At 43.3% G+C, this 72,089-nt stretch overlaps 1 protein-coding gene across 1 annotated transcript; it reads right to left on the bottom strand.

Annotated features, from left to right (window-relative positions):
• Window positions 1-12,615: 12,615 nt before the first annotated feature.
• Window positions 12,616-64,173, bottom strand: LOC146856813 (uncharacterized protein CXorf65 homolog). The gene is made up of 7 exons (XM_085646765.1): window positions 63,871-64,173; window positions 61,425-61,462; window positions 60,553-60,639; window positions 24,351-24,464; window positions 22,668-22,742; window positions 14,252-14,356; window positions 12,616-14,155 (listed from the first exon to the last, which is right to left on the bottom strand). Exons 2-7 carry the CDS (start codon window positions 61,447-61,449, stop codon window positions 14,079-14,081), a joined length of 483 nt encoding a protein of 160 aa, XP_085502891.1. The 5' UTR covers window positions 61,450-61,462; window positions 63,871-64,173; the 3' UTR covers window positions 12,616-14,078.
• Between the last annotated feature and the right edge of the window lie 7,916 nt (window positions 64,174-72,089).

Below are 72,089 nucleotides of genomic sequence, written 5' to 3'. Positions count from 1 at the left end.
ATAGCCCCCTTGACAAGCCTTCACTCCACTTTTATTACATTATACTTAAAAGGGTTACGTTTTACATGTCCTGGTAGTGAAAGACTCCTAAATTCGTTTTTCACTACCATGAGGCCTACCTCTCACATAGCATAACATTGGGATGCCTTATTACATTTAATAAGTGTTAACATTTTTATTATGAGCAGGTAGGAAATGTATGCTTTGTGCCTAAACAATTGTAATTAAAATCCTCACTAATGGTAAAGTCAGAATTTAAGTTACAATTTTGAAAATGCCACTTTTAGAAAGTTGGCATTTTGTTTCCCTAACTATTTTGTGCCTGTACCCTGTACCTGGGTCACATCACTGGGTGTATTTGGCAGTTGAACTTTGTATATTCCTCCGAGATAGCCCCACAATTGAGGGATTAGAAGTGCCTGGGTGGGTCATCACTGGCAAGATGGGGGAGGACTTGCAAATCAATAGGCTGTGCCCTGCCTTCCCACAAAGCACTTCACGCTACCTAATTGTGCCTGCAGGCAGGATGGAGTCAGGAGAGGGGAGGCAGGAAATTCTAAGCACTTCAAAGGAAAATCTCTAGAAAGTTCAACTTCAATGAAGGCCCCAGGTTTAAAAATTGATCCCTCACAAGCACTTCTCAGTTCACTTTCTGGAATTGCAGAAGGACTCTCAGGGGCCTGTCTGCTGCTATGGCATGTTGTGTACTTCAGAAGGCTGCTTTGCTGCACCTGGAAGGCCTGCTCCGCTGCCCAAAGCCTGCTGTGAACTCTCAGAGGCCTGCCCTGCTGCTTGAGCTCTGTTCCAGTTCTTGAACCCAGGACTATCAAAGTGACTCAAGGGCTTGTTGGCTGGCCTCCTTCTCAGACCCTCAGAGACAAAAAGGCTCCAACCATTTTGAACTCACGCTTTTGACCCAGCCTGAGTGAGTTCCAACCCTCCTGATGGTGCCTCACCAGCCCTGGACCCTCGGAAGTGGTGCTAAAGGAACCCAAAAAGTCAAAATCCAAAACTTTAAAAAATGTTTGGCTCAAAACTGCTCTGAGAACCGAGAGGAGACTTGGAGCTACCTGCTTGCCAATGTGCATTGCTAGTCCGCCTGACTTTGAAGCAGCAAACACTACATTCTTCTCTTCAGCAGCAAATCCTGTTCAGTGGTCCATTTTAAAAGGGATATCCATTTTCGAGGTGCACTCATCGGCTACAGATTGCAGCTTCTTCCCACTGGAGATTTTCAACTTCCAAAGAAGAGACAAAAGTACATATTTATAATAAAAGTGGCAGAGCGTGAGTTAGCTCCAAAACAGCGAAAGCCGCACTCCGTTACTTTAGAGATGCTGAGATGTACCGTATTTACAAAAATACGGTGCACTCCTGCATTTCTCCCTGCGCTACTACTCAATTCAGCTGCCTAGTGCCAATGAATGCAACCTTGCACCATAGTGCAAGGGTGCCTGCATTGAGGGAATGATTGTTTATGTGCTGGAAGATGCCCCTTCCTGCATATAAACAATCCAGAATGGTGATTTGAAACTCCTATCCGTGCTGCATTCTGCAGCACACATAGAAGTTGCAAATCATCATTTTTTTAAATTATTTATTACGTGCAGGATGAGACACCTTCCTGCACATAAACAATCATTCATGAAGTTTTGCTGTTTCTATGTGTGCTGCACAATGCAGAACACATAGAAACAGCAAAAACGAGGAGAAATTAAACATTTCTCCTTGTTTTCCACGTGAAGACCAGGTTTTTCCTGGTCTTAATTTTGGCATTGCCCCATATTTACATCACCCTTGTAAATATGGAGCAGCATCAAAATTCAATGGGTGCTATGGCGGAAAGCCTTCCCCAACACCCATTGCCCACCCCTTTAATGCTACGTATAGCATAATAGGGGGCCCTACAAACAAGGCGGCATTAAGCCACATCAAGTGGCTTAATGCTGCCTTGTAAATAATGTGAAGTCCCTATCACCACAGGACCATCTTTAAACGTGATGTTCCTGTTGTAAATATGCCCATAAGTCTGAATGTAGAAATCTACACCGTAACTTCAGCCAGCGGCTGTCTGACTTTGACACCTCCTCCTCGAACACTACCTGCAGCCTTGTCCCACGGAACCTTCTTAGACATTTTTACATAAAACGTCTTCTAAGGGGGGTGTGGTCTTGCAGTCCATGCAGTGAGACGTGCGCCCCGGGAGCTCAGTGCGGCCGCTGCCATCTACAGCTAATATCACGGTACTGTGGCATCGGCGGGCTCTCCCTGATGGCGTGGAAGACACCAGAGGGATCTGGGAGCAATCTGCTCATGCTCCTCGAGCAGGCAAACCCAGGGGGCTGTTGCCTCGGCTGAGGGACCTGAGGGTCGCATCCACGACAGCCATCTCTAATTCCCTGAATCCCTGAGAGCTGTGGAGCGGATGGGAGTACCCCTCTGACGGGTGTTCGGTAACCTTGAACGAGCTGGACGCCGACTTGGGTGGCATCCAAGGTGTCCTCGAAGGTGGAGGAGAGGAGACCTGGGATCAGCGCATGGCGGTGTTAAGGTACGCGCTCTGCGGGGGGCGACCTGAAGCCGCCATCTTTGGGCCTTGCTGGACTGGAAACAGTGCACACCGCAACTTACCCGAGGCCCTTAGCACGACACTGAGGGATCGGAGGGCGTCCCTCGGCAATACTGAAGGTACCGGAGGAGTTTGAGAGCAGTCTGGATGCACCCGTTGGACCAGCGGGCTCCAGGACTATCGCTGTCACCATGAGGCCTAAGGCCCGAACGCACGCCCGCTACTCCTGATTGAATGATACTCCAGGAGTTGTGGAACCCTGAGGAAGCCAAGCATTGGCTTATGCGACCCCGAAGGTAGAGGAATGGGTGTCAGGGGTCGCCCCCTAGAAGCGTGACAGTATAGCACCTCCCTGGGGAAGGCCTGTAATCACCATCTTGGCGCCCTACTAGGCTGGAGAAACTATGCGACGTACCATAACTAAGATGGCACACCCACCAAGCACTGCAGAGTGGACCCCTGGGAGGTGTGGTGGGGAGCCGGATTGCGCCCGGGCTCACCTCTCTGGGCAGAAGTTGTTCCAGGGAACTGTATCACATTTCGGAGGGGACTGCCGTACTCTGGTGTGGCGGCACAGTTGGAGAAGTCGTCTCGCGGCACAGAGATCATTGTGGCATTTACCCAGATAGGGCCTACAGAACTTGGAGTGTGCAGGTACCTGGTATCGACGCAACCAGCATAAGGGGACTGATTGGCGGAAACGTGAAACAGAGGAGAGAGAATTCAGAAGACTTTTACACTGCCAGGCCACATTCCACCCGAGGGCCCAAGAGATATAGAGGCTTGTTTAGGTGGTCCCAGGTCTCGAAGCACACCGCTGAGTGAGTCGCTTGGCTGCCTGCACACTAGGGAGTTCCTTGTTTGCACACAGGCCCGCCAACACAGCACTAACATGGCTTTCTGTAAAGAAACTACCTACCTCATACTGCACTCTAGGCTACAAATCATCGCTCCACTATAAAAAGCACACACGGAGGTCAGTGAAGGAACGGAAAACCACAATAACAGATGAGGCCTTGGGAGGAGATGAACCCCTTTTGCGCAGCTGCTGCAGAGATCAAATCTCTCTCTACACGGACCATGGAAAAAGGGACTTGCAGAGTCACCGCGATAGAGGAATAACACCATCAACCTAAAACATTTCCCAGGGACGCTTTATACTCAGGTATCGGCCACTTGTCCTGGCAGAGCTGCCGGTCCAACTGCAAGTGACCTTGCCTTGTTCCGTGGGAGACTCTGAGCATTTTGTTCTTTCTCCCTGACCAAGCTACATATTGAGAGCACTACGGACTAAGGGACATGCAACGCTCTAAGGCAGGGAAAGATGCCACAGCAAATCTAAAAGACAATCCTGTCATCTCCCTGTGGAACAAACCTGGTCCTTCGACTGCCGTGCCAATGGCGTCCTCATCCGAAGGATCGACTGATCCTCTCACCCAAACTTCTATGCCTAACTTCCTGCACAAGATCAAGTCGGAAATTGGTTCTCTCAGACAGAATTTAAATCATGTATTAAGGAACTCAAAAAAGATGTAACAGAAAATGGAGAAATAGTGGACGACCTTGAAAAAACAATTGACACTTGCACGGAGGATAAGGAACAACTTTGGCAACGACTAGCTCTCCGTGAGGAACAACACATCGAACTTCAAATAAAGCAGGAGGATTTGGAGAATATAAGTAGACTTAACAACCTCCACCTTAGAGGCATACATAAAGGGTCAGAGGGCACAGACTTTATGACATTTGTAGCGCACTCCTTCACAAGCGCCATCAGAATGATAGAACCGTCATGCTGGGATACATGCCGGTATTTTACTCCTGGTGAAGCCCTCTGAGATGGCACTCTTATGAGACTTGCTTCTCCAGACTCTATTTCTAAGAGAGTGGCATCTCTGGAATGGACTGTGCCATAGCGCCTTGTCCGTTCTTGGACTGGAATAGGTCCTGTTGGCCCTCAATTATTTTTGAAGTCCTTATTTTCTTTGTTCTTTCCTTTTCTCATTACTTATCCCCTGCTGGGGGAGGGAGGAGCGTCGCACTGCGACTACTCTGGTTCCCCAGACTTGGCTACAAGGGTGCAAGACAGTTCCAAGCTGTTACCTGTTGCGAGCTGGGACACCATCCTTTACCATCATCGCCAACGGGTGGCTGCCCGGGGCTGGGCAAGGTGCTAGGGGTCCACCCACCGCAAACCAATGCCTCAAAACAGATAGATATACTAGACATTTCCGATGACCAATGTTCCCTGCTTGAAGATCCTCTCCCTTAATGTGAAGGGCCTCAATGCCCCCTATGAACACCATCAGATACGGTGCTACCTGTTGCAACAGGACCTGGACATTATCTTTTTACAGGAGACATACCTCATGAAGGAAGATACCTACTACATGTCCCAATCTAAGTATCCACTCCAATGCTCGACATCTGCGCACACAAAAATGGCTGGGGTGGCAATATTCTGTAGAGCTGGAATCACTCAAGGTGCTGCATGAGTGGTGAAGAGCAGAGAGGGTAGATACATTAAACTTGTAATACATGTTGAGGCCATACATTTACTCTTTTTAACATGTATTCACCTAATCAAGCGCAAGACCTCTTCATCAGAGACCTTTTAAAAGAGCAGATATCACAAAATGATCACCAGCTTAACTTACGGGATGACCTCAATTTGGCATGGGACGCAGCGCTGGATTGCAGCACTAATGCCTTTCAGGGGACTGGGCCATTGTCTGCCTTTTAAAAAAGAGCGTCCAGTGACTTGGGGCTAATAGATGCCTGGCGCTCTCCTTCACCTGATACACAAGACTACTCATACTATTCGCATGTACACCACTCTTACTCTCGCATCCACTATCTGTTTAGCTCTCATTCCTTAGTGCGAGATGTACTGTTGGCATCCATGTCTGATATTTCAATTTCAGATCACGCACATCTAGAGCTGTTGTTGCAAAACCACTTGCCCTCTTCATGACACACACCCCGCTGGCACCTTCCCCCAACATATCTTACGTGATCTGGTAGATGTAAATGAAATCAGTGAAGCAATTATGACATCTTTTGCATCTAATGACCTCCTAGAAACTCCATTCCCAGTCGTATGGAACACTTTCAAAGCTACCACCAGGGGTCATATAACATCCATAGCGATAGCGCTCAATCGAAAAGGTCGTCTGGTTGAGGACGAATTGACTAATGACATTAAGATACTGGAGAAGCAAGACCAAGGGATGCCCTCAGTTATTAATAAACAATGCTTGGCCATGCTCCGGGGCTAGCTAAGGGCACACAGAACGAATAAGACAGAGCGAGCACTAATGGCACTGAAGCAGAAGTACTATGACGGGGGGAAAAAGTGGGTACAATACTAGCGCACCGACTACAAAAAAGAGCAGTAAAGGCACACACTGCAAAAATAAAAATGGCAGATGACAAGTGGGCCACAACTGAAAAATCTAAACTAGTAGCCTTTAATGATTATTGCACTACTTTCTATGCACAGGAGATCTCTCACCTGCATCAGATTCAGGCAGTTCTGGCCAACTGCAAGTGGACTCCAATAGATGGGCAACATGCACAGCTCCTCGAGGAGCCACTCACACTAGACAAACTTACACGTGCATTGAAAGACCTGCCTCTCGGCAAAAACCCGGGCCCGGATGGCTTACTGGTCTATTTTTATCGCACCTTCCTCCCACAAATACAAGATGACTTGATTCGCCTTTTCAACTCGTTCATAGATACTACTGGTCCACTAGCCTCCATGGCTATGGCCGAAATAGCTCTCCTTCCCAAGCCGGGTAAAGATCCCACATTGTGCTCTTAAAACCGTCCTATCGCACATCACTCTACAGATCTAAAGAAATACACTAAAATCCTAGCCAAACGTCTGGAGCCACATATGCCGGGGCTCATGGAGCCAGACCAAGTTGGCTTTATCCGGCACCGCCAGGGAGCCAACAATGTGCGATGGATAGCACACCTAATAGAAAAGGTACACCACTGGGACATTCCTGCCTGTCTGTTGTCACTTGATGCGGAAAAGGCATTTGATTGAGTAGACTGGGAATTCCTAATGGCCGTATTGCAGAAAATAGGGTTGGGTCTTACGATGATCTCTAGGATAACGGCATCATACACCTCTCCTCAAACTCAGGTTAGGGTTAACGGTCAACTCACAAGCCCCATACCCATACATAGAGGCAATAGGCAGGGCTGCCCACTGTCCCCCTTTCTTTTTGCACTCGTAGTGAAGCCCCTCGCCATAACAATGAGTAAGTCAAAGGACATCAGGGGCATCACTCTTGGAGGAATGGAACACAAAATAGCTATATTTGTGGATGATCTTCTTCTCACTCTATCGAAGCCACACACCTCCCTGCCTGCCCTCCACACTCTATTACAAGCATTCGAAGTGGCATCGGGCCTTAAAATTAATCATACTAAATCGTGAGCCCTAAACCTCATAATTCCCACTACGGAGATTCCAGCACTTCAATCCCTGGCTTCATATCAATAGACTAAACACTCAATCAGATACCTCGAGCTCAACCTAACCCCTACTGTATGCACGTGGACACTGGCAAATTGGCAGGACTAAGAAAAAGCAATCATGAAAGATCTGAGAACTTGGAAGTCCTTGCCAATATCATGGTTGAGACGTCTTAACGCAGTTAAGATGTCGGTGTTACCAAAAATATTATATTTATTCCAAACACTACCCACATCAATACTGCAAGGCCACATTATGCATCTACAACGTAAACTCCCCACCTTTATATGGGGAGGGAGAAGACCACACTTCTCCAATAAGTTACTTATGCTACCACAGGATAGGGGAGGGTTGGCATGTCGTAATCTATTGGAGTATTACTGGACATCACAGTTACAGTATATCTCAGAATGGGTGTTGCGAGATAGTGAGAAAACTTGGTTCCACATGGACAGAGCTGTGGCGTGCAGACCGTTGTGAGACCTTGCGGGCTTCCAAGAGCAGCCCTACCGCGTAGCCCATATATAGCCATACCCACAAAAAAGGTATTGTAAATTTGGGATGAAATTGCCTATCCAAAGGCTTCACCTCCTTCCCATCTCCTAACACTCCTATTGCACGTAACCCAAACTTCCCACCAGCAATGCAGCCCCACTTCTTCTTAGCATGGGCCGAGGGTGGATAACGGGCATTTCAGGATCTCTTTGAAGGAGTCTCCTTCAAGACTTTTGAGCAGTGTAAACTGGAATTCAACTCCCTCAAGACGCTAGATTGCAATATCTTCAACTCAGACACTGGCTACAGACACCAACCACTATTAAGGGGGCAACTCGACCCCTCACGCCATTTGAATCACTAGTCCGCTCATATGATGGATTTAGAGGATTGATATCCCGCACATACCAAGTACTCCAACATTCCTCACAAATCACACCCCATACTTATCAGCCGCATTGGCAATCCACTAGTATAGGTGAGATCAACTCTAAGCAATGGGAACAACTTTGGCTGGAAATACCGAAGTTCTTTGAAAGCATGCCCCAAAGGGAGACTGCCTACAAAGTCGTGACACAGTGGTACTACACCCCCCAAAGTTTGCACAAAATGTTTCCTAACACCTTGCCCATTTGCTGGTGATGCAACAGTGCAGTTGGGGATTTCCTTCACATTTGGTAGCATTGTTCATCGGTGACCACCTACTGGAGGGGGATTCTTAGTCACATTAAAAAGGTGATTGGCCACCCTATACCTGAGACCCCAACATTAACTATTCTGGGTCTTAAACTTACGACTCTCCTCATTATGACACAAGCGGATTGGCACATAAAATAACATATGCTTGGTGCAGCCAAACGAATAATAGCAGTGCACTGGGAGAGGGCAGACACTCCCCCGGTCGCCCTATGGTTCACCCGTTCGTGGCATACCATAGCAATGGAACATCTCACAGCACTGATTACCCTCTGCGAGAATACGTTTACAAGCACATGGCAGCCGCTGGTGGATTATTTCTCTACATTAGAATACGCCTGCTTCTAGCCACCAAAACTCCAGGCATTACGCCTCTTTGAGGATAACCTCCTCCCCTCTAGTGCAGAAGAACTTTAAGGCTCAAAACAGAGGTCACACATACCCAACTTGATATATAGTGCCTAACATCCCCACGGAAGCGATCTTCCATCTCTTCCCCCTTCCTCCCTCCTGCCCTAGGGGTTTCCTTTCCTTTTAGAATAATTTATTGTTTCAATATTCAATCGACCAGCCTAGCCACATGGGTAAAAGTTTTAGACCACATACAGTGTATTTATTATTTCTCAACAGTGTGGACTGTGGTATTGTAAAGAAGACCTAACATAGTGTGAATGTATATTTTGGATCTCAATGCTGTAACTGATCCGACTTTTGATTTGTCTTTTTTCTCTTTCTTTTCCTTGATGTTTCTCATTGTTTTTATAAAATAATTTCTATAAAAAGATTTGAAAGAAAAAATGTCATCCAAGTCCAAAGGTAAGCACCAACATGGCTGAATCAACTTAACCCCACTCCATAGCAGTGGACCATATTTTTCATCTTTGGCCCAATCTCGCATTACTGGATGTCAGCTGTCGGCGCTTTGATCTTTTAGGAGGTCATTTTTATCATAAACTTTGACAATTCATAGCTCTGGTTCTTCTGATTGGATTTTTGTCATTTTTATGTCACAATATGTTAAAATGTACTCTTTTTTCCTAAATTAGTGACAGGTTTTCCTCGTGCTGTAATTCCACTTTATCCTTGTTTATGTGCTACATAAATAATTAACACATTGCTGCTTAGTTAAGCCTGACTGCTTTTGTGCCAAGCTACCAGAGGGTTAAGCACTAGGTTAATTTTGTGACTTTTGCAGTTCACCCTGACAGGGACCGTGGCTGTTGCTTGAGCAGGGTTAAACCCACTCAACCAATAACCCAATTTCTAGCAAAGTGTATTGTATTTTTTACCAGACTTAAACAGCAGGAGGCCGCCTGCAATTATAATATTGTCCTTTGTTCTCTTTTCTTTGGAGTTTTGGTTTCAGAAGGAGAAAGTAAAAGAAGAGCTAGGTTTTAACTAGCTCCTTGTAAAGTCTTTACAGGGTTTGCACATGTAGAGCCTTCTTGAAAAATGCAAAGGTTTTAATAGATCCTCTCTTATTTTAGGGCAGAAAGATGGTTAAAATGTTTATAGTTTATAACATAGAGAAGAGAGGTTAGGAGTGAAATCAGAGGATAGTCTGACTAGGAAGTAGGTGTAATGGAGAATGGCGAAGGACTAGGCCAGAGGATAGAATACATTTAGGGGTGTTCCTAAATAGTGGTGGACCCTGTTCTTGCTGGATGAAACCTGCTAACCCTGTGTCTTTGACAAATAAATGTTTGCTTCATCACAAAGACTATAGGGTCTAGAAGTCAGTTAGAAACTTTGCCATGCTGCCCTGAAGCCTATAGATGTTGGTCACGTCGAAGGAAGAGGAGTTGTAAGATTGATATTTAACAATAATAAAATTAAAGGAGTGGTAGATGGGGGAGTAAATAGGTGGGCAAAGAAGCTGTGGCAATAAATGGTTACTAGACCTCGGACAGAGAACAGTATAGTAAAATCAAGGTAAAACCAACTGCAGTTAGTATATGTAGGTTTTAATACATCGTTAAGCGCTGTTTCTGATATGGAAACATTTTTTAGTTCTTGTCTAGGGTGAGGTCAGTGTTGAGACCAATGTTTTTCATTGATTATTCTGAGGTGGAAATCTGGATGAGTCTGGGTTTGTGGATTGGGTTGATATGAATCATCAGTAGAGAGAAAGTGGTTCTTGTTCACAGATGTTGAGAGAGCAAATGGGTTTTAAAGCAAGAGAAGAGACAGTGCCTTTGGTGTTCTCTGGTCTGTTATCGCTCAATATTGAAAGATTCAGTTCTTCTCATGAGAGTTATGCATGTTGGAGTCCATTTACATGTTGTTTCTGGCTATCGTAAAACACAGCTATTACTTTAAATTGTGGAATCCATTGCTAAGGTTGATGGAATCTAATGGCCTGATTTATGGTTTGACAGACTTTTCCATCTGTGAGGGTGACAGAGGATATTAACTCCACAATCCTGACATACAAATGTCCATCAAATTTAAAGATGACCGCCAACCCAGCGGTCATCCCTGTACATTGAAAAGAGCCACTGTCATGGTGGTTCCTTTCATTGTACAAAAAGATTGATTGATAGCTGTCATTAAATCTGATGGATAATCGCCAAACTTTTTCAGATGTTTTTGTTTTCAGAAATCAACTAGCAAGGAAGGAGTTGGATTCTAAAAAACAAAAACCAAATGATCCCTGGACCCTGGGAGTTTTATACCTGGGTGTGGGGGGTGTCAAAAACATTTCTGTCCCTCACCACACTGCCACCGCACTGCCACCGTCATTGCCACCGTCACTCCCAAAACAAAAAACATTACAATATCCACCCTAAATAGGTTGAGCAGTGGAAAGTCCTTCCTACAATTGAATCTACTCCTCTGGGCCATATCTAAATGAGGTGGGTGGACATTGGGTTAGAGGGCAAGGTACTCTCTTTCTTGAAATGGAGTACACTGTCTGCAAAATTCTAAATCAGATCCTTAGTTACAAAGGTTTCCCACCCTGAAATTAGTGATATTTTCTTTTTCAAAGCAAAAATTGCAAAGTTTAGGAAAAAATATGGGGGGAAACCCCTGCGAAAATATGGTAGGATATAACGAGAAAAGTATATAGCTTTTTATGATAAAAAACTTTTTTTTTAATTCTTTTGCAGGAATTTGTTTCCACAGATTTAGGGTCTGATTTAGCATTTGAATAGTGGTACTCTGTCTGTTGGGGTGGTGGAGAAGATTACTTCTACGATCCTGAAAGACTACTTTTCATCAAGTTTAGAAATTACTGTTGCCTAGTGGTTATCTCTATAAATTGAAAGGAACCACTGCCATGTCCCACTCCAAAAGTGGGTGTTTTGTTCAGAAAAATAAAAACTAATGATCATTCCACTATGGGAGTTTTCTTGCAGGGAGTGGGGTAATTATTTAGTTTTCTGACCCCTTCTTTTCCTGGCAGTGACTGACAAAAAAAAGGCATTACACCATCCACCCTAAATAGGGCGTAGGGTGTAATGACGTTCCTCTGACAGCCTATACTCTGTTGGGACGCAGGATGAAGTATTCCATCAAAAGAGCAAACAAGGGGTTCATCAATAAAAAAACGTATGGTCCACCCATCTCTAAATGAGGTAGGCAGACAAAAGATTTGGCAGACAGGATACTCTGCTGTGTTTGTGCAGGAGTATATTGTCTGCAAATTCTAAATTGGGAGCTACGTTTTTCAACATTTACAAACAGTGTAATCAAAAATTAAAAATGTGAACGTTCTATTCTGAAGGTAAATGTCAGAGAGCAGAATATAGTTAGTTACAATGCACTGAAAGCAGTCATTGTTAGTGGTCACCTGACTGATGTTTTATTTTAACAAAGAGAGGCAGAAAAAATGGGAGCAATAAAAATACATAAAAACTAAGGGCCCGATTCACAGAACTAACTTAAGACAAAATCCTAAACTTACTACCATTTTGGTATTCACAGAAGGCACTTACTCATTTTGATATTCACATAAGGCATTCACAGAAGGCACTTACTCATTTTGGTATTCACAGAAGGCACTTACCCATCAATGAGTAAGTGCCTTCTGTGAATACCAAAATTAGTAAGTTACTCAAAATGAGTACGTTACTCAAAATGAGTAAGTTACTCATTTTGGTATTCACAGAAGGCACTTACTCATCAATGAGTATGTGCCTTCTGTGAATACCAAAATGAGTAAGTGCCTTCTGTGAATACCAAAATGGTTGCAAGTTTAGGATTTTGTCTTAAATTAGTTCTGTGAATTGGGCCCAAAACCTGGGATGTCTGGCTATTCAAAACCTATAGATCACATGTCAAGGGGAGCTTGCAGAGTCTTGCTGGCATCTGCCCATATCGCTTGAAAAAAGAGGACAAGTCAACTAGTCTACATTTTATTGCTGAATTTTGAGTTGTTTTGATTGCAATAATCCCTTTATGTAAAGTTACAACTTACATTGCTCAAGATCCCTTATTGACATTTTTTGTTATTTATATATAGTGAGGCAACAGGACATTGATCAAACTTTTTTATGAATTTTTGTGCAAACATTCCTTCCTTTTTTGACATCACAAGAACACATTAATCCTACTTTTTGTGTGTATCTCCTAATTAATGATACTAGCAGAGGGCTGAAAGTTTTTCAGCACAGGCCAACAAACTGCATTGGATACCAGCTCTAAATCACTCACCCTGAACATATTTTTGTCACGCATTGCAATTCCCATAATTTCTTCAAATCAGTCCATACTGTAAAGCGTATTGTCCAACCTCCCAATTAGCATATTCAGTTTTTTCAGGGTCATTTAAATACCCAGCCACGGCTATGAGGTTGCAGTTTTCTAGAGCTACTGCTCTGAGTTCCATTAATACTAAAGAGAGGACAGAACTGGGAGGAGCGGTTGGTGGGGGGGGGTCATAAGGCCCTGCTTCGTTTCACTGGTCTGACATTAAAGGAACCGAAGGGTGCACTAGGACTTATCTTGTTATCCACGTGTTTCTCACACAAGAGAAAAAGATGCCCGTGAATCTGACAATTGTCTGTAGTGGGAGAATACAATGAAATGACAAATCAAAGAATTGCCCAATGCATAGGTATTTTGTTTTCTGAGAAGAAAAAAATAGTCAATAGGCATATAGGTAAACAGTAAGAGAATGTCTGAAATTATATAAAAAGGGAACACTAGTTGATCAGAACTGAAGACATTTCCCAGGGATTATCTTGCTTTTGCTGCTAATAATAATACGACCTATTTGTAAAGCGCAAACATAACACCACCTTAAAGGTTTCAAGGTTCTGGGGGCTGTCGGGGAGATTAAGTAAGCTATTGTCCAGGGTCATGCGATGCTGAGCTGAGCTGCCACTGGCATAGGAGATCAAACCGTGAGCCCCGCGCTCTGGATGCAGCCGCTCTGGCTGCTGTACCACACCTCTCCTCTATAACAGACCAGCAGCATATCAGAATTTAGGAATTGGCTGCATATCAATGCTGTGCAAATAAAATTCCATGAGAAAACAGGGAATTGCCCACAAATCTGCTACTTCCAATATTTGAGAAGAGAGGCCTATAAGGACTCAGGGAAACTGATTTAAAATAATATCAAAGCTAGGTCTGTCAGAAGTCTGGGACTATGGAATGTTGCATGATGGTAGAAAACAGGTCTATCACAATTTATGGGATTAGCTCATTTCCTGAAATGAGTGAAGACAACCATGGGGAATCTGCGACAGGTCTGCTGAGTTTACATAGTCTTTGGAAATAATCCAATAAGGACATGTGTAAAAAGTTAAACTATTTTCTGAATAATTTCCAAGAGAAATGGGTGCAGGTTTTATCTTCATTGAGTGGTGCTCGAGACAGTCAGGATTTCCCTGCCCGTTTTTTGGGGGTTGATGCTGTAGATTTATTCTTGCCTGGCTGTTGAGGACTCGGTTTCCCTAAAGAAAAAGAGGAGATCAATTGTAGTTTTGGATTGAAAGAGATGGTTTAAGAGGAGCGGCAATGGAATACACATCTTGTGCTGTTTGACTCACCATCGAGTAGCGACGTGGATTGAATCACCACACTTTTTCTGTTGTGTCTTTTGGATTTTGTTCGACTGCTCGAGGATTTGGATTCTCCCCAGTTCCCGAGTTTAGCTGCAAAATATTGTTTAAGGTATAGAATTTAAGAAGAGCGAAACTTATCCAAAACTAATCTTTTACAATGAGAAAAAAAGAAAGCACATTGTATTACTTACCGGTCGCAAAATTCTGGTCTCCATTTTTGCGACCAGTAAATATTTTTACAGACAGACCTATGTACCCCTAGTTTGGTTTAGAAAAAACAGAATCAGAGTGAGTCGCAATTTGATCTACATAATTAACATTCACTAAGGGCCAAATGTATGACCAGTGTAAATTGCAACTCACAATTGCGCTCGATTGCGAGTCGCAAATTTGCGAATCGCAAATTACAATGTACAACTGTGTCAGAGACACTGATTGTGATTCCCAATGGGGTCGCAAAATGCGAGTCTCATGAATATTAATGAGGCACTCGCAATTTGCGACCCCATTGGGAATGGCTGAACCTCCGAGGGATGGTGGCCTGCTGTGCTTAGTAGACCTCCATGCCTGGGACTGCTTTTCAATAAAGCAGTTTTTTAAAAATGCAGCCCAGTTTTCCTTAAAAGAAAACGGGATGCATTTAAAAAAAAAAAAAAAGTTTTTGCTTTATTTTTCAAGGGCAGGCAGTGGTCCCTGGGACCACTGCCTGCCCCTAAAAATATTTCCCCTGCATTTGCAAAGGCCATTTGCAACTCCTTTATCACCCTCTTGAAGAGGGTGGTAAATTGTGAGTGTTTTATGAATGCAATTGCGGTCGCAAAACATTCGTATATGGCTTGTGAGTCACAATTAGGACCGAAACGCCCCTTCCTAATAGCGAGTCACAAAATAGTGTTAGTAGATGGCCCAGGGGAACACTGCATGCGCAAACAGGTCACAAACCCGTTTGTCCCTGCAATTTTCCTTCATACATCTGGCCCTAAGTTGTTTGCAAATTGAGACTCAATCCGATTGGCTACAGCGATTGAGACCTTTAGGGGTCAGCAGGGCACCATGTCTGTGACTGGTTTTTAGAAAAGTACACTTTTTTTGAAGCCAGCACATTTTCCTTAAGGAAAAGAGACTGCATTCAAAAAGAAAATGTTACTTTTGTAAACACATTTGTTGAGACCTGGCAGTGGTCCCTCTGACTGCTGTCTACTGCCCAAAACATGTTTTTGACATTCACAAAACGGAAGGGGTCCCAAGGTTTATGACTGCTATTTTGCACCTAAACCATTGATACATATGGACTGGAATCACTATTTGGGAAGGATGCCTACAACATGTCCCTTTGAAAAAGCAACACCTTTTCCAATCCTAAACCCATTTTAGGAGCTAGCAAAAAGTTACTGAGTCCTAAAATCGGTTTAGTACATTGCAAAACATATTTTTGGGGTTGCAAACTGTGGATGGGAGCAACAGCCACAGTGAAAATGATTTACACATCTCGCCCATAATTCCCAAGTTAGGCATTAACAAACCGTTTGCTTAAGGATGAAAAGATAATTAATACCATCACGTTCTCAGAGGAAACCAGAACTAAATGATTATTAGCAAGGTGATGAATGTCTCAGCAAAACTCTCCCTGAGCTTTGTATGTAAACCACGAATTTCCAAAAGTTGTACAGCAAAAAATAGTGAGGCCATGACAAAACACAAACCAGGATGAACAGCACCTGAACTACCAATCCAACTTGGATTTGATCAACAGTGGAACTATTTTAAACCTGGGCGAGAGTGTAAAGATATTTACACTCTTAGCAAATTAATCTCTTACAAGAAGGTATATACACATAATTGCATTGAAGATCGTTTTCCCACAGATCACAGTTCATAAATATAACTTGTTGCTGACCACCTGTGACCTTTAGATATTGTCTTCCCCCTGCTGTGACATATTTTATGAAGGAATGCAAGCCTGTGATTGAGATGAAGGCACGTGTGATATGTATGCATTTAGACCATTCTCAGGGAGCAAAAAAGGTTTACGTATATTGAAGCTGCTGCATAATTTTTAACACTATGAAACCTAAGGCAAGCACTACCCTTCATGATTTCATCAATCAAAAGTGCAATGTCATATCGATAGGATTTGATTATGAATTCTGTTGAGCTGCCGCAAATATTTGCAAAGGCTACTGAAATTAATGGTTACATACTGCAATGTGCATTTAGAAAACGGATGATTAGGGAGGAGAATTACAGGCAATTATCCCATCCACAAGGTTATATGCTTCTGGATGGTAGTAATCAGCTGTGATTTCTCTATGAGGGCAGGGGAGCACTGACACCCGCCTGCTGTGAGCCGCCCATGAAAAAATAAAAAGGCAATGAAATAAATGATTTAATTTCCCATGTTATTTTTCCAATGTGTGCACCGCACACAGTGCCCCGAGCCAGGAAAGGGGTGTGTCCTAAGCTGCCGATTGGCAGCATAGAGAATTGGAGCGTTGGCCAGATGCTCCAAACTGCGCATGTCAGTTTAGCCAGCTGTCTTTGGATGACATGCACACTTTTCAGCTCTCCACTCTGTCTTAGACATCTGGGTAGAGAGCAAGCATAGGCCTCCAGGGCTTAAAGGAGCATCTCACCAACACACTCCATCCAATACTGGTGCTTCTCTCATGCTGATTAACAGCATGAGAGAAGCGCAAGGATTGGTTAGGAGCGCTCCACAACAGACTGCGGGTTCACAGAAGAGGACCACACAATGTGTGGTAGTCTGTACGTACAGTTTATTAACTTTTATTTATTTAATATGTTAGTGTTATTTTGAGTGGAGGGAGGGGTTGTTTTATAAAGGGCTTTTGGAGGGAGAGAGGGATTTATCTTGGTCTTTTGGGAGGAGGTTTTAATTAGGAGCTTCTGGAGGGAGGGGTTACTTTATTTTGTTTTTCTGGGAAGTGGTAGGGCAATTTGCTTGCCCCAATACTTTCAAAGGTTGCCAGCTGCCACTGGTGGCAATGTTCCACTTTATGGCCTCCCAGATGCCACACTGGCACCCAGTAAGGTCATCCTACATGCTGCAGCATTTCTCACCCAGGGCCTGAAGCAATATGATCACATCACCCCCCCATCTTGATGGGAATCTATTGGATCCCCTTGCGGGCCTGCACCACCTTCAAAACCAGTTGCATGATTTACAAATCTATTGCAACCAGCCCTCCCCAAGCCTCCTTATCTTGCAGACGAGTTCACCATCTCTGGTGGATCTTAACACACCCACAGCGTGGACAAAATAAACTGCAGACTAACAAGTGTATCGCCCTAATGCTGTTCCAATATTAAGACTCACCTTTTTAAAGCCCACTACATCACAATACTGTTCACAACTCAGTTTACTCTCCTCTTACTCACTGAATTTATGCTTGTCTGTGACCACGTACAGTTCTGCACTGCCTTCTGGCTAGGTTCACGCTATAGAAAAACGATATACATATGTACATACATACAATTGTAAAAAAGATAGCTTAATTCGAGAAATGTTCTTAGCCCAAATAAACTCCCGAAACACCTTATCGACTTCATTAAAGTACGAGATTGGAATCTTAAAAGGAAGATTTAAAAATACAAATAACAACAAAGGAAGAATCGACATTTTTATCAGAGAGACTCAACCTATTATTGACAAGGGCAATAATGCCCATCTTTCTAACAGACTTTTTATTTTGTCAAGTGTTCTACCATAATTCAGGTGAAAAAGTTGGAGGAAGTCCACTGTCACATACAGGCCCAGATATCTAATGGGTTTAAGAGGTAAAAATTCCAGCCCTTCCAGCAACTCTATTCCTGGTGCATTAAATAGAAGAAGCTCAGTTTTAGATTGATTGACCCTGTAACCCCCCAATTCTGTAAACGCCTGGATTTCTCCCAATGCTCTCTTAATGTTTGATTTCTCTGGATTCAGTTACAGGATCAGATCATCAGCAAACAGCTTTATTTTTGCCATTTCTAATAGGGAGGCTTGGATTAGTATGTTAGAACGGATTTTTATCGCTAATGGCTCAATACAGAGTGAGAACAGAAGGGGGGAGAGGGGTAATCCCTGCCGAGTACCCCGCCTTATTACTACATCTCCCGCCACCTCAGAGTTTATAATAATTTTTGCGATGGCTCCCCTATAGATTCTCTCCAGCATCTCGATCAGATGGCGTGGAAAGCCAAATTCTCCCAAAATAAAGAAGTGGACCTGCCAATCCAGCAGGTCGAATTTTTTTTCTGCATCCTTCATTAAAATGGCCCCAGCCTCCTTTGTGGCAGAAAAATAGTCGATGGCTTGAATCAGATAAAAATTATTCACAGCCATAGATCATCCAGGTTTGAACTGCATGGACCAAGTATAAGCACAGTCCGCAATTCTATTTGCTCAGATTTTCATTGGAAGCGTATAGTTTAAATTTAGTAGACTTATTGGGCGATAAGAACTTGGATCTTTAGGGTCCTTATCCTTCTTTAGAATTGAGATCATCACTGATTCCTTAAATCTGTCTGAAACTACCATTCCAGCCAAAACTTGGTTGAAAAGTGATACCAAGAAAGGGGTGAGTTCATTTAAAAACAGTTTATATACTTCAATCGGGATCCCATCATTTTACAATTGTATGTAGAACAGGGAGGGCTTGCAGTACCTCATTTAGCTATTTATTACCAAGCTGCATTACTTAGCTTAACAACTCATCTTCTGTCCCCTCTTTCGAAGTTTGATCATTTCTTGTTTAATCGTATGCTAAGGGAGAGTGCTATTAAGTTACCAGCTTTCTTGCGCACTGCAAAGTTTCCAGAAAGAACAAGATATAAGGTTAATATAATATTAAGTAGTATTCAGCGATTCAATTTTTTTCATAATATTCCATCATGCCATGCATATTCCTCTCTTCATGACTGTGAGGTATGGGGCCTCAAACTCCCACAAAAGGGGGTATAGCCTTATATTTTGTTGGGTTTTTGTAAATTGGGCGACTTTTATAATGGTAATAATCAAATGACGTGGGAGGCTTTTGTAACACAATTTGAAATACAGAGCCGTGACCTCTGGCTAAGTTTTAGGCAGATTTCTCCGGACTAACTTCAGAGGAATCAGTGAGAGTCCAAAAGTAATGTTAAAAGCTGCCTTTGAGTCAAATTTATCGGGCATTGGCAACTGGTATAAGGTATTACGTCAGGAGAAGAACAAGAACCTCATTGAATTAATGTTCCCAAAAATTGCTCAGGAAACTAACTGTAGGTTTAGTAGACAGGAATGGCTACGAGTCTGTGAGCTTGGCCACAGGGCATTGAGAGCGGCCAATTTTCAAGAATGTCTTTCCTTTCTAGATGGGTGGCCTATTACACTCCCTTCAGGCTCCATAAATTGTTCCCCATGCTACCGAATGATTGTTTCAGATGCAATCTGCCAGAGGCAGAGGACTGGACACATACATTTTTCACTTGTCCGAGATTACAACACATTTGGGAGGAGGTTTTTAGGTTTATTAGTAACTGTGTTTTATTAGATATCCTTCCATGTGCATCGTTGGCGCTATTTGGCTTCTCTATTGTAATTGATCAATTGATACGAGCAATTTTTCGTTTCCCTATCCATAGCAGTAGCCAGATGTTATGTTATTTAGGAACTTATGTAAGCGCACATTCACCAACAGGTCTCTTGGCGCTAGTAGGTATAAGCAGAAAAAAGCAGATCTTTAATTCTACAGAATTGGAGATCTCAGAAAATACCTACAATGGCCCAGTGGCTACACAAGTTGGAGAGGACTTACAAATTTGAGGAGGCCTATGCGAAGAGGATAGGGGTGGTACAGAGATTTGGGATGACATGGAAGGGCTATGTTGCAATCACACACATGAATGATGCTATGTAACTTATCTATGGGGTATTTCCAGGTGAAGACTGTAATCATACAGGTTATCAAGCTAGGGGTCATATGCTATCACAGATTTGATGTTTAGAATGTTGGTATTGTACATCATGTAAAATGGGGCATGAATTTACGTCTTTTTTTAGTGTACATTTTAAGTGTGAGACTCAATATGCAATAGGTTTTTATATTCTTTGCCTCTTAGTATATTTTGTTTATCATATTTATCATGTATTATTGGATTATGAAATTTGTTAAACTTAGTGTCTATTTATTATATGTGATTGGAGAGTCTGCAAATTTGTCTGTAATATGATTGTTTTCTACACTCAATAAAAAAAATATGAACATACATACATGCATACGTAGTTAACATGTTTTTGAAGCAAGGCTCTAAGTTGGATATAAAGAGGTGGCATAATCATGCAACTTTTGGCATATATCTCAAATAGCTAAAGGGTTCCAACCCCTTTAAAACCTGTTGCAACAAATTAAAAAATATGTTAATGACTTGAAAACTTTCAACATGCCCTCCCAAATTTTTTATGTTGGAAGAGCAACAAGACATACAAATAGCTTTGAGTCATGTGTACACTTGTGTACTTTCTTTATTTGTAAGCATGTTTTTTTTTATCTAACAACGTAAAAGTGCACTAAACAGTGTAGACACTTTTAACAAGAACCATGTAACAAAAGGGGCATTCTCAGCAGGAACTACCTTGTATCTTTTAACAGAAACCACAACTGCTCATTGTATATTCAGAGGACACATTCGACCATGCAAGAACAGTTTAAAAGTCCTACATTTTTGTAGGCTTCTCAGAGCCACCCAAAGACTGTTGCAACAGCATTTTTTGGGATAGAGTTTAGAGCAATGATTTGGGGTAGACGTTTGCTTGTCACTTCACTAGACCACTATTTGATTGATATTTAGTTGCTGGCAAAAGAAAAGGTTCTGTTTGAATGATTTATTATAAAGTGGGCCACTGGAAACATGTGGCAGGGGAGGTCCAATTTATGCAGCAGGCAGGGTGGACTAAATTATAGGGCAAGAAAATGCAAATTATGTGACCTAATGTGGTGAAACCTGTCATACTAGTACTTCAAAATACTGCCATTGTTTTCAATGTTAACACTGTTTGGGCAAAGGTTTAACCTCATTAGTACCATCTAAATAAATTAATAGTAAACTGGAAGATAACCAGTCAAATTATGCGTAGGACCTTCCACTGCAAGGTAATAGGAGTCACTGTGATTTTAGTAACTTTTGAGACATTTGGGCTAGAAACAATTTCTTCGTTAAAATCTGCAGATTATGCAGTAGATGGCAGATTATGTGGCAAGTGAAGAAAAGCTATAATTATGTAGAAAACGCCATGGTTATTTAATAGCATAACTTCGGTGTTCCTGATTATGAGTTTGTGTACAATGGGAAGGAGCTTTTGCCTTTGTGTATGTAGTGTGGTGTGAGATACAGTGTTGCATAATGTGAGTGGATATCAATGTTGGAGGCCTTGGACAAAAAGAGGAAGATGAGGACAATGATCTGCGAATCAAAAGGCATAGGCAATGATCTTGCAAAATGTAAAAAAATGTTGAGGTGCAAGGTTGACTGAAACTAAATAATTGTTTATGAAGAGTTCTCACTAGTGTATGGGCATCATGAACTGGAACAGATTGCAGGCATTTGGGTGTTGTGTAAACTAAGGCTTTGGCTTAGTTCTACATGGGTTGACTTTCCCAACCCTGAACTTGGTTTAGAGTACCAATGCTTGCGAGTGAAAGTCCAGGTCACTGTAGCCCCACGCAACCCAGTTCAACATACTTGATGATGTGGTATTCGTGCTTTATGGGTTAATAATAGTCTCATAAAAAGGGGTGAGGGATGCAGTAGTGATTCAAACCAAATATTGTTCTTTGGAATATCACACAGAAGGACTGCACAAAGAAAAAAAGCTTTTTTCTCCAGAAGTGGAGAGTGAAGTAATCCTGGAGGACTGGGCTGTGATTTCATCTTCCTTTGCTCCCAAATGTAGTCCAGATAAATTATACCTTCTGAGAAAAATAGCATTATATTTCCATAGATCTCAATGATATGAAAGTTTTCTCATTTATTGTATAGACCATAACATTAGATTGCACCATCTTTTCTACATATGGTGTACTTGGAATAATTTCAGTCCACTTTTGCCTATACTCATTTTTATCCCTTCGATAGGATTGGTCAGTCACACAATTCACGTACATTTTTTGCAGTTTTTCTCCAATGTGAGGTCATTTGCAAGAATGGTTTATGATCTATATGAACAAGTCTCGACAATCTCAGATAATTGGATCCACCCTTAACAAAACACCATTTGCACTCCTGATTCAAAATAATTATTCAGTCTTCCTCCACATCCAAAACCTACCTGACAATAGAAACAACTCCTAGCTTCTAATGATAGTGGTAAAGAATGGAATGTTATGAATCAAGCCTGTATATGATTAACTCACAGACCTACCAAGGAATTTGGAGTTGACAATGTCTTCGTCATTTAGTAGAGGTGTAAAGACAGCGTCTGTTGTTCCTGCTGGCCCTAGAAGCAATGAGAAATAAACCAGAAAACAAATCAGGGGTAGAAAAAAAATATGCAAAATCAGCATATGAAGGCACTTGGCATTCTATTGATGGATACCATATTACCAATCCCTGGATCGAATGAGCCTAATGAAGAAATCTCCTCACTGAGGGTGCCACTCTCAGTGTGTATTCTATAGCAAATGCAATAAACGTGAGAGGTGAGAAAAAGGTCAATAACAGAATGGGTGCCTACTAAACTACTTGCAACAGGATGGAAAACCATTAATACCTAATCTGCATATAGAGAGGAGACCACTTGCAACTGAAAATGACACCATCTAAGCCACCTCTGGAAGAAAGACAATCATCACCAACAGGAGAAGGCAATACCATCGGAATCACTCTGCAAGATAAAGTCACTGCAACAAATAGTAAGAGGTAAGGAAGTCACAAAACCACTGTAAATGACACAAAAACGCCATGAACGGATGAAAATATGGTCCTCAAAGCCCATGCACAAAATTTGACCATAGCTTCATACCTTAAAGCATTCAGGGAAAGGAATGAGCAATCCTCACGGGAAAGCAACTCACACTACCAATTTCAGGAGGGACCATTACATGAAACATTATGAAAAAGATCCCCCACAGTGCGAAGAAGACAGTCCACTCACAAAACTTTTAATAGAAGTAAATCACAATTCCTAACTACTGAAAGTACCTTACAACTCAAGTTAGGTCAGAGTGCTCAAAATCAATTATCATGAAGTGACCTTCACCGCACAGATCACAGGAGAACTCACAGTGCTCATTATGCAGGTGTCATAGTACCTTTTATAAAATAGACTCTCACATTATTGTTTCTGAGGGTCTCCCTCACAGCACGTATCATGAAAGAGACCCATTCAGCATAAATCACGAGAAAGACCTCTCAGTGCACATCAGAGGAGAGACTTTCTATTATTGATCATAGAATAGATCCTCATAGCATCCCTCGGCGCACACTGTTACAGAAAAGTCACAGAGAGGACTTTGTAGGACCCATCCTAATCAAGACCCTCATAACTGTCAATGTAGTAAAGGCTTTATTCATCATGGCTACGACACTCACAGCACCATTCACGGAAAAGACCACTGTAGTCCAAATCATAGAAAAGACCCTTGCAGCTCTGATCTTATTAGTGGACTTCAAAGGACAGATCATTGAGAATGTTCTTTCCACAACCATCATGGAAGATACCTCCACAGCAGCTATCAAATGAGAAGCCCTACTTGGAAACCTTCCTTGCAGATACGAATATCAGATGACTTCATGTCACCAAATAAGCAATGCATCAGTCATGAACTTCTACATAGCAAACTAAAATATTCAGTAAGCATCGGTTTGATTTCTATCAATGAAACTAATTAGACTAAATTCTCATACAAAGGTCTGCAAAGCACCTATTCACGACTCATCTTTTGTACCCCCGCTGATCACAGTCAATAGGTAACATTACCCACAGAACCCATAAGATCATGTGTAGAATTTCAGAAATTCATCAAAAGAAAGCTACTGACTGAACCAATATTTCCTTATTCACATTTACATCCTTACACTGATGATCATAAGATGGTGTACATACGAGAAACAGCGAGGAGGATGCAGGTCTCTCGTTCACTCAAAATCTCTGAAGCGTAGCAGTGCCGGTACTCCAATAAATTCTTTACTTGGCCATTCTCATCTGCCAGCTCAATTTCTACGAAACAAAGAGAGCACCAGTGAATCCTGTGCCATCAAAGATTAACAATTTCTCCAGTACAGAGGGGTGGAAGTGAAGATGATCTCCTTGGTGGACAATACTACAGACAGAAAGGGGGACTGCCATTGGCACCTGTTTCACCCACAGCTATGCCACTTTGTTGGTTGGTTGGAGGGAGAAGAAGGTGGCCTGGGCAGAACACCCAAGTGAGTGTCTGGATCATCTAATTTTATGGGTGCACAATATAGATGACTTATTTGACATCTTGAAGGTGACCGGGACAAAGCTGAGCAATACACCTCCCTTTTGAACCACAATGTTTCTGAATTGGGATTCACTGCTCATATGAGCAAACATGAAGTTCCTTTCCTTGATTTAACTTTAAGCATCAGTGGAAGTCCGATCAAAAGCACATTACACAGAAAACTCACTGCGTGAAATAGCATCTTACATGGCACAAGTACACACCCTAAAAAATTAAAGAGGAGCATCCCCTATGGGAAATTGCTCCGGGCCAGACACAATTGTAGCGATGATAAAGATTTTAAAAGGGTCCAGGAGGAAATGATTCAGAGATTTAAAATCAGAGGGCATCCAATCTCAGTATTGCAGTCAGCAACATAAAGAGTTAAACAGTCACATCAGGTTTTCTTCAAACATAAGGGCAAAACTATGGAAGACAAAGGTCAGATGTGTAACTGATTTTTTTAGGGGATACAGCAGCAATTTGTAATATAGTGCGAAAAATTGACACATATTTAGATGTGATTCGTCATATGCTAAATATACTCTTACAAATCACTTATAGGAGAGGTCCAGCCATACGGGACTCTCTAGTACATTTTTCATCTAGGGCTGGTGCTCAGCCAGGTTTCTATCCTTGCATGACCTGCAGGGCATGCAGATATAGTAAGAAAATTACTACACATATTTATTTTTCTATTAATCCTACATATTGGATGTCAGGTTAAAGTAAACCGGCCAAAATAACTAAATTAATTAATTGTAATTCGAATACATGGTGTATTGCCTAGTATGTCCAAGCAATAAGCAATACATTGGCAGTACCGTGCCTTCTACCAAAAACCATATTTTAGAGCACATGTGGGCCATCACTAAATTGTAAATTGATACTTGTATAGCGCACTACTCACCCGCAAGGGTCTCAAGGCGCGTGTACGAATACTGCTGTGGAACCCATCCTGGCTTTCCCTGTGAGGCATCCACTCCTGGGCACCCCCAAGGTGGAGGCCAGGCATCCTTAGCGTTATGGGGGCCGTTGTGGGGATTAAGCAAGCTATTGCCCAGAGTTGCAGAGTGGGACTCCATGATTGGAATAGGCACCGAGGCGAGAATTATCAGGTCCGTGGAATTTTTGAGCCCACGACCCGCCAAGGCGGGGAATTGAACCCTGGTCCCGGGCTAGACCTCTGCATCAGGGTCTGCCGCTCTAATCATTGAGCCACACTTCTCCACTAAGGGAGGTTAGTCATACCCTTAGCAAGACACTTGCCAGTAAATGTAAACTCATAAGTTTTTATTGTCTGGTCAGAGTAATGCCCAATGAAAGAGGAGGCAAGAGGGCTTTGCTGTTACGCAGATTGTAGTCTAGATGAATCACCAATTTACAGACTCAACAGTGATGAGGAGTTAGCTGCACATGTGGACAATTTAACAGCAACATCGAATAGGGATTATTTAACATTGGACAATTTTAAGCAGTTTATTGTGTATATAATGATAAAGTTGCAACTACTAGATGTGTGTGGGTTCCAGGTCCATGAACCCTACACAATGTAAGGAATTTAGACATTGGAGGGATTAAATGAGGAAAATGTGGGCATGCACAGTGTAGAAAGAGTTTGAGTGGATGGACTGAACCATTGATTGTTGCATGACTCTGTACATGAGTATTCGTCCTCCAAAAGAGGCACACAATGTTAACTGAAATAGTATGTGGTACTCTAGAATACTAAGACGACTCTAAGATTTTAACTCCTCCATGCACTGCATTGGTTTGCCCTTTCAGGGCATATTAAGTGAGTTGAAAGTGCCCAATTGTAATTCTTCTTGCTGTGTGAAGGACAAATACGAAAGCAGTGGCATAGAGTGGAGCGAGATATAGTGTAGTGAGTTACAGTGTAGTGGCATACAGTTGAATTTCATAGAATGCAGTGGTGTAGAATGGAATAGTGTATAGTGGAGTGGTGTAGAGTGAAGTGGTGTAGACTGGAGTGCCATACAGTGGAAAAGCGTACAGTAGAGTAGCATACACTGAAATTGCGTACAGTGGTGTAGAGTGGAGTGGCGTACACTGTAGTGGCAGACACCTGAGTATCATAGATTTGATTGGGGTAGAGTTGAATGGCATACAGTGAAGTGGAGTACAGTGGAGTGGAATAGAGTACAGTGGAGCGGCACACAGAATAGCAGGGTGTAACAGAGGAATAGTGCATACTGGAGTGACGTATAGTAGAGTGAGGTACAGTGGAGTATGTGAGAGGAATAGTGTACAGTAGAGTGGAGTAGAGTAGAGTGGCATACAGTGGAGTGGTGGAGTGGAGTGCCATAGAATGGAGTGTGGTAGAGGGTGATAGCATACTGTGGAGTAGTGTAGAGTGCAGTAGGGTAGATTTGTGGAGTGAGGTACATTATAGGAGCATACAGTAGAACAGCATAGAGCGCCAGAGAGGAATGGCGTAGAGTGTAATAGCGTACAGTGGAATGGCATATAGTGGTTTAGCGTATAGTGGAGTTGTATACAGTTTAGTGGAGTGGCGTACAATGAAATAGAGATGGGTAGAGTGGTGATTCATACAGTGGAGTGGCATAGAGTTGTGTGACTTAGAGTAGAGTGACATGGAGTTGAGGGGCATAGACTGTAGTGTGGTGCACAGTGGACTGGCTTACAAAAGAATTGCATAGAGTGGTATGGAATGGAGTGACAAAGTGGAGTGGCAGAGTGGAATAGCATAGAGTGGAGTGTTGTATAGTGGAGCTGTGTACAGTGGACTAGTGTAGAGTGTATTGGCATAGAGTGTAGTGGCAGACAGTGGAGTGTTGCACAGTTAAGTGGCTTAGAGTGCACTGTGGTACAATGGATTGTAGTACAGTGAAATAGCACATAGTGGAGTGGCATAGAGTGTAGTGGTGTAGAGTGCACTGGCATAGAATGGAGGGAGGTACTGTGTAGTGGCTTACAGTGGAATAGCGTAGACTGCAGTGGCATACAGTTGAGTAGCATACACTGGAGTGTTGTACAACAGAATAGCGAACACGTTGAGTACAGTAGAATAACATTGAGTTTACTGGCATCAGTGTAGTGACAGAGTGGAGTGGTATATAGTGGAGTAGCATAGAGTAGAGAGGAGTGTCATACAGTGGAATAGCATAGAGTCTAGTGATGCAGAAAGGAGTTACATACAGTGCAGGAACATAGAACAGAGTAGTATACAGTGTAGTAGCGTACAGTGGATTGTCATAAAGTGGTGTAGCTGTGTGGAGTGGTGTGGTGTGGTGTACACTGGAATAGCATATAGTGCAGCAGTGAACACTAAAGTGATGTACAATGGAATAGCATAGAGTACAATAGTGTAGACTGTAGTGTCATACAGTGTAATTGTGTATAGTAGAGGTGCATACAGTAGAGTGGCGTAGACTGGGTTGTCATAGAATGGAGTGGCGAAGAGTCTAATAGCATACAGTGTAGTAATGTATAGTGAAGTGGTGTAGAGTGGAGTAGAGTGGAGTGGAATAGAGTAGATTAGAGTAGAGTTGAGTGGCATATGGGAGCGATGTACAGTGGATTAGCATAGAGTGAAATAGCGTATGGTGTAGTGGCAAAGAGTGGAGTCCGTAGAGTGGAGTATGGTAACTGAAACAGATGTAGTGTGAAACTGTGTAAACGGATGCAGATGTAATTTGTCAGGAGTATACATTATGAGGTTTAAATGGAAATTTGTGGTAGTATGTGTGAATAGTGTAAGTAGTGCTGAAGCTCTAAGTTTCAAAAAACTTCCTTATACATTGTGCTCTGGTATACCGCAGTATGTTCGTGGTATACCGATGTACATGCGGTAAGTATGTGATTGACTAAAGGCTGTGTATACCAAAGGCAAAAGGCAGCCAAGTTGTTTTTAGCACAGTTTGCTTGTGCTCTACGCTGTGCTGTGTTCTGGGTTGCGGTATAGGTAAGTAGTAGGTTTTATTTTTGTTAACTACCTATGACCACTATATTAAAGTGGTCATTGGTAGAAAATTATTTATACATTTCCATACATTTTTACTGCAGTTTATCAAGAAGTGCACATTTAAAAAATGCATTTAAGTAGCCCAGTAATTTTCTGATGTTACAGCAGTACGCTGTATACTTTGGTGCCGATTCCGATCCTGTAAAACCCGGGTACAAATGGTCGTACGGAGCGTTTTCTCTGTACGACTCGTACCCGGGAATTCCACGGTACAAACCAGCAAGTACGATTCGTACAGAAATACCATTTCTGTACGAATCGTAAAAAACACCATACGGCTAAAAAATACATACAATTCTGATCCTGGACAGCGCGTACGCGATGTCCGCACGGAGTCAGGCAGCGTTTTACGGACCAGCAAGTACGATTCGTACCCACAGCACTCCGCACGGCTATATTTTTACGGGAGCCAAAAAGTGCAGGAAAAGCTAAGTACGCCGCGATGCACAAGGAAAAGGGGGCCCGCTACGTGACGTACACACCATCACCCACATCGTACGTGTCATCATGTACGGTGCGTACCCCAACATTGCATATGTACGCACCGTACCCCCACCCCAGCCCCGTATGTACGCGCCATACCCCCAGCCCCATATGTACACGCCATACCCCCACACCCGTATGTACACGCTGTACCCCAACCCCGTATGTACGTGCCATACCCCCAGCCCCGTATGTATGCGCCGTACCCCCAGCCCCGTATGTACGCGCCGTACCCCCACCCCAGCCCCGTATGTACGCACCATACCCCCAGCCTCGTATGTACGCACCATACCCCCACCCCCGTATGTACGCGCCGTACCCCCAGCGGGGGTACGGTGCGTACATACGGGGGTGGGGGTATGGCGTGTACATACGGGGCTGGGGTGGGGGTACGGTGCGTACATACGGGGCTGGGGGTATGGCGCGTACATACTGGGGTGGGGGTATGGCGCATACATACAGGGGTGGGGGTACAGCATGTATATACGGGGCTGGGGGTACGGTGCGTATAATACGGGGGTGGGGGTACAGCACGTACATATGGGGGTGGGGGTACGGCGTGTACATACGGGGCTGGGGTGGGGGTACTGCGTGTACATACGGGGCTGGGGGTACGGCGCGTACATACGGGGGTGGGGGTACAGCGCGTACACACGGGCTGGGGGTACGGCGCGTACATACGGGGCTGGGGTGGGGGTACGGCGCATACATACGGGGCTGGAGGTACGGCACATACCCCGGGCACAAGTGTACCCGGGGTAGGGGTCGTACAAAGTTTGCTCCGTACGGGACGTTTTCCATACACTTGTGTATTCGGAACGCCGGTACGGATCGGACTTGTGCGCTTGGACTTCAGTTTTACGACTCGTACGTAAAACTGTCCGGGGACGTCTCGTAGACTTTTCCCGAGGCGATTCGTATGTATTTTTCCCGTACGAATCGTACTTCACCGTTTGTACGGTACTTGTACGATTCGTACGTAAAAAAATACGGATACGAGTCGTACGGGGAAAAAAATACAGGATCGGAATCGGCACCTTTGTGTGTATATTTAAATATGTTAAAAATAGACTGTAGTACACTATATTTGTAAAATATAGTGTCTATTTAATTTAACATATTTATTTTCTTAATAATTATTTTAAGTACCGCAGTACTCCCAAGGCAGTACTGTGGTACCCCATACTTTGTTATTATTATTTTTCCCTAACTATTAATACTTTAATAAAATGGTAATTGGAAGGGGAAAAATATAAAATCCAATACATACCTAGATTTAAAGGTGTAATGTAGAACAAAGCCAAAGTGTACCTAAAAACAACATGGCTGTCTTTAACGTATGTAAAAACAGTAATTAGACAATCACATAATGACTTGTCATTGCTATGTACCGCAGTACTTCCATGAAATGCTGCTACATTTCACAAAGTACAGCGTCTACAGATGTCACTAAGTTAAAATGCTTTATAACTTATAAAGATTTCACCCAACTTACCTGCAGTACCCAAAAGGATCCTATGCATACCACAATGTGTAAACCTGCCAAATGTAATTCAAATCCGTCAGCTGATTACATATTGGTACTATTATTTATTTGAAAGTTTAGAATTTTTGGACATTTTATATGTTGGTGTATTATTTATAATTTTGCTGACTATATTATATGTTAAAGATAGGATTAGAAAGAAAAGTTTGAAATATGCTTGTGCATAAGTTAAATATATGTTTTAGTTAGAGACATTTTATTAAAATACTTCAAAACAATTATTTACTAATAGTAATTTATACTTTTAAATTAAATTACCACAAAAATGTTCATTCTTTTAGAGGGAGGATCCAACACCGGTTCCTTTCTTCTTTTGAGTTTGTCCGCTTCTAAGGACACCTTTTTGTACTGTCTGCACCTATTTATTTGATCTTTTTGGGTGTTTTAACCAACTGGTTTTCATAAAGGAAATGGCATCTCTACATCTGCAAGAAGGAGAAGAAGAGCTGGAAGAGGTTGAAGAACCAGTGAAGAAAAGGAAAGAAATAATTGTTTGGACCTTTTTCAATATCCCTGGAGGTGAGAAAAAGGTGAATGTGACGAAGGTTACCTGCTCCCTATGTGCCAAGGTCTTGTCAAGTGGCTCAGAGAAGAAATATTCCTGTGGGACATCGTACATGAAAAAACACCTGGAGACGATGCACCCAACTCGCCTTGCAAGGGAAGGTATGGCTAGAGAGTAGAGGGACCAAACTGCACAAAGCGAATTAGATCAGCCTTCTAAATCTGGTGCAGCTGTACTCACAGCACCACAGCCACTGATATTCCCTGAGTTGGCAGATGCTGGAGTGCATGGTAGAAAGTGCCAAACCATTTTACGTGTTGACGAGCAATCAATCTCTGCTAATATTACGCTTCTTAAAGGACACAAATGTAAGAAAACATTGTTGGATTTCCAGCCTCGTGTTGCACAGTGTTTTGGAAGCACTATGTTTCAAAGAATGAAATTAATGTTGTATTCCTCAAAATGTCAAAAACACCTCAAAAAACATATCATAGTTGCAAAATACGAAAAAAGCTCCAAATAGTTTTAAAAAAAGGTTCTCACTGAACCACCTACTCTGGTTATAAATAGAAAAATTATATGTTGTGAAACTGATTGGATGGATAAATGTGTGTGAGGGAAAGTGATTTGTATAATGGTGTATGTATATGAGATGAGCGCATGATTAATGTTTGAAAGATTAGTTGAGGGGATGAATAGTGCGTTACTCATTGTTTGAGTACATTAGTACTGTCTGTGCGATTGAATGAGTGTATAAGTGGTGTGTGAGTGATTGTAAGAGTGCATGAGTACTGGCTGGGAGGTTGTTTGTATTCATGAGTAGTGCCTGAGTAATTGAATTAATGCATGAGTACTGCCTGGATGATTGGATGAGTGCATAGATAGAACATGGATGACTAAAAGGGTACATGAGCTGTGTCTGAGAGATTGGTTGTATGCATGAGTAGTGCCTGGGTAATTTGATGAGTGTGTGAGTACTCTCTAGGTGACTGAATGACTGCATGGAAAGTGCCTAGGAGATTGGATAAGTGCAAGAGGGCTAGCTGGATGAGTGAAAGAGTAGTGCCTGTATGATTGCATGACTGCATGAGTAATTTCTAGGTGAATAGATGAATTCATAGGTTGTGGCTAGATGATTGGATGAGTGTACTGAGGGTACCTGGCAGAGTGACTGGATGAATACATGGGTACTGACTGGGTAATTGCATGGCTGCTTGGGTAGTGTCTTTTTTTTGGATTAGTGAATGTCTAGTGCCATGTTGATTGTATGTCTGCAATGGTAGTTTTTTGGTGTTAGGATACGTGAATGTGTGGTACATTTGTGATTGAATTAGTGTAGGAGTAGTGTTTGGGTGATTGCAAGAGTACATAGATACTGTTTGGATGAATGTATGGCTGTATAGATAGTGTCTGAGTGATTGTAAGAGAGCTTAGGTCATGCCTGTTTGGTTATATGAGTGCATGGGTACAGTCAGGGTGATTGCATCAGTGGACAGATAGTGTAAGAGTGCATTAGTCATGCATTGGTGATTGGATGAGTACATGAGTAGTGTATGGGTTGTTGAATGACCGCACAAGTAGTGGCAGGGTGATTGCTAGAGTATGTGAGTAGCGCTTGGCTAATTCCATAACTGAATGACTAGTACCTGGATGATTGGATGAGTGGAAACATAGCAGCTGCAGCACATGTCTTAGATTACATGTAGAAGTTCAGTCATACCTAACTCATGGTAGTAGTCCGACTTTGAAACTTGTCATATTACGTTTCCGTTTCAAGCACAAACATCGCTATCTATTGCCTATTTGCAGACTACCTTTGCAAACATTTATTAGTAGGATAGTGGTTAATACAGTTGGGCACATGTGTTCAACCTTATCCTTTTGTACCAGTTTGATTAGAGAGAAACTGAAATGCTGTCTCCTCTCATGCCACTCTTATTAGTGTCAGCATCTTTCCAGAGATCTCAATGAGTGTGTCAGTGCCTTTTAGGTGTGAGAAGACACATGTAAAGTAGCCTATGGGTGCTAGACTACCTCTGTTTCAGACCACATGCTCTGTAAATGTGTGTGAAAAAATATGCATGGATGACTTTCTACTTATTATACAGGGCAGTGGGGTATGAAGCTTTGTGTTTTAGTGCTGTCACAAGGCTTGCTTAGAAAAGAGATGTGGTTTTCTGGGACTGAAAGGTGAAGTAGCTTTGTCAATATTTGCCCAGGGGTATGATAGATTGTTGAGTGTTCAAGATAGGATCATCAGCTGCACCACACATGTCGGACTACATGCACAAGTAAAGACACAGAAGAGGTCAGATATTGAAACTTGACGCAATAGGTTTTCAGTTTAAAGCACATATATCACTATCTATGGCCTACTTGTAATGTACCTTTGCAGAGAATTATTTGGACTAGGATACTGGTTAATACATTTGGAAACACCTTAAAAACCCCACATTTGTTGACGAGTTTGATTAGAGAGACAGAGCTGACAGTGCCAGGGCTAACTCAAAGTGAAAGGCCGGCTCCTGTCATGCCACTCTTTTTACTGTCGGCATCTCTTTAGAGATCTTTCTGAGTGTGTCAGTGTCTTTATGCTTAGTGATTTCACAAGGCTTACTTAGAAAAAAAAAGATGTGTGTTTGACTTATGTGTGTTTCTTTGACTTAAAGGTGAAGTAGCTCTCTCAATATTTGCCAAGGGGTATGATAGACCGTTGAGTTTTGAACTTAGGATAATCAGCTGCACCACACGTCTCAGAGTACATGTACAAGTACAGACATGACTGAGACATGGTAGCAATGAGGCATTTAAATTTAACACAATATGCTTTCAGTTTCAAGCACACATATCACTGTATATGGCCTGCTTGGAATGTACCTTTGCAGAGAATCATATGGACTAGGATACTGGTTAATACACATGAGAACATGTTTTAAACCTCACATTTGTCGACAAGTTTGAATAGTGACACAGAGCTGACAGTGGCAGGCGTAACTCTAAATAATAAGGGCAACTCAACTCCTGTCATGCCACTCTTACTGTGAGCATCTCTCCGGAGATCTCAATGAGTGTGTCAGTGCCTTTCAGGTGTGTGATGGCACATGTAAAGTAGCCTATAGAAACTATACCACCTCTGTTTCAGACCGCATGCTCTGTAAATGTGTTTAGAAGAACCTGCATGTGTCACTCTCTACTTATTATACAGAGCAGCCAGGTATGAAGCTGTGTATTCAAGTGCTTTCATGAGTCCTGACTAGCTAAGGTATCTGTGCTTCTGGGACTGAACACTGAAGTAGCTCTGACAATATTTGCCCAGGGGAATGATAAACTGTATAGTTTTTAAGATAGGGTCATGAGGTGCAGGACAAGTGTCAGAGTACAAAGAAAGGTACAAACATAGCTGAGATATGGTAGTAGTCACACATTGAAACTTGACAGAATATGCTATTAGTTTCAAGCAGACACATCGTTATATATGGCCCACTTGTAGTGTACCTTTGTGGAGAAATATACGGACCACTTTAGAGGTTAATACACTTGGCAACATGATTTAAACCTTGCATTTCTCTACCTGTTTTATTAGAGAGATGGAGCTTACAGTGCCAGACCTAACCCAAAATCAAAGGTCGTCTTCTCTCATGACACGCTTATTAGTGTCTGCATCTTTCTTGACACCTCAAAGAGTGTGTTAGTGACTTTTACGGGTGAGATACAACATATATAGTAGCCTATAGGTACTAGACTACTTCCATTTCACATTGTCCTCAGTAAATATGTGTAGGAGAAGCTGCATGGCTTACTTTCTGCTAATTATATAGAGCAGCCAGAAATTAAGCTGTGTGTTAAAGTACTTCCGTGAGGCCTGCCTAGGAAGGAGACAAGTGCTTTTGGGACTGCTATTGAGATGAAAAACTAAATGAAATATATAAGCATGTTATGATAAAAAACATTGATATTACATTTTATTTTAAATGACATTGTATTATTTTTAGATACCAGTATCAGTTTCCCTTTTTTACTGTTCTCAGATTTCATATACCTTCACCATTTATGGTGCTTTGAACATCGCATCATCATTGAGCAGTGGGGAAAAAGCAACCAAATGGATTGTATAAACAAATGTGCATAGTACATCATTATAAATATGTGCAACTATGCATTATACTCACTATAATTTCTTAATCACTTGTCTCACCTATATTAACTCTACTACTCAACATGAATAGATTTTTAAACATTAACTATTACTATTATACCTGGTACAGTACTGAATAAAAATATATATTCAACTTGCTTTTTAAAGTTAATCTTCAAAAAATGTATCCATTAGGCAAAATAATAATGAAAACACTAATTATGAACGCTGGTAGAATCCAATCCATTGTGTTTTTAATGACATCAACCCCAACAGGCCGAATGATGTTCTTAAAACTTTGGCTGCAGGAATAACATATAGGAATAAGCTAGCTGAGAAGGCAATCTAGCTTTCAATTTCAGGTTGGTATCATTGCAACGTGTCCATCCGCTGTTACATTTCAAAAACACAGTATAGTGTCCAGATGTTATTGTAGATAGTTCATGAAAAATAATAGCCAGTGTTGTATAAGTTCTTTCTGAAATAGATATTTGACCTGCTTTGGAAGTTTACCATTTCTGTTAATAATTTTATTCTATCTGATCTATAACGTTGTAGTATTAAAATTAGATATTTTCCAAATCTTTGTTTGTGCAATGTAGACAACATGTCTGATCTACAATGTGAACACGTCATATTTTGATTTGTAGTTTTAATCAATTTGTTAAAAGACACTGTTTTGCAGTCTGGAATTGTTAAGTAGAGGAATCGTTCTGCATGTATTTTAGTGATAGAATTAAATGAACAATCTTCTTACTTATTGTCCCATTTATAACTTAGTACACATAAGTTATCAACATTTATTCCTTCACCTTCTAATACTCCAAGCATGACCATTATAAATTATTGTGCATCTTATTGTAGGTTGAGAGTAAATGTCACTGATCCGCTACATATGTGCATACTGTTGAAATAAGCGATGTAGTGCAGAACAGAATCTTATTTTTTACAGTTTTCCATGATTTCATTAAGAAGTCATGGTAAATGAAAGATTACAGTTAGAACTACATTAGAATAACAGTTGATACCTGAACTGTTCTCTAACTGGTATCCTACAATATCATCATAATTTTCCACTTTTTTTTCTTTACGCCTTCTCATTTCTCTTCAATGCTTTTCTTATCTTGAACTTTAGTTGAGTGTTTCAGATATTTACGTTTTGGACATAGTATATTTTTTTCATATATTAGATATTTACTTAAATGAGGAGCATATAGTCTTCTTAAGCGATTGTCCTCTCTTACAAAATTTACATCAGCACTATCCTTTTTTTCATCAAATTCTATCAAATACAAACCCGACAATGTTCGTACTCGAGACAATGCAACATATGCCATTCTCTCTTTGAACACAGTATTGCCAATATTTACAAAAGCTCATCTATACTTAAACCTTGAGATTTTTTTAAAGTTACCGCATATGCTAAAGACATAGGAAACCGTTGTCTCCGAACATACAAGTCGTTTACAAGCAAAAAAAGTACAACACAATGCCCAATCTGTCTTATTCCATTAATCTGGTCAGATTTTACTATCCAAAATTCTATTCCATTTCTATTTTGAAAATTCACAAAGTCAACAACTTTTCCCATCACTCCATTTACTAATCCTGGCTCTACATTCAAACTACGACGCAAAATTACTCTACAGTTTTTCCATACATGTAAACACTTTTCTAATCCTGTAGTTTTAGATTCAGACTTTTTCAAAAGAATCGAATTTAGCTTGTAGTTTTTTTAGTAAGTAGAATTGTTACTCCCTGGTGATCCATTTTGTCAATAGCTTTAATTTCCAGAATTCGTTGTTTTTCTAGTTTCAGTAGTTGTTCATTAAAGGTAAAACACCCTTGCAGTATTGACATTAGACAAACTATGGATTTGTTTTCTACGAGCATATTGTACATTAGTTCTGCTGGTGTTTTTCCAGATGTAAACAGATTCCTTATCAGCTGACTTTCTAAAGCTTGTTTACCATGTTTTATAAACATGCCAATTCTTATGTCTTTAAGAATATTTTCATAATCTTCATCAGCTGCTTGTTGCATATTTTTAACAAGTTCTAAAATATTCAGAGTTTAACCAAATATTTACATTTCCGATACTTCACAAAGATTTCCTTTCCTCATCATAGAGAACTGTTTTAAAAATAGGTTGTCCTTTAAGTAAGTTGTAGTAGTAAGGAGTAAGTTGTAGTAGGTCACTAAATGCAATTAAATGCTTTTCTTCAAACAGCACATCATACTTGTTTTTAAAATCTGTTCCATTCCAGGCAAGTATTACGTTTTAGACCATGCTCACCTCATCAATGATCAAAAGTTTCAGTTTCTTCTGTATTCTAGAGACTTCCTAAAAAGCTTCTCCAGATAACTTCTGACATTCCAGTGCATTATCATGTTCAACAGGTAGCATAAGTAATCAAAATAAAGTAATATCTTTAGTGTTGTGTTCTGCTAATCCCCTTGGTGCTGTGACGCTCAAGATACATGTGATTCTGTAGTCCTCTGTAGATAACTTGTCAGAACTTTAATTAAGAAACGTTTTCCTGTCCCAGCTTGACCCCGAATGTATAAGACATTAGGTTGAAATGATGCACATCAACATTCTTTTTTTTCATAGAGGAAGCCATGTTCCATTTGTTGTTTCACTTACAGATATTTTTTGTCAATGTTTAGTAGTTCTTCTAACTGTTCAAACTCAATAATATTCTGTTGTGCTTGTTGCATTGCAGTTTCTACCTCATTCATGGCTATTGCTGCTTCAGTTTCAATAACTGGTTGTCCAAGTGGATCTTGAGTCAAAGGACCAGTACTCTGACTGCTTTGCGAAGTCTCTCTAGCTATTTCTGCTGCAATAGTCCCTTCTTCAATCTCAATTATTTATCTTTTCTTAAATAAGTAGGAAATACCGTACACTGAATCGTATCTTTTGTTGCATTAAAATAACCTTTGTAGCAGTCAAAATCTCCAAGTAACTCTGCTTCACTACGCCAAGTCTAGAAGTGCTAAATAGAAAAATTATTTCTTATCTGGAGTTTCGCAACTGAGTTTGCTGTGATTATTAGGTTTTCTTTAGCATATTTCACTAAACATCCATCACATCCATTTACTGGATATTTTTCTTCTTTTATATTTGCTGTAACATTCTTTTAAAACCTGTAGTGTGGAAGTATTTCATACAGGCATACGTTTTCAAGATGTGAACTCCTTTTTGGATAGTATTTATCCAACACATTAGTTTTGACAATATTAGTGCTTTCTGGCTCACACACTGCTAAGTATTGGATTTCTGATAAAGATTTCAATACTTTGTTCCATGTGGAGGCTAGGCCTAGGTTTACTCAAATTATTCCTCTTGACTTTGAATACAAACTGGTTGAACTCAAGCGATCCGTGGACTCATAAGTTCCTATCTCTCTATAGGAAAGCATCTTCAAGCTACAGCTGTACAGTTTTTGTCTGAGACTCTTTTCTACAGAGATTTCTTGTCACATTTCCTTCATCTCTGACTTCTCAGATTTTGTAATATACGATGTGACATAATGAGCAACAGCAATTGAGTTTTCCGCAACAAACTGAATATCCATGTTTGCATTCCACATTTTCAAAATGACAGGACTATAGTCATCAATATACTTTGAAGCTTCCGTTCTTCTGAAGTTGTATGTATTCTTGGAAGATTTTCTAGTTATTGTATGTCATACCGCTGACAACAAAGCTGCTTGCTCTTCCTTTACATGGTCATGGGAATCCAAAACAAAATTTTGTATAACATTTCTTTTTACATGTGTACTTCTGTTGGCAGTATCTTCCGCATCTATGACTTTGAAACCCTTAAAACTTGTTGTCTCAAGCTGTTTTCTCCTACTTCTTTTGGGATGGCACACGTAACATACTGTTGGATAAAAAACAAAACAGCCTCATCACTATCTGTTCCAGATGCTGGTGCATCCTTTATCCATAATAGCATGTGAAAATGAAGAACACCTCTGGCATGGTACACTTTTTGCCAAATAAATCAGTTACCTCTTCAAGATATGGAATGCTTTTATTGCACATAAATGACATCATAGCTTCAAACCTATGATTAAAATACCTGCAGACATTTGCGGGATCCAAGGAACAGAGTTCTCCATCTGTCTTCGGTTCAATGCTTTTTATATTTGAATTTGTTTCACGTAAGGATTAAAATGAATCATTCCATGTATATTCAGCACAACTAAGGGGCCCATTATGATGCCCGCCACCGTAACGTTGAACGGGACTGACCGCCAGAGGTGCGGCCGTCCCGCCGTGCCCATTAGGATGCGGCCACTACCCTGGCGGTTGCATCCCGCACTTTTAACAATGTTGCGGGTAGTGCTGTAAGCAGCACCCGCCGCAATGTTAAATGTGCATGTTGTGCATCGGCATGCACAACGTGACAGGCACCACACGGTGCCTGCCACCTTGTGCATGCCAATGTAGGGGGAACCATAGATACCCCCAAAATGCAGCCCCCACCACCCCTGGGGGCCCGCAATGGGACCCCAAAGCAATTCCTGCATGCCTTTCCAAGGCGGCATCGCCACCATAGAAAGGCTTACTCCACCAGGCATCTTGATATGGATGGTGGTGTCAGACACCGCCACCATATAAGGCCTGAGTTCCTGCCCAGCCGGCAATCGGAATGATGCAGGACTTCCCTTTCTTGCTAAATTAGCAGAGGAAATTATGAACATCCAACTTTCCTCCTTCCTGGAGGCTAATCATCTCTTAGATGATACGCAGTTCGGCTTTAGAGAAAATCACAACACCAAATCTGCTCCACTCACAGCCACTGAGGAAATTATATCATCCCTTGCTAAGAGAGGTTCCGTAGTGTTGATCCTGCTTGATCTCTTAGCGGCTTTCGATAGGTCATTCATAAATTACTAGCTGACCATCAAGAAGATATCAACCTAATTACTGCCTCTTAGTTCTATTGGCTGCGAATTGTCAAGAAAATTGAAAATGTCTACCGGCTGACTTACTGAAATCGGGGTCATTGTCTTAGTTCTTTCACGACTGGACTACTGCAATAGTCTTGACAAAAGCCTCTCCAAAGGCTCACATAAAAAACTTCAGACCTTTCAAAATGCAGCAGCATGGTTTTGCCTTAGAATCCCCAAACATCAGTCAGCCAAGGCCTCTATCAGACAATTTCACTGGCTTCCAGTCTGTCATCATATTTCTTTTAAGGCTCTCAGGCTAGCGTACAAGACAATGTATGGAAAAGCACCTGCTTATTTGGAGGCAAATCTGCGCTATATCCCCAGCAGAAATCTTCGATCTAGCTCAGCTAACTTGCTGAGGGTTTCTCCCTTCAAATGTGCTAACTAGGAGGTAGAAGCTTCTTCGGAACCACAGCTCTACTCTGGAACCGTTTGCCTCAGGAATTGAAATTAGCACCCATGCTCCTGGCATTTAGGAAGAACCTCAAAACTTGGTTATTCAACTAAGGCTTGGCCCTCGTCTGCTCTCTTCTGATCTTTACAGCGACAAGATGCCTTCGGGTATTCGTGCACTTTATAAGATGTTTCATTCATTCATTCAAAGAACAACTCCTGTCATGCCACTCTTATTAGTGTCAGCATCACTCTAGAGACCTCAATGACTGTGTGACTGCCTTTTAGTCGTAAGATGACACATGTAAACTACTGTGTAGATAGTAGACTACCTTTGATTGAGGCTGCATAGGCAGTAAATGTATGTAGGAGAAACCACAGGGATGACTTTCTGGCTATCATACAGACCAGCGGGGGATGAAGCTGTGTGTTCAAGTGCTTCCATGAGGCCTGCTTAGAAAATAGATGTGTGGTTCTGGGAAGGAAAGGTGAAGTAGCTCTGTCAATTTTTGCCAAGGGTTATGATAGACCATATAGTTTTCAAATTAGGATACGTAGTGGCACCACACATTTAAACTACATGTACAAGCACAGACATGGCTAAGCAAGGAAGAAGTCAGAAATTGAAAGCTTCCAGAATACATTTTCAGTTTCCAGCACAAATATTCTATGGCCTACTTGCAGTGTACCTTTGTAGAGAGTTATATGTATTAGGATAGTGGTTAATACACTTGGGAACATGTTTTCAACCTCACATAGCTCTACCAGTTTCATTACTGAGACAGAGCTTCCAGTGCCAAGCCTAACCCAAAAGGAAGACTCCTGTCATGCTACTCTTATTAGTGTCAGAGTCTTTCTAGAAACCTCAATGACTGTCACTGCCTTTTAGTCATAATATGACTACCTTTGTTTGAGACTGTATAATCTGTAAATGTATGTAGGAGAAACTGTAGGGATCCCATTCTGGCTATCATACAGGGCAGCCAGGGATGAAGATGTGTGTTCAAGTGCTTCCATGTGGCCTAATTAGAAAAGAGATTTGTGGTTCTGGGACTGAAAGATAATTTAGTTCTGTCAATATTTGCCAAGGGTTATGATAGACCATACAGTTTTCAAATTTGGATAACCACTGCACCACACATATAAACTACATGTACAAGTACAGACATGCCTCTCCATGCCACTGAAGTCAAGCTATCCTGGCTGAAGAGAGGTGAAACCCCGAAACTGGTCCTAGGATGCTTGTTTCCAGTCCAGGGAGGACCTGGCCTGGCAGTTCGGGCAGGACTGTTCCCATTGGGCACAGGGTCAAGACTGATTTGCATATGGCTGGGTTCAAACTGGAATGGCATGGTGAGCAACAAAACGATGGTTTTAGTCCCTGATCTCTGTACTAGGGTGAATGTATGATAATGATCTGCATTCTGTCCATCAATTGTTGTTTTTACAGTAAACATGGAACAGGTCAGAAATTTAAAGTTGCCAGAATACATTTTCAGTTTCTAGCGTAGATATCACTATCTATGGCCTACTTGCAGTGTACCTTTGGAGAAAGTTATAGATACTAGGACAGTGGTTAATTCCCTTGGGTGATATGTTTTGAAACTTACATTTCTCTAACAGTTTGATTACAGAGCTGACAGTGCCAGGCTTAACTCAAATGAAAAGCTGACTCCTCTCATACTACTCTTATGAGTGGTAACATCTGTCCAGAGACTTCAATGAGTGTGTCACTGCCTTTCAGAGATCAGATGACACATGTAATTTGGAGTACAAGCCTTTGCTTCACACTGCATGCTCTCAGAATGTGTGTAGTAGAATCTGCATGGATCATTTTCTGTTAATAATGCAGGGCAGCTAAATATGAAGTGCTTCCATGATACCTGTCTAGATAAGAGATCTGTGCTTCAGGGACAGAATGCTGAAGGAGCTCTGAGAATGTTTCTCAAGGGGAATGATAAATTGTATAGTTTTCAAGTTAGGGTCATGAGTTGCAGCACACGTCAGACTACACGTGCATGTACAAACGTATCTCAGATATGATAGCAGTCACACATTGAAACTTGACGCAATACGCTTTCAGTTTCAACTGTGACATGGTTATGTATAGCCTACTTGCAATGTACCTTTGTGGAAAAAAATATGGACTAGTTTAGAGGTTATTACATCTTCTACCATGTTTTAAACCTCACTTTTCTCTATCAGTTTCTTTAGAGAGTCAGAGCTCAAAATGCCAGGCCTATGCCAAAATGAAACGTCGACTCCTGTCATTCCACTCTTCTACTGTCTCAGCATCTTTCTAAAGACTTCAGTAAGATGTGTCTGTGCCTTTTGGGAGTGAGATGACGTGTAAAGAAGCTTATTGGTAATAGACTACCTCTTTTACACACCACATGCTCTGTAAATCTGTGTAAACAAAGCTGCATAGATCACCTTCTATTAATTATACAGGGCAGTTAGCTATAAAGCTGTGTGTTCAAGTGCTTCAATGACGCCTGTTTGGCTAAGGATCTGTGCTTCTGGGACTGACTGCTGAAGTAGCTCTGACAAAATTTGTGCAGGGGTATGATAGACTGCATAGTTTTTAAGTTAGGGTCATCAGCTGAACCATATGTGTCACACTACACATAGAAGTACAGACATACCTAAGACATAGTAGCAGTCAGATATTCAAAGTTTACAGAGTTCGCTTTAAGTTTAAAGCACACACATCACTATCTATGGCCTACTTGAAGTGTATCTTTGCAGAGACTCATATGGATTAGGAGAGAGGTTAATAGATCTGCCAACATGATTTAAACCACAATATTCTCTAGCCATTTCATTTTTTTTTTTTATTGTATTTTTGACTGTTAACACTCAGTGACATACATTGCTTCTCGCCTACAACCCTGAATCCGGCTAACATAGTTTCGCAAGGTATTCCGCAGCACATCTTATCCCACATCTCTGAGGCCGGGCATCAATGTGCGCCGAACACACCCTGCAAAAAGTACAACCAATATTGCAGCACTGTACAGCAGTTCAATAGCAACTTTCCCCTCTGTGAATCACAGTTTTCTTATTTAATGTAACTGTAACAACAGAAAAAAAAGGAAACAAAGTGAGCCCCCCCTACCCTAACCAATAGAGGTATCTAGTCACTAATCCTCCCGCAGTTCCTACTCTATTGTGCTACCAAGCTATAAGAACAGTACGGTGAGGCCGCCCCGTCTCATTGACTCCCATTTCAGCTCATAGTTCGTCGGTAAGCGTTCGTCCCATCTCCGCAGTCTTCCAGCCCCTATCTACGCCGCAGGTAAGCCAACTCTTCATTCCCAACACCCCCACGCATTATTGGAGCCTATCAATAACACCAGTTAGGGAACCGCTGCTTCCGCTCCCGAACCAATGACCCCCACCCCTCAGTTTCTGTTGCCTTTTGAGGCACTCCGCATATAGCCCCCAGAATTTTTTTTGCCTACTCCGTGGTGATAATAATTCGCTAAAAGTTTCAGACTGCGTGCAACAGTATAACACGTCCCTGTCCCACTGTGCCAGAGTTGGCACGGGTCCTCGCATCCAGCACATTGCCACCCTATGTTTTGCCAACAGCAGCCCCATATCCACAATCTTACGTGCGGACTTCGGCAATCCCCTGGATTATCCCAGGAGTGCTAGTTCAGGGTCCGGGGTAAGTTCCAGTTCCACTATGTTCCCAATCTTCTGAAAGATAGCTTCCCAAAATTGAAAGACGCCCGGGCAATCCCAAGCCAAGTGATAGAAGCCCGCCGCAGGGTGTCTACATCTGTCGCATGACTCCTCCTCCCTAAGGCCATACCTATGTAACCTCTCCGGGGTGTAATAGACTCTGTTAATATACTTAAAGTGGATTAGCCTGTGCTTGCCATGTAGTGAAATCCGGCGTTTTCCAACTGAGCAATACGACCACATGGCGTCGTCTATGGGACTGTCTAGGTCTCTTTGCCATGCCAATCTGGCCTTAGTGTATTGGTGGGATCTCTGTGACATCGCTATACTATATAACTTGGATATCAGCTTGCGGGGACTTTTTTGCTTAATAAGATAAGCTAACTCCAAAATCTCAGGAGGCTCAATCATATTATCCCCTAGGTGCTTCCTCCACGCTCCCCTCACCCTGTGGAATTGGAAGCGTTGCAGCTGGTTAGGGGCCGCGGCCACAGCCGCAGCTGCAACCTCGTCCCAGGTTTTAGCAGTGCCCCCGTTGAACAGCTCACCCATCGTGTGAATACCTAATTCCCGCAGTGCCCGTACCACTCCTGTGTCCCTGCAAGGAGGCAGCCACACCGCCCAATCTATGGGCATTATCGGTGAGTATAGCAATGCCCCCGCCATTTGTTGCAAAATACAGTGCCAGGCGTGCCTGGTTGAATTGAGGGAGTCAAGAAAACCCCCCCTCCGGTCTGCCGGTTCACAAATTATCACTGGGAGAGGTAGTGGGTCAGCAAACAAACTCTCGAGCCTAAGATATGGGACCGACTCCTCACCATGTATCCAGCTGTGCGCTTGCGCACCCTGCGCCACACTGTAGTACAGCTCCAAGTCTGGGGCACCCAGACCCCCCAAACAGTAAGGCAACGTCAGCACTCTCCAGCTAACCCGCGCCTGTCCACCAGCCCATGCAAGTCGGAGCATGGACTTATTAAGCCTAACAAAAAAGGAGCGCGGGAGAACTATCGGGATCTTGGTAAATAAAAATAGAAATCGGGGTAACATTACCATTTTCATGATTGAAATCCTACCGATTGATGACAGAGGTAATCCAATCCAAGACTCTACCTCGTCTTCCAGCTTGGCAATGGCCTTACCATAGTTCTCCCTCATTACTACTTCAGAGTCCACGTGAAGCCGTATACCTAGGCTTCCGGACTGGATCATCAGATCATTTGAGCGGGTATTCCATGTCGAATCTGGCCGTGGTCGGGGTTAACGGGAAAGCAATAGACTTAGTCCAATTAACTCTCAAGCCAGACAGTGCCCCAAAATGCACCACCTCCCGTAGCACCGGCAACAGATTATTCTCTGGATCCCTGAAATACAGCAGAGTATCATCTGCATACGTCGAGACCAGTATCTTATAAAGGGGAAACTCACCCCTCTCAGGCTATGATATTCCCGGAGAGCACATGCAAGGGGTTCGACAATCAGGGCGTATAGGATAGGTGACAGGAGACACCCCTGCCGCGTCCCTCTGGTAATCGGTATCGCTTACGTAATCCGATCTCCTAGTCGTATTCTTGCAGTAGGCCTCTTATTCTAGTCAATACCTGACTCATAAAGGCCCATTCAACAGAATCAAACGCCTTCTCCATATCTAGAAAGACTGCCAGCACCTTAGAGTCCTGCCGAACATGTTGCATCGTGCCAAACACCGTTCGTAAGTTATAAGTGAGGTTTCTGCCCGGCACAAACCCTGCCTGTTCTGGGGCTACCAGTTCCGGAGCCAGCAGCGCCAGGCACGAGGCCAAGACCTTTGTGAATAGCTTAGCATCCACATTGAGCAAGGATAATGGTCTATAAGAGCTGCACTCCTCTGGAGACTTTCCTGGTTTAGGAATAGCTACTAGGATGGCCTCACACATGGATTGTGACATCTCGCCCTTGACGCACATGTCGTCAAACAGCGTGGAGATATGCGGAAGCAACAGGTCTATGAAGGTTTTGTAAAACGCCACTGTGAGGCCGTCCGTCCCCGGAGCACTGTTCGACTTCATGCCAGACAGAGCCTCTAAGATTTCATCTTTTTCTATGGGGAGGGCAAGGAATTCTCTGTGTGAGTTCGTCAGAAATGGCAACTTAATATGTTCTAGATAGTCTCGTATTTTCCTATCCATATCCGTCTGTCGTGAGGAGTAAAGGGTTGCATAATACGATCTAAATCGTCCTGCTATATCTACTTCGTCTGTGATCAATGCCCCCTCCTCCGATCTGATCTTAGTAATGTTGGCTTTCCCTCTCCTAGCTTTCAACATGTCAGCCAGAACAGAGCCGGGCCTCTCACCTTCGCCATACACCTTGGCCGTAGCGTACTTCCCCAGGTGTTTAACTTCGGAGTCCGCAGCCTCATGAAATTCTGCCAGGGTTGCCTTAAACTCTTCTGCGGTGTCATCCTCTGACATCGTCTGCTGCCTCTCCTCCAATTCCCCCAATTTACCTTCTGGGAGCTTTAGTCTGCGCCGAATGTCTCGAAGCACCCCTGAGTGCTTAGCTATAGCAACCCCTCTGATGCAAACCTTGAAGGCTTCCCAGACCGTTTGGAAACTATCCACGGTGCCTACATTGACTTCGAAAAATCCTGTGATTGCCTCCGCTATTTCCTCCTTAAAAAGAGGGTCTAGGAGCGAATACGGGGGAAAACGCCAAGCAAATGGCGGGACAGTCTTCACGGTCATAGAGAGGGTCAACAGTATAGGGGAATGGTCCGACAGGGTGCGAGGCAAGACCCGGCACCCTCGTATCTGTGGCAGAAGGGACGATGACGCTAGCCAATAATCTATCCGCGTGTGCAGGTTATGATATGCCGAATAGTGCGTGAAGCCCCCCTCTATTGGGTTAAGCGTTCTCCATACATCAGCCAGTGCCATAGTAGTCATTGCCCTATCGACTGCTTTGACCGCCGCCGCCGGCCCCCTGCTGTGGCCACCTGATCTATCTAGTCCCGGGTTCCTAATCATATTAAAATCTCATCCCCACAGAATATGAGGCAGTCCACAACCACTCACTATCTTAGCTAAGGATTCATAAAATTCCGGGCAATCATAGTTTGGGCCATAGACATTCACTAACAGTAGGTCAAGGCCTTTGCCCTGACAGCGCGTTATCACATACCTGCCTCCATTATCCGCTGATAGCAATTGCAGCTTATAGTCTGATTTGGGGTTAGTCCAAGTCAAAACCCCTCTAGCGTGCGTTGTAAAGCCTGCGGCATGCACATTACCCAACACCCCTCTCGTGCGCAGCATGGGACTCTCATTAGGGAGGTGTGTCTCCTGCAGTAAGGCCACATCAATAGCGTGTCTGTTAAGGTAGTGCAACACCTTGCGCAGCTTACGATAATCATTAAGGCCTCTGATGTTCCAAGTGATCACTCTGAGGGAGTCTAGCGCTCTCCCACCTGCAGTGTTACTCGACATTCCTTTTCTGTCTATAACGCTTTGCTTCTCTCGCATAGTACATCACATGGTTTTTACGGTGAGAAAGATACCACAATGGATACTGCGTGACTAACCTCTGCCCAACAAGAAAACTGTACCCACCCCGAATCCCCCACCCACAGCAGACCTCCCCCAACTCGGCCATGCCGCTCCCGCTTCAGGGAATACCCCTACATCCCCCTGCCCACCCCCCAAAAACAAGAACACTCCTCAACACTTTATACAGTAATGTGTGACCCAGGCCCTACAGCGTGGCCTACTGCTAGTACACCAAATAGGGTCCTTCCACAGCCGCCTTTCCCCTAGGGCCCGGCAAAATAGGGCCCTCAACCGCTCAGGACCTTTGCTCCCATAACAGCCCAGTAGCCACATCTCCTCCTGTAGGCTTTATTCTAACGCTGACCGACAGCTTGCCATTAGAGTCACTTGGCCCATTACTTCCATCCTCTCCCCGTTAAAGTGTCATCATGAAGTAGCTGCCCAATATAGTTACCATCTGCCAATGTTAGTCCTGGTGATCGAGCGTGCTTTCCGCCTCAACACTCTGCGGGTGCTTCTCTGGGCTGCGTGTCCGTTCCTTACTCCAGTCTTTCAGCGCCTTTTGCAGTAACTTGGGGTCCTGGAAAATATGTGTTTTCCCTTGCCTATTGACTCTTAACTTGGCAGGATACAGCATCGCATAGTCCAGCCCCATATCCCGCATTTGTTTTTTGGCCGGAATGAACTGTCGTCTAGCCTCCTGCACTCGTGCGGTAAAGGCCGGGTATAGCGAGATGACAGACCCCTCGTATGTCAGCGACCGTTTCTCTCTCGCCACACGAAGTGCAGCGTCCCTGTCTCGGTAGTTCAACAGCTTCGCTATGATCGGACGCGGTTGTGCCCCTGGCACGGGCCTCGGCCCCAGTGATCTGTGCACCCTCTCCACCACAAACATTGAAGAAAAAACCTCCTGACCCAGCAGCTCCACTAACAACTTCTCGACAAAACACTCCATCCGTCCTGTTGGCGTCGTCTCTGGCAGGCCTGTGATGCACAGGTTGCAGCGCCAAGAGCGGGCCTCAACATCCTCCATTTTATCCTGCAGCACTTGCATGAGTCGCCCCATTTTTACACGGTCTGAATCCGATGCAGTTTGTGCTTCCTCAACTTCCACCAGCCGCTGCTCCGTCTGATCTAGTCTCTCCGCATGTTTGTCAATGCACTCCTCCATCCGGTCCATTCTATACAAGAGGGCGTCCATTTTGGCTCCTAGAGAGGTTATGCCATTCTGTAGTCCCTTCTCCAGAGAGCAGCAAGCTTCGAATATCTTGTTCCTCCTCTGGACCGCTACCTACTGCCCCATCAGGGGTGACCTGAGGCTTAGGGAGCTTCTGCTCAAAAGTTAGCTTTGACTGTGTTCTGTCGGACTTGCCCATCATGTGCTCCTTCTCAACGGTCCACCGTCAACTGCCCCTGTCGTCGTGCCCCAAGGGATTCTTCCTGCGCAGCGAACTGCAAGCCGACCCCCGTCCAAGTCTGATGCTGGCCAACACCGCAGTTCAGTAGACTACTGTCAGCTTCGTCCACCTTCAGAACCTGCATAATCGTCGTGCCTTCTCCAGGCTCCCCCTGCACTCCGAAGTCGCTGCACCGTTACCTGGGGCCCCTCTCCGCCCATCTCGCTGATTAGTAGCGTCCAAATTCCACTTCACCCCTTCGGGCCAGGCACATTCCACGTAAGCTTCCACTTAATTGCACAGCCGCCCTACTTCCTCCTGGACTGTATGTCTGTCACCCCCAAGCACGAGCTCTCACCACGTCGCAACTCCTGCGCCCAGCAGCATACCAACCTCACGTAGCACCCTGCTTTTCACAAGTGCCCCACCTGTGCTGCCGCTCTGTAGCCACTGTGTACACTGGCCACGTCACACCTTTGCATCAGCAGCGCACCGCAGACCTCACATTTGTACTGGCAGCTGCAGGTCCGCGAAAGACCCAGGGACGCCCCACCGGCACCGTCGAAGGGGCCACTCTGGTCCACCCTGCCTCCCTGCCCAATCGCACCGGGTGGGGGAGGGGGGGGACTTCTCCGTCACCCCCTACCGGGGAGAGGCTCCGCAGCGTCCCCACATACCAGCGTTGTTTTCCTTCGCACAGTCAATCGGTCTGCTCCCTCTCGAGCTCTGTGTTTCAGTGCTATGTCCCCGCTCCGCTAGGTAATTAGGTAGGGCGCCGCTACGATACTCCTCCACTGGCGCCGCTGCCGTGCACGCAGCCGCCCTCTCAGCGCCTCTGGCGGGCTGCACCCGGCGTACTGCTCGCTGTTAGGCACCCTCAGCAAGGGGTGGGCCGAAGGACCGGGCCGCCTCTCGTGTCCACGCCGCACGCACAGTTACGCCGTCCCGCAGCCGTCGTCACTCGAGCTCGGGATTGGAGGCCCACCAGCGCGCTCTGCTCTCTTGGGCCGTAAACGGCCTTAGCGATATCCCCAGAGTCTCGCTCTTCCTTGTTGCGGCTCGTGACTGCCTCCGCTCACAGGGCTCCGCCACAACATCGCTCTTCCGATGGTGTGGGGAAGGATATTTGCCGGATTGTTGTATTGCGCTGCGGAGCTCAAGGCTCAGGCAGCCATTTGCTTTGCGAGCCAAGCTCCGCCCCCCTTCTCTAGCCATTTCATTGGAGAGTCAGAGCTCACAATGCCAAGCCTATGCCAAAATGAAAGGCCAACTCCTGTCATGCCACTCTTATGAGCGTCAGCATCTTTCAAGAGACTTCAATAACTTTGTCAGTGCCTTATAGGGGTGAGATAACACATGCAAAGTAAGCTATAGGTGCAAGACTACCTCAAGTTCACATCAAATCTTCTATAAATATATGTAAAAGAAGCTGAATAGACCACATTTTGCTTACTATACAGGGTAGCCGTGGATGAAGCTGTATATTAAAATACTTTTATGAGGCCTGCCTAGTTAAGAGACATGTGCTTCTGGGACTGAATTCGAACTAGCTCTAACAAGATTTGTGCAGGGTTATGACAGACTGTATAGTCTTTGAGTTAGAGTCATTAGCTGCACCACACTTCAGACTTCACATACAACTGCAAAGATACTTAACACATGGTAGCACTCAAACAATAACATTTGACACAGTATGCTTTCCGTTTATAGGACACACCTCATTATCTACAGCCTATTTCCATTGTATTTATGCAGAGATGTTTATGGACTTTATAGAGATAATACATCTGGCAACATGTTTTAACCTCACTTTTCTCTGCCAGTTTTATTACAGAGGCAGAGCTCTCAATGTCAGGTCTAAGTCAAAATGAAATAATGACTCCCATTATTCCACTCTTGCATCTTACTAGAGATCATAATGACTGTTTCTGTAACTTTTACAAATTACTTAACACATATAAAGTAGTCTATAAGTACAACACTACCTCTATTTTACATTGCATCCTCTGTAAATATCTGTGAAAGAATCTGCATAGATCACTTTTTGAGTACTCGTACAGGGTATCCAGTGATGAAGCAATGTGTTCAAATGCTTCCATGACATCTGCCTAGCTAACTGATCTGTGCTTCTTAGACAAAGTACAAACAAGTGTGAGACATTGTAGCACTTAGACATCCAAATTTCACAGAATATGCTTTTAGTTTCAAGCACAAATACCGATATGTACAACCGATTCCTAATCTACATTTTTATAGAGTTATAGAGACTAAGAAACAGGATAATACACTTTGCAACATGTTTTAAACCTCACATTTCTCTAATACTTCACAACTCTTATAAATAGCTTATCTCATAGTTAAAATAAAATACAGTCACTGAAGCACTCCTACACCATACATCACATTCCTCACACATTTGCAACTTACCACTGAAATCCTGTTGTAGATTATGAAAAAACTCAGAAATTCTTAAATTAGTTTTTTCCACACAATAAACATGCTGTACCACTCTCAAGAAGGATAAACCAGTAATAGCAACATTTCCCTCTCATTGTCCATAGAAATTAATGTAAGTAACAAATCAAAATATTCCCTTTATGTTTTCAAAATCTAAAAACTGTTTCCATTGGACAATTATATTAACCTCCCATTAGCCCAATCTAATTGTGTAACTTTCTAGAGGCACAACTCCACCGCAGCGCCCAGCGCAACCCCCTGTGTAATGCCACAATGAAGTTGCGGAACCTTACGGGAGTTCAAAAGCCATTTCCAATAATAGTACTATAATTTTTTTACAACATATTACTCTCAAGCATATTAATGAATTGGAAAAATTCACTTTTCAAATGTATAATAGATATAAAATACATTTCATATTTTAAAAGCTCGCTTTATTTTAAACCCTTCCGGACACTGCTTCACCTCAGGTTCCATAGCAACAATTTATGAAACATTCAACTGCATCAGTTAGTCAAAAGTTCAACATGTTTTTACCTACAGCACATAAGCTTCCAATTCAACAGTAGCAGGTGTGGTTGAGTACTTGAAAATGTAAGTGTATCCAGTGTATTGAATCTTTAAATGTTTTATCTATAGCCAATCCGAAAAATACACAGAGGCCCCACTATCATTACTTTTAATTGCACCCGGGACCTGGCCTACTTAAACGAAGTGCAGTAGCATTTTTGGTGGATTTCGCGGATCCACCGTGACTCCCGCCGAGCAGTAACAAAAAAAAACTGGGCCCAGGTCGACCCTGTAGGACCCCCTGAAGAGGTCTAGGGGTCAGGGTACTTCTACAGTGCCCACATTTATTTTTTTTTATTTTTTTTATTTTTGCCAACACTTCATGGTTTGAAGTTTTGCCAGCCTATCAGATCTCAGGCACGAAATTGGCAGGGGTCGCGGATCTACTGCGGCCGCAGTTGTATATTAGAGAAATCTATAGATTTCTCAGCAACTTCTCAACATATTTACACCATTTAAAAAAAAGGTGCTTTCTGGACCAAGCGCTACTTTTCTGCTAAATTTGGTGTAATTCTGTTGAGCAGTTCGGGCTGTAGCCGTGTCTGAAGTTTCCTATTAAATTACCATGGAGAAAAACTGTTTTGGGACTCCACTAATCTACGCTATGATACTACTTCGGTAGGACTACAACCAACCAACTTTTGCACCAGGGCTGGCTTCTGAAGGGTGTTTCCAAAGAGTTCCATGTGAGTTCAGCTCCAATTTCCTTCTCAGGACAAAAAGAGAGGAAGACAAAGATGTCTGTAGATGGAATGTTAGCAGCTGCCAAATACCAAATTCCAAACCATGCTAACTCTCCACAATTCACACTCTCCCACATTCAACCCTGTGCTGATAAGTCCTGTTTGATGAGGTTTTAGGCACCTATGTTTGGAAGCATAGGCAAGTGATTTCAGTTTCAGTCAGGATTCTCTTTTCTTATTGAAGGTGGTCATCACAGAAACATCAAGAATTGAAAGATCTACAGCTGTCTACACATTATATAATTTTCAAGTTTTCTGGCCTCTTTCAGACTTTTATCTACATAGTTTCATGGGTGAGCAACAGACTATTCCACATACCTTTCTCAGACTTGAGCTATTCTTTCTACTTCATCAGAGGTGGCAGTTGTGAACCTTATTGACGTTGAATGGAAAAGGTACAAGTTTAATCTCACCACTTCAATACCCCTAACAGCAGCCTACTTTACGCACTCTTTGTGAGGGGTGTTTCCAAAGGTTTCCACATGGATTTTGCTCCAATTTCTTTCTCACCATGTAAACGAGCAAATTAAAGCTGTCTCACCCATGTCCAAATCATACTATGTTGCAGAAATTTTGCACCTACACAGAACTATGCACAGGAAAACAGGACCTCAGTGTATAGGGGTGTACCAACCTATCACCTTAGTACCCAAATTCCTACAACCGACTAGCTATAGTGTCTCATTCGTTTTCCTCCAAAAATCACTAAGCTACAAATGATTAGACAACCCAGAACACAACACTCTCGACTCTCTCAGGAATCGCGGTAGCAAGACATACCCTGTCGCTCGCTCACTCATACTTGTTCACAATAATAGTTGACAGAGCCACTGTAATGGTTCAAAATGTTTATTTTAACTATTGTGCTCTACAATACAATATACGAGCCACTACCAGCAGCAAAATGCATACACTCAAAACAATTAGCATTGTTATAATTCCATAGAATACAACGGAGGAAGTCATTTTTATAAAGACATTGGAATAAGGACTTTAAGACCCAACCACCTTCCCCTTGAATGAAAGAAGTTTATTTATTTAATAGAAAATCTCTGGGCTTTGACAGCAGACCCCATACTTTAAAGCCTGGATGTAAGGTTTACATCATAGGAACAGCATAGCTCTTCTCCATGGAAAGGTTTTCTCCAAGTGTCTGTTAAAACAACATGCATCCCGTAACATCAAAGCACGAGTCTCCAGCATTGCAGCTGTGTTTAGCATGTTATGTCTAGGTGCCAGGGACTGACCAGAACAGAATAACAAGGGGCATTGTTCATCAACCTTGCACAACGTGTTCAGACTAAACTTCAAGAACTCAGCAGAGAACGTGAAAAGCAGACGGTTCTCATGTGAAAGTCATAAACAGAGACTTGCAAAAATAAAGTCATGTAGTAATGGCGTAAAAGCAGCATCATGGCAGCACAGCTCATGATAACTTAGCAATGTCGACAATGTCCCTAAGGGCCATATAACAAGTAACTTTATACAATGTGCACTTTTCAATGGTGACTCCTGTGCTGATCTGCTCTGTTTCACAAAGACATTTGAGATACCTATATATGAAAGCAGAGGCATGTGCCTTCAGTTTCATTTTGGATCCTCTTTTCTACTGTAGTGATCATGGAAGCGAAAAGAAATTACAGCTCTACAGCTGTCTGCACATGAAATTATTTTTGTAGTTTTTGGGCATTCTTTCAGACTTTATTTTGCATCTTTTAACGGGTTGCTAATGCAGTATTCAATGTGCTTTACCCCAAACTGTATTTTTTCCTTCATGTCTGGGATTGATTTCAACATAAGATAATTACTTATTACTATACCCTACGATACCCACATTTTAGGATTTGTTTTTTTTCTTCAGTAACTGGTTCAGTTGTTTTTCATATTTTAATTTTCGTATTTGTATCAGCATTGTAGGATGACCTAGTACCAAATTGCACAACCCTCATTTGTGTGCACTGACCTTAGTGGACAGGGTCAACACATCCAGTTGCTAACTGCATATAATGGTTTGTAGGCAAGCAAGCATATCTCATCTACACAGTGCCATTAGCTGTCTAAACAGGTAGGTTTATGCAGGTCTTTGCCATCACAAGGAGGGGGCAGAACAGAGGACATGGAGATGGAAAGGGGCAATGGCAGCAAGATGACCATGTAGGGTAGGATGACATGGGCAGGTGCAGCAAGCTCATCACAGAGGGCAGATGGGAGGGGGTGGGGGCACGCAGATGGAAAATGGAGGGCGGGTGGAAGGAGGGTAAATGCAGAGGCAACATGCTGAGCACAAAGGGCAGGAGGGAGGAGCCAAGGGCATGCATATGAAGAACAGAGGTCTGGGGGCATGGAGGCAAGTGCAGAGGCAGAATGCTGACCACAAAGGGCAGGTCGACATGGGCAGGTGCAGCACAACAGACCACAAAGTTCAGGCGGGAGAGAGCGGGGCCACGGAGAGTATGGAGGGCAGGAAGCTGACCACGGAGGGCAGGTGCAGCAAGTTCACCAAGGAGAGCAGGCAGGGGGAGATCAGGGGCCAAATCTCTGTTTAAGTATTGCATTTAAAAAAAGTATTTTTTCTTTTTTGGATTTTTTTCAACTTTATATCTTTTTGAAACTTTTTTTTTAACTTCTTATGTTTTCATACAATGTGTATGGGGTGCTTTTGAGTTTGTGCTGTTGCTTCAGCAAAAACTCTCCTGTTCGTCTTGCCTGAAGAGACCACCACAGGACATTCGATGCAGTTTGTCATAAAGTACAGCATATTGCAAAGTTGCTCCTCCTCTTGCAGTTTTAGCACATCATCAGGTGCTCTTCATAGTTCTACACCTGCTGAATGTTCTCTATGGAACTCGGCCAGGTAATAATGTTCAGGTGCATCGATCTTAAGTGCTTCCACATTGTAGCAGTGGCCATCGAGTGGTGCCCAGGATGGTTACGATGAAGCTCTTGATTGCACAATGTGATTGTAACATTTCGGGCAATGATTATTTTTGCACTGGTAGAAGCATAAAAAACTGCCACACAACAGATTCTTTCTTGGGTCTTTTCAATGTTGATGCTGAAGTTGTTGTAGATACCATAAATACATCCTTATCCTAGGATAATGGTATTAAGTTAGGCTCAAATCTTCCACTGTCCGATGGCTCCTTCACCCCAGTTTTGTGAGATGCCATGATGGATCTTGCTATAAGTTCTTTAAAGTACCTCTGTCAAAATACCAATGAAAAATCGTATTCTGGATTTTGTTTCCTGTTTTTTCTATAACCTATGGACCCGTTTAAACTACTATTCATTTTCTAGGCAATCAAATATCTGCTTACACTTTACTTGGTTTGTTTTTATTTTTGCTCCTATATGTTACCATGGTACTCCTGCCGAATCCATAGAGCCAAAGAGGGAGTGTTGCATCACTCCTGAGGGCCTCTACTTACTTTTGCATTTTTTGCAGTAACAAAGGTTTAAAAAAAAATTGTGCTTATTATGAAGGGGTAATTCTATTTAAACTTTGAGTTAAGAGGTTTACTCAAAGTCAGCAACAAGGAAGATGTCACCTGCATTGTGACTTTTCCAGAGGTACTGAAATAAATATTCATTTGGTAACACAGGAATGCTAAAGCATTACACTGCCTGGCATAGCAGAAAGTTGAACACAGAGAAGAGGAGACGTAAGGAGGACGAATGAGCCTCCATATCATCAGCTTTAGTGCACAGTGTTCAGCTTGTGGGCACTGTTTCTCCTGATGTTCTGCCGACCTGGCCCGAGATGTCAATCTGCTGTACCAAAACATCGCATTACACTGCTTACAATGCAGTACATTTCTCTCTATTGGAGAGCAAAGTATTAAAGCCAGTGACTAACTCTCACCTGTCACCAGCAAGTCTGCAAAAAGTATTTTTTCTTGTTGGATCCAAGTTTCAATGTCACCTTTTTCCTGTTTCTAATTTAATCCCCCAAAAATGTAAAATACAAAAAAGTAAAAAACTTTAAAAACTTCAAAAATATTCATTTGAGGACAGATTTGTTGTTTAAAAATAGAAAAAATAATTTATGTTCATTGTCATGCCTGTCTCATATTCTTAATATACCTTTAAAGCCTTCTATATAGAATGCTATACTGACCATTAAAGTCCCACTTCACTGTTACAGGCCCATCAAAACGCAAAGGCCTATAACTGGGAGTAGGACTTTTATGGACAAAATAGCGACCTACAGCAGGCTATAACATTATTAGAGCATTGGGGCCCACAAGAACATAATATTTTAATATGGATTTATAGCCTGCCATGCCAGGCTATTCCAGCTATTAAATGCCTAAAATATTAAAAGCTGTAGAACTGTGCCAAAGTCGAAGGTCTATAACAAGGGAGTGAAACTTTAAAAGCTGAAATACCCACCTTCAGCAGGCTAGAAAAGTATTGCAAAATTCTGCCCCATTACGTCCTAATACACTTTTATAACATACTGTAGCAATCTACAGCAGCAAAAGGTCTTCCCCACCATTACAGACCTAAGAACAATAAAAACAACTATAAGAAGGGAATGGCACTTTATTGACCAGTATAAAGTACCAGTATTACCTACTACAGTAAACTATAAGTCTATTACAACATTCGATACCATAAGGACAGATGGGCATATGTACAAGGAAATGATGCAGTGCAGCGCTGCAGCAAATTTTGCAACGCCGCACTGCCCCATTTCCAAAACACAGGGATGTGCCGTATTTACAAGAATACGGCACACCCCTGTGTTTTGCCTAGCGCTGGCGCTAACTATAGCTTCCTAGCACTAGCATACACACCCTTGAGCCACAGTGCAAGGGTGCCTATGTTGCAGGGATGATTTGTTATGTGAAGGAAGGTGTGCCTTCCTGCACATGAACAATCAGTAATGGTATTTGTTTTGCTATCTGTATTATTAGACAGAAAATAATACCCCTCAACTTCCAATGTGCTATGACAGTAGCATTAAAGATTCACTGCTAAATAGTTCAACTAAGTGGGGACGTGCAGCTAGCCAAATTCTTTTTTATTCTAGACCCAGCCAAATTCTTTTTTGCTCTGGAGCGTCTCAGCATAACAATTTGAAGGCCACTGTCCTAAATCAAAATTCATTGTTCTATCACCACGAAACCTTGCCCTCAAACCTGACCTGCAGTTTAACTCTTATATGCACTAACTTTCTTATGTAGGAACTTGTGACATAGTCACACATGCCAATCCAAAACTCATGGAGATAGTCACAAAAGTAATTCACACGTTTGAGTAATTTACATATGCAATTTACTCTAACACTTCTGAGTAACTCTACTACTTTCAGATATTTACAAAATCCAAGTGTAAAGTTATTCTCAAGTGTAGACGTACACGTCTGCATCCCCTGAAAAAGGGGGTGAAGCCAATTTTACATGTCAAAATTACTACTGCCAAAAAGGTAACAATAGTAAGTCCAGAACCACTCATGACCAACCATTGATAGTGCAGCACACACCCATAGAAAATCATGAAGGTATGGACTTTATATAAAACCCCATAATGAATAATATTAAAATACATTTTTTTAAACAGTTGAAAATGTTAGTAAATATAGTTTAATATTTACAACACATTTTAACGACCTTTATTGAATGTTTAAGTAATTTACCTTTAATTTGTATTGAAATACAGTTAAATATGTTTTAATTATTTCTCTACATCAAATTCAATGATTATTAATACATAATAGATAAATGTTTGTTTTACTTTAGATGGCAATTAATTTTTTAATTCAAACTTCAGAAAAATAATTTGTTATTTAAATTTATATATTTCAATTATTTAAATGTATAATTCAAAATTAGATTAAAAGTGATGTACTAAATATTTGATTTAAAATTAAGTTATGTTGCCCTACATTTCAAATACTTGTATGAAATTAATATACATGAATATTTTACATAAAAATGTTTACTAATTTATTATAAAAGGTTAATAAACTTTTTTATTTTTATATTTTATATTTCACCATAGGGAGCTCCCCACTCTGACTGTGAAGCCTTTCTATGGTAAAGTGTAGGTATTTGTTTTTTTATTTAACTCAAAAAAAGTAAGTAAAAATATTGTAATGCTAAACATTCATGTACATTTACTTTATGTATTTATTTCAACTTAGTGTGTAGCACTTTAGATTCTAATGACACTGTACTGTGAGTCCTCTGATGCAAGGGTAGTGCCTTGTCCAACTCCCCCCATTTTCAGCCCTGCAGTGCCCCAGGAAGATGCTGACACACTGCTCTATACTTCTTCCAAGTATAGAGAACCGGTCCCAGGATACTTGTTTCTGGTCCAGGGAGGACATGGCTTGGCAGTTCAGTCTGGACTGTTCCCATGAGGCTCAGGGTCAAGACTGATTTGCATATGGCTGGGTCTAAACTGGGGTTACATGGTGTGCAAAAGAACGATGGATTTAACCCAGATCTATTGACTGGGGGAGAATGTTAAATTTAGTCTCCATTCTGTCCATCATCTGTGTGTCTTTTGCTTTGGAATATTTAGGCATCCTGTCATGTGTGCTACTAGAGTTGACTTTATTTAATATGTGCTTTATAAAGTTTTAATGTGCTCTAAGGGTAAGGACAAAAGGGTAGGGATTTACTAATGGAGCACTAAGGAAAACCTTCCCAGTTTTCAACGCAACATTTAGAACTGGAACATTAATCCCAAAAACTTGTGAGTACAGGTGCCAATAAGTTACAACAGCTCAAAACGTATCCTCCTATGTCATGGACATGGTACAAATAAAGGTATATCACCACCTCAAAACAAATCTGCTAATTTACCAATGCATATTTCTGCCAAATTTACTGCTGTAGAACGTTCACTTACAATGGGAATAAAAGTACTCGTAGAAAAAAACTTCGACTATTATGCAAGACCACCAGTAAAGATTATCGTGAATGGCCAAGAATCCAAAAATCGAATCAACTCATGGGTGTAAGTCCACGACAAGCAGATTGCTAACTGTTTTTAATGCTTTTGTATTGACGTCACAGTAATTAACTACGCCTGGAACACTCTAGTCTATCGCAGGAGAGGTGAGGTTTAGGATTAAATTAGACCACCGGTATATTTCTATCTGGCAGAAAGAATCTTATTCCAGTTTCTAACATTGTGTAAATATTTCCTATAACCTCAAGTTTCGAAGTTGAAAAGGTGAGTTTAAAATCATACAGGATTGCAGCCTTGATGAGATGTTATGTACACGTGTAATCAGTAAAACTGGTACTTGTGCTATTCATGTTGACAGAGAAGAAAGGTATAGTGAGACTCTTGATTCAAACCTGTGATTTGTATGTTGAATGATAACTCAGCCACAAGAGACCAGCCCACCGAGCTATCTTACTAGCTGGGACGGGTAGCAGCGGGCAGGGGCGCTTGCTTTTCTCTTACCTTCCGACTCACAGTGGCAGGTTCGCTTGATGCCTTCCAGCAGCAGCTGCACTCTGCACTGAATGTTGAAAAGCGCCTCCTCGTTATCTGTTCAGGAGAGAAAGACACACATAGGCAGCCTCGAGATATTACAGGTTATCACAGTTGATGTTGGGCCCCTACACTGACCTCCAGATGGGATGAGAAAGTCCTTGAAGAAGCCATCCTGTCTTGGGGTAGTGGATTCAGATGGGTTGGCCATTATTGGGTTCTCAATTGGGAACTATACAGAGCAAGTACTGCTGGAGAGGCACTGTTTTGGTCACTAATTGATTTGGCAAATTGTCTTAGGAACCCCAGTTACAGAACTGAATAAGCTAGCAGGAACGAGACTGAGCTATAAATATGAGATCGAAGCTGAGGCATGTTCACAGCCATCAGTCGAACACAGTCTGCACGGTAGCCTTGTCCGGCTGTAAGATTTTTGTTGGGTCCTGGTACATGGATCAACTCTTTTGTTCGATTCGCCTTTGTCTCCACATCCCCTGCATCCTCATGTTTTAAGGGTGAGGCAATTGGCAGCCAGTTAAACAAAGAATTGCTTAGGATGGCCATTGTGGTCGCTAATCAGGGGAGACAGTGAGTATGCTGCTGTGGGCCCAAGTTCCCTGCTAGGAATCTGGCATAATCCAGTCTGGGAGCACTTGATCCCTGTTCCTGTCCTGAAGATTTGAACATGGCTCTGCATAGGTCAGCTGGGGGGTGGGTTGTGTGGTGGGAGGCATAGTAAGACTTCTGAGGTTGAGAGCCCCAGGTCCCACACAGCCTCTTGACCACCATGTGGAAAATGGCTTTTGGATGAACATGCAAACATAAACAACTTGATGACTCACCTCCATGAAGCACCCTCACAAACATGTCTTTATCTGATCTGGAACAGAATAAAAAAATAAATCTCTACTGATGCCAAACAGTTTCTTGGTATCCACAGGCACACAATGACAACCAGCATCAGGCCTTACTCTGAGTTACATGGCAGAGCTGTTATTCCAGCAAATCAGCATAATTATCCACCCCCAAAAACATATGAATACCCTGAAACAAATATTTCCCTGTTGAGAATTCCACATAAACACTTTTAAAAAATGCTACAACATTAAAAAACAAGCATGGGCAAAGACAATAGGTCTGGCGTTGCCTGACAGTATTTTGGCACCTACAATACTTGTTTTGTCATGGTTTTTGTAAAGATTTGCTGTTGGTGGAGCGACCAAGCCCTTTTTAAACTCGTCTAAATGCAAAAATAGGTTTTCGTCACATGTTAATATTGCCCTCGTAGCCTCAGACATTAAGGGAACCACTTTGTGTGTCTGAGAGCTGTCCTGGTGAAACAGCAGAATACCCGCACTCCCAGTGAAGCTGGGTAATGGTGAAATGCTATAGTGGGCAGCCGAAATCTGTGGATCACATAACAACAGGACAATGGACGAAGAAGGCTGGCTGCAAGCCCCTTTATGAAACTATATATATATATATATATATATATATATTCACTGAAAAAACCATAGGTTTCACACATGTTATAGTTAGCTGGACATTTTACCGATAAAAAACCAATGAAATTCCCCCGTTATAGTTACTGCAGGCAACTATAACTCACGCGACCGCAATCCTCTGCTGATGCTAATACTGTATTTAGACACTTATTTGCCCATGTCTTCTTCCATTAAATTTTAGCTTTACATATATTACAAATATTTTTTTTTCATAAAGACACATATGTCATCAGCAGAAGATTGCGGTCGCGTGAGTTCTAGTTGCCTGCAGTAACTATAACGGGGGAATTTCATTGGTTTTTTATCAGTAAAATGTCCAGCTAACTATAACATGTGTGAAACCTATGGTTTTTTCAGTGAATTTGCAAGGTTTTTTAAATGCTAAGTTACTTTACGCCATTCGTGGCGTGCGCGCCCAGTTAACGCAGTTCGTTCCGTGCGTGCACGGTGCGCTTCGCGCACCGTGCGCGCACAGTGAGCACGCGGTGCGCTTCGCGCACCGCGTGCCCACTTTACGCAGTTAGTGCCGTGCACGCACACGCGCACCGCGTGCCCACGTTAAGCGGGATGGGCCATGTACGCACGGTGCGCTTCGCGCACCGTGCGCACATGGGGGACATATTTTGCGCATCTTTGTGAAATGTATTCTTTGTTAACTTCTTAACTGAAATAAGCTATGCACAAATGGTGCCCTTCGGGCACCATTTGCACACGGGGTGGGGAGAATGTGGATATTTTTTTTTTTTTATTTTTTACCGTACGCGTACGGTAAGCGTAATCGGCGATTTTCCGAAAAAAAAAATTATTTTTTTTTTGGGCTTGGGGGCTGTTTGGGGACTCCTGTATCAGTGCTGGGTGGTTAGGATCTCATGAAACTGCCTCTTTACACATTTTTGGGGTTCGTTTTTGCTGCCCAACTCAGGAAGCGAGAGAGAAAATGGCGGCCGCCGCTTCCTGGTTTCGACCGATTCGAATATTTACTAAGATCTAAGAGCCAATCAGAATCGCGCTCGCGCACGCCACCGTACGCGTACGGTAAGCGTACCGTAAGCGCACCGTAAGCTGGCTCAGATATATATATTGATTTAAAGGCTATTTTCTCAGAATCTACTGAACAGATTTACACCAAACCTACAAAAGGCACTTCCTTGACCTGGGGACTACCTCTCTGCCTAATTTCATTAAATTCTGTTTAGCCGTTCGGGCTGTAGCCCTGTCTAAAGGTCCTATGGAAAAATGCATGGGAAAAACGCGTTTTGGGACCCCCCTTTTATCTCAGCCCCCGCTTGACGAATCCCCCCGAGACTTTCTGGGTAGGAGCGGAGCGTAGCGCCCCACCAATTTTGAAAAATTCGCGAGGATTCGTCGACCGGCGCCAAAGTTATTCAAAATAGAATGTTGCGGATTTCCTATGGAAACGTGGTCCTAACTATAACTACCTACTGGCGACCGCCAGTAGGTAATATATATATATAAACAAGGCAATGTCTACTGGAGAAAGAACAATAACAATTAAAGTTGACAAACACCATTGGACACCAACAACCAGGAACAGGAAACAACTTAAAATAGTCGAGTTTTCATCGTAGCATTAATAATTTTTTTAAAAAAGCATTTATGCCATCAACTGGAATCAGTGCAAGGCAATATCATCCAATCAACAGGGATTTCCAACAGAAAAGGTTACATTCAATAATTTGAGATGGCGGGCTAATTAGGTGCAGTTTACCGGGTGACATTGTGTTACTGATTCTTTCTCCGACCCCCAGTTTTGTTTACTTACCAGTGTCACCTTCAGCTACTGTGAAGATGAAGATCTCCTTCTGCAAAGGTGTTACCAACACGATGATTCAGCAGATTTCAAAATGGCTGCCAACACTGTCAAATGAGGAACACCCACGGGCACACCAGGTCACACTAATCAGCAGCAAGCAAGTGTATCGGAAGAGAAATATTGTGCTCGATGAATATCTGTTCAAACTAAGAAAAACATTTCTCTGATTATCTGCACATCCAGCAACCAGCAATCGAACTTCGTACATCAATCTGCACTGCCCAGTCCCTGGCGAAGCAAGCCTCGCGAGGAGAGGGGCAACGAATAGTTGTTGATGTCAATAGTTCTTTCAGACAAGGAGCCGTTCAGTGTTTATGCAGCAGGGCATGCTGAGTGATTGCTGGGTAAATAAGACTCATTATTTATTGAAAATTCCTTCTTGTAACTCACTTTGTCGCCAAGGCGTTGCTAAGGATCTTACCTGCACTGTATGCAGAGCCGGGCGAGCACTTGAGCCGACAGGTGTGAAAGTCGCTCCTTGGAGACCGTTTATATCACATTCCACTGTGTTGCCACACCACAAGCGCGTCTCGAGACGCTATGAAATGCCAGGCTCCCATAGGGCACTGCCTTTAGTATCCGGGTCCAAACGGGCGAGCCTGGCCTCTCACTGCAGGGGAGATCAGAGTTAAAAGGGGCTACATGTGCACTGGGATGCAGCAAGCTGGGTGCATGAAGCAGGCAGAGGATGGGAGCAGCCGCTTCTTTACAGGCAGAGGCAATAATATCTGGGTGCCACGAGCTGGCAGCTCAAACTAAAAGGCAGATAGTAAAGGTCAAGGGATGGAAAGCAGTTCTGTCAGGCAAGAGAGAAGACAGCACAATATGGTGCAAGGTAGGGCGTTAATACTCACCTGATGCTTTAAATAAGGAACAGTGGTGCCGAAATTAACCCGCACTGACAAAGCAATAGGTCTAGACTTATTTAATGGATGCAATTTTGTTTTTTAAAACCATACATCTGCACATGTTCAGAAAGGCACCCATGTCCGCCCCCTGCTCAACACACTCACAGACACAGCTTCTCCTCGCCCATACACTGGAACAAAGAGCTACTGAACTACAAGAGTTCAAACGTTGAAAACCAACTGGAAAAGCACCACCATAGATATTTAATGCCCTATACATTCCTTGCAAGCACCAAGACTGCAAAAACTGAAACTTTTTCTGCGAGAATCGTTGACATAAATAGTTGATGAACTGCATGAGGCACCATTTTGCTGCTGTTATAATAAGCGCGGGATGATGTACATCCACAGGAACGGACTGGCCTGCGCCTATATGCTGGGCCGTTGGAATTATGCCATGATGTGGGCGCGGCGATTTTCGCATAATTAAAGATTTGCCGCATTTGCTACATAATTCATCCTCTGCTCCATAATCCGAAGATTTTAACAAAAAAAATTGTTTGTAGCTCAAACAGTTCAAAAGTTACTAAAAATGTTGTTTATTGCTATCTTTGGGTGTTAAACTGGTTACTAATGAGGTGCACCCAATGCCCAGGCAGTGTTAAGAAGTGTAAAAAGTACAATACAATGAAGTACCAAAAAAAAGTGCTGCATTACACCAAATAATTTGTCTGTTCTTGCCACATAATTTACTCGTTATAGAGAACAGTGGTCCCTATCCAGGAGTAATACAGTGTGATAGATAACCATACACTTAGAATAGAATGTATGTCTTTTGTCCAGCCGGACAAGAATTTATTTTCATAGTATTTTTCAAAAGTAGTATCAAATAAAACATTCAAATGACAAGTGGGCACAGCCGTGACCAACAGAACACAAGACAGAACAATGAACACAGAATTGGCCAAAGGGCAAGCCAAAATGGGTCTGTACAGTTGTTCTCAGTATAGACAGACACAAATTAATCATTTAACACCGTTGCACAATGTGTTATAGCTTGAGTCTCGTGCATAGGGTGTTTGGGTGTCATAATTTACTCAACCCTGCTGCACAATTTGGCCCTCCCCGCCACATAATTCCAGTGGCCCTGCCTTTATGGTTACCAGGCAGTGCCTGAAGGCTGATCTGAATGGTCAGTGGGTAGACCGATATTGTGGCTGCTTGAGGGCCTGTTTTATGATCTGATGGGCCGGTTTTCACTGAGATGATAAGAAAAAAGATAACATTTCAACATCAAACGTTAGGAATAAGGAAACTATAAATAACAATCAGTGCACAATACATTCAACATCCTGCAAATTAAAATCATAAAGAGTATCCTAGTATAGGGTAAAGTACGCAATTACCTTAATAATTAAAATAAAACAGACATAGTATCAACAGTTTTCCAAAGGGGGCTTGCGTTTGTAAAATAAATAAATAATTAAATAGTGAATCACACCATGTATGTTTTCTCCAAGGCTGTGGGCATAATTTTTGTGTTTGGGATTAACAGGCTTTCCCTTATTGCCCAAAACATAAATTCCCGTGAGAGGTCCACCCTAGATCGGGTGAATGGACTGAGGTACTTACACTGATGGCCACAGGTTTGTCAGACCATCGGTGTAAGGCTACCTTGGAAGAGCCACCAGCGCCGGCAGAAACATGCCTGTCCCCCTAATTCTAAAGAGAGTGAGCAGACCCTCTGATGGCCCAGCACGCTTCCCACCAAGCTCTCAATGAGAACCTCGGGCCTATCATGACCATGCTTCCTGCAAACCTACCTGTAAGTCTGGTGTGGTCTTTATCACTCCCATTCTGTGTCCAGGCTCGAGTCTAGGCTCGCTGTGAAGCAGTTTCTGTAATGGCATGAGGGTCTAAGGTTCCCCTGATCATCTGTGAGATGAGCCTCCTATCCCAGAGACATTTTAAGGCATGGGCAAAGTGAGCTGTGGCCCAGGGCCCCACCCTTTCAAGGGGGCTCCAGATAGAGCCTGTTCTGCAGAGTCTTGCCCTGATGACCTTGAATAATTCCTAAACAGATTGTTTAAAATACTGTTTCCTTTAGCTTATCTTTAATGTGGTTGATGTGTGAGAGTCTATTACAGACAGTTTGCAGAGAAATTTTGTTTTTATGTTTGCTGTAACATTCATAAAAAAGCTTCTTTTAGATAAAAACAGGACCTCACATATGTGAAATGGGAGGGTGTCACAGAGATTATTTGCAGTAATATTAGTGAGCTGCTGCCAGGGCCGGACTGGCCGTAGCGGGCACTGGGCGTTTCCCCCAGTGGGCTGCCAGGGTTGGGGCCAGTTTTGGGCCCTTGGGGTCCGTTTTTATTACAGGGCCATTTTGCAGCAAAATATCGGCCCCTGTTACAAAATCGGCCGAAACCGGCCCTGGTAAACAGCTCGGCCGCACCCCCAACACCCCAGGGGGCCGGCCGAGCACTTTGCCAGGGCTGGTTTTGGTTCCCAGTCCGGCACTGGCTGCTGCTGTGTTACAGTTTTGAAAACACACATCACTATCCCTGAATATTATATATAAACATATTACAAATTTGGACAAGTGTGCCTATGCACTATCAGTGACCTGCCCAAAGAGGGCATGAAAGAGCTGAAACTAAATCATACATTCAAAACTGTTCTCAATGGGGGCTCCCAAAATGAATTTGGCCCAGGGGTCTCCAAAATCCTTATGTCCCAGTCCTGTCCATTACTCTAGGATAAGCTGGATGTAGAGCTTGAGTCACCTTTACATTGCTCCTCGGGTCATACTACCATTTCGCTATTAGAACACCTTTAATCCTCAGTTTATAATGATCTCTCACTGACATCTTTGCAAATTCTGTTCTGATTTAGACATGAAGCAGCAACACCTCTATGGCCCTTTATTTTTTATTTTTTACTGAAGTGCCACTTTGTTTAAATCTTCTTTGAGACATAATATCATAACAATGACCAAGAAGATACTGCCACAAGTAATGATCGTGTGATAAATGAAGAAAAAATAAAGATACTGGAGTCTAATTTGAGTCAGGCAAGTGTGCCTCTTGAAAGAATAATACAAACACCTCACTCCAAAATGGCCAGTGTGTGTTGCGCAGAGGTCTTTTCAACATAATGCACCAAAGACGCTCATGCACAGCAACCTTGTACATATGTAAGCTTGTAGCATTATTGTTCATTGGTTCCAATTATCCACATAGGCAGAGGGGCAAACAAAAATGTTGTGAAAAGGGCAGATGATCATGTACTCACCCAGCACAGTTTGCACAAATGCAAATTAGTTTCTTGAATGTCCTATTACCGTTAATCTTCATTACTCCTGGTCCTGTTGTCCTCGTCCCATTCATGACATTTGAAAATAATCTCCCAGACAGACAAAAGACCAGAGAAATGCTAAGATAATTACCCCACCCCCTACCACTGGGAATACTTAACCAGTACTTACCCAACATTCCGCTCAAACTACCAAGCTACCAACAGGAAGGCCGACTGTCCGGGTGGGAGGGGCGTCATGAATGGGACGAGGACAACGGGACCAGGCGTCATGAAGATTACCAGTAAGTAATGAGACATTATCCCTAGGTCCCTCCAGTCCTCATCCCATTCATGACATATGGAGCATCCCAAAGCCAGAAACCCGCCCTTCTGAGCCCCCAAAGAACCCCCAATACACCACACCGAAAACAGCATCCCAAGTGAAGCAAACGGGAGACCAGCACGAAAAAGCAGGCAGGAGCACGCAGCCCCCAACGCTCCAGCACAAAAAAAGGGTTGTACCACCCAGAACAAGCAGGAGACGACCAAGGTGAACAAAAAGCAGACCAGCAAGCCCATGGCATAGCCACACTATCACAGCAAAGGAAACCCAACGCCACACAACCCAGAGGGCCGCCAACCCACAACGGGATAGCCCCTAAACCAACACCGGAGGAGGAGCCCCTGCCAAGGAAGCACCAGAGACAGCCATCAACAGAAGGACAGCGAGGAGGCCACAGATGGAAGAAGACCCTAATGGCCATACACACCCGCAAAGCCATGGACAGACCAACAGGGACACAACCAAGGCCCAGAAGAACCAGGACCAAACACCACAGCCGGAAACACCAGCCCCAGACACGAACAGAAAGAAGAAGCCACCACAGGCACAAAGGAGGCAACCAATCACAGAAAAAAGACAAGCAGTGCCCAGAGAGCTCACAACTTCCAAAACTGCTGAGTGGAAGCGAGCAGGCCCAGAAAACCACCACGAAGGTGACAAGGCAAGGACCAAAACCAAGGCCGTAAAGGAGGCACACCACAGAGACCCTAAGCCCAAAGGCCAATCCTCTAAAGGGAAACTGTAGCAGAAGCAACCACACCACCTGAACCACAGGCACAAGGAATACCATAACAGACCGAGCACCCCTCAGGGTATGAAAAGCGTTCCAAAGCAGACAACCGAAGGAACGCCTAACAATTCCAAAGGCTCACACAACCAACCCCTGAAGAGAGCCGAGGGGAAGCAGGGGAACACCCAAAATCCATCTGCCTCAACCAAGAATTGCAGAGCGACAAGGCCAACAATGGGACCAACCCCACCACTACTGAGGAGACCCACAGCAGACCAGCCCCAAAAAAGGGTGGAAGGGCCCGCGACAGGGGCCAAGACACATATCCAGAGGACCAGCCAAGGACTAGACCACACAGCCACACTCCAGACACCTATACCCGAAACCTCAGACAGAAAACCGGGGAACAAATACATGAGGAGGAAGAAAAATCAAGCCTGAAAAAAGACCAAACCAGGAAGGGAGGAAGCACAGGACCAAGGAGCAAACCCCAACCAACCTGACAGACCGGGCCACCAGAGAGCTCAGATGACACCACTGCCACCAAACACCACAGAGGGGAACCAGGCCCCACTGCAAGAATGTCCAGCACTAACCACCAGCGCCAATACAGGACGACACCAAGCATCCAGCTAGGAGAAGGAGTCAGAGCCGTGGCACAGGAACAGGCCAACAGGTCAAGACCAAGGCACCGACAAAGAACGCACAGGAAACCGGGACTCAACAACCAGAACCCTGCCCAACGAAGCTCCAGCTGCCCACCGCCAGAAGGAAGCACGCCCGATGAGCGCCAGAACTCCAACAGCCCAAAGACCAACCAGGAGAACCAGGCAGCCAGACCCACACCCCACCTGGACTGGAAAAGACAGGGGGAGAGCCATTGGCCAGAACTCAGCGAAGCACAACACCCCACCAGGAAAATAGGCCAATGGCATGGCCTCAAACTAGACAAGGAAAGACACCGCAAGGAGTGGACACCACGTGACCCCAAATCAGACCGAACTGGACCCGGACCCAGAAACCAGAGAGGGCCAAAGGCAGGTCGAGGCAAACCCCCAAGGCCAATAAACCAGGGGAACCCAAAACTGGCACTCCAGAGAAGACCCCGCCCCAAACGACATCTACCAAGGATGACACCCCCAACCACAACCCCTGGAGGCTGACCCAAGGCAGACAAAACAGCTCCAGATAAAGACAAACCCGCTGGAGACGAGCCACACACTGAACAACACAAACAGCGACCAGTCACCGCGCACCCCAGACCCAACAATCGGGACAAGGGTAACTGGACACTGGGCCAAACAGCCCAAACCAGGAAGGAGGAAACCCCCAAACAAACAACCAGCTGACCAACCAGCCTGGAGGGCAAAGGACAACATCTAGGAAAGTTGCAGAAGGGCCAACACAAAGCCCATGATGGCCCCAGCACAACCGGAAATACAGGCAGCCACGGACTCCAGAGCCCCATGCGAAAAACAGGCAGGAATAAAATCCCCATGCCACGACCACAAGGACAAGGGAGACTGAAGCACACCACACAAGCGGGCGGCCAAAAGCCCAACAGCCGCAGAAGTACCTGACAAGCCAGTGGACTGAATAACAGACCAGGCAGCAGAGACAGAAGGAGAACCCCCCCCCCCCCCCCCGCCGGCCACCAGAAGGCCAGGCACCAGTACAGGAAGGCGAAATGAGCCAGGAGGTCAAGCAACAGAATCCAACACCCAGGTCGAATCCCGAGGCCAGCGAAAGGAAACCCAGAGACTCACAGGAAGGGGCACAGCGGGCAACCCCAAACTGAACAGAGGGCCACCAACCACCCCCCCGGAAACAAAGATGTGACATAAAAGACCTCGGTGCAGCCCATAGGTTGGTAGGAGAAGAATTGGCACCAAAAGGGCAGACACAACGGCCCCCAGAACAGGAGCAAGGAGGCCATTAACACAACACCCCCAAAGACCAGGAAAGAGTGACACAGAGACACTCTACCCCCAGAGAGAACACCCATTGAAACCAGCCACAACCAAGGACCCAGCGGCAACACACCACAAAAAGTATTCTGGAAGCCAGGGCAAAAGCAAACAATCCTGCACGGAGATACCATCACAATGTCCCCGTCCGGCTGCGGAGAAGGCAGACATGGAGGAAAGGCCCATTGGGAAGGACCGGGAGACCGGCCCAGCCCACAGCAACGACCGCCACAGAAAGCCAGACCCCAAGGGAGCCCACAACACCCTCGCAAGATGCCAAGAAGAGGAGGGCACGCAAAAACAGCCCACAGGCAGACACCCAAAAGGCGACACCCCAAGACCCCAAAAGGCTAGGACCAGACACCCGTCAGGAGGCCAGCCCTCCAAACCCAGGAAGCACCCAAACCAGGTGGCCCGCACCGGGAGGCCAAACAAAACAGAGGCTAAAGCCAAAGGACACACTGCAGCTCAACCCACGGAGCGATCAGAGGTTGGAAGAGGCATACCTCGCAAGCCACACACATACTGACACAATAACAGCAAGGCAACTAAATGCCCGGAAAGAGCACCATGTCTTCAACCGCACATGAATCATCACACAGAAGCCACCATCCAAGCCCCAACTCCAATCAAAGACAGGACAACCAGCACCCAACCGGCTGGCACCCCTACACTGCTGGAATGCCAGGCAGGGCATGGAAAAACTGGCCCCCCAAACACAACCAGATATCCGAATAACAAGAGGCAAAAGACCACCACAGAAAACCAAGCCACTCCCCAGCAAAAACGACAACCACAGACACAGAACAGCCGGTGGAGGGACTCAAACCCAGTAAGAGGAGGGACTGGAGACACCACTGGTACAAGACCTAGCCCCGAGCTACAGTTCGATGCGTGAAGAATCCGAGCAAGAATGGGCAGGAACACCCATGGGCTATGCCCACATCGTCAAGACCAAACACCATGTGAAAAATGAA

This window comes from Triturus cristatus, chromosome 3_2, assembly GCF_964204655.1.
Source record: "Triturus cristatus chromosome 3_2, aTriCri1.1, whole genome shotgun sequence".
Taxonomy (NCBI): domain Eukaryota; kingdom Metazoa; phylum Chordata; class Amphibia; order Caudata; family Salamandridae; genus Triturus; species Triturus cristatus.
The sequence above is the reverse complement of the archived record's forward strand: the minus strand, read 5'-3'. Positions and strand labels throughout refer to the sequence as shown.

Excerpts from the sequence above, each read along its gene's own strand:
- LOC146856813 (XM_085646765.1), bottom strand. The coding sequence starts at position 61,449 with ATGTTTGTGAGGGTGCTTCATGGAG. Across the intron at positions 60,640-61,424 it reads TGTGAGGGTGCTTCATGGAG|ATAACGAGGAGGCGCTTTTC; the intron begins GTGAGTCATCAA and ends TCTCCTGAACAG. Across the intron at positions 14,357-22,667 it reads TGTCAACTCCAAATTCCTTG|CTAAACTCGGGAACTGGGGA; the intron begins GTAGGTCTGTGA and ends AATATTTTGCAG.